General features: G+C 35.1%; 4 protein-coding genes across 26 annotated transcripts; 3 read left to right on the forward strand and 1 right to left on the reverse strand.

Moving 5' to 3' along the window:
• Positions 1-4,764: 4,764 nt before the first annotated feature.
• Positions 4,765-34,462, forward strand: LOC18444264 (zinc finger (CCCH-type) family protein). 23 transcript variants are annotated; one of them, XM_088871965.1, is made up of 16 exons: positions 4,765-5,332; positions 8,099-8,191; positions 8,282-8,587; positions 8,742-8,814; positions 13,538-13,774; positions 13,860-13,986; positions 14,340-14,493; positions 15,372-15,455; positions 15,595-15,717; positions 16,328-16,501; positions 16,577-16,711; positions 16,907-17,002; positions 17,421-17,870; positions 18,468-18,511; positions 19,647-19,889; positions 23,320-23,915. In XM_088871965.1, the coding sequence occupies exons 6-16, from the start codon at positions 13,910-13,912 to the stop codon at positions 23,408-23,410; spliced, it is 1,671 nt and encodes a 556-aa protein (XP_088728091.1). In that variant the 5' UTR covers positions 4,765-5,332; positions 8,099-8,191; positions 8,282-8,587; positions 8,742-8,814; positions 13,538-13,774; positions 13,860-13,909; the 3' UTR covers positions 23,411-23,915. The 23 variants fall into 23 exon arrangements, 15 of the variants coding, with proteins under 15 accessions (XP_088728091.1, XP_088728086.1, XP_088728087.1 ...); XM_088871960.1 differs by lacking the exon at positions 13,860-13,986 and having other exon boundaries at positions 13,538-13,670; positions 17,421-17,616; positions 17,740-17,870; XM_088871961.1 differs by lacking the exon at positions 13,860-13,986 and having other exon boundaries at positions 13,538-13,670; positions 14,340-14,448; positions 17,421-17,616; positions 17,740-17,870.
• LOC18444265 (RING/U-box superfamily protein) lies at positions 34,216-42,240 on the forward strand. Its single transcript, XM_088871967.1, has 8 exons — positions 34,216-34,260; positions 34,457-34,551; positions 36,007-36,181; positions 38,973-39,267; positions 40,802-40,874; positions 40,953-41,043; positions 41,211-41,290; positions 41,789-42,240. The coding sequence occupies exons 3-8, from the start codon at positions 36,028-36,030 to the stop codon at positions 42,023-42,025; spliced, it is 930 nt and encodes a 309-aa protein (XP_088728093.1). The 5' UTR covers positions 34,216-34,260; positions 34,457-34,551; positions 36,007-36,027; the 3' UTR covers positions 42,026-42,240.
• A 3,000-nt stretch (positions 42,241-45,240) lies between these two features.
• Positions 45,241-52,927, forward strand: LOC18444266 (DHBP synthase RibB-like alpha/beta domain-containing protein). Its single transcript, XM_006854441.4, has 5 exons — positions 45,241-45,321; positions 45,509-45,731; positions 51,159-51,334; positions 52,027-52,318; positions 52,655-52,927. Exons 1-5 carry the CDS (start codon positions 45,258-45,260, stop codon positions 52,710-52,712), a joined length of 813 nt encoding a protein of 270 aa, XP_006854503.2. The 5' UTR covers positions 45,241-45,257; the 3' UTR covers positions 52,713-52,927.
• Positions 52,928-55,153: 2,226 nt separating this feature from the next.
• LOC18444267 (eukaryotic translation initiation factor 5) lies at positions 55,154-60,625 on the reverse strand. The gene is made up of 3 exons (XM_006854442.4): positions 60,559-60,625; positions 57,526-58,315; positions 55,154-56,566 (listed from the first exon to the last, which is right to left on the reverse strand). The coding sequence occupies exons 2-3, from the start codon at positions 57,916-57,918 to the stop codon at positions 55,526-55,528; spliced, it is 1,434 nt and encodes a 477-aa protein (XP_006854504.1). The 5' UTR covers positions 57,919-58,315; positions 60,559-60,625; the 3' UTR covers positions 55,154-55,525.
• Between the last annotated feature and the right edge of the window lie 323 nt (positions 60,626-60,948).

Consider the following 60,948-nt stretch of genomic DNA (forward strand, 5'->3'; position numbering starts at 1 on the left):
AAAGATAGTTTGTGACTTTTGAGGAACTCTTAATCGACACTTAAGAGTAAGAAAGAGACCGTCATAATCAACTAAAGACTTCCTATTTCCTAATGTGGTAATGAAATAAATGAGGGCGAAAGATTATGTGGGATATGTGAAACACATTGATACATGTATGAGGGCAAGGGCATCTAGGATACATTTTGCACTTCGCATACTCATAATATCTACTTTTATATAGGTGCAGTTTTTTTTTCTTTTTATTTATTTATGTAGTCTTGATCATTCTTTGGATATTTGAATGCAGTTCCCAAGACTACACTTCAAACTAGTCTATGTGAATTCTTGAGCATTTTTGAGTTCACGGATGTCCACAATAGGTGACCATGGTGTCCATTGATAGTTGACCGTGGCCTTTATTGAATGTTGACCACGGTCCTAGGGCTATCTTCCTCGCTATCATGCATTTGGACATGAGCCTTTGCATGATGGCGAGGTGTCACTCATAAGTTTACATGTGTTTGCCTCTTTTCTCTCTCACTATTATTTGCTGTCCAAGTTATAAATGATGAATCTCGCTCTGGTGGCTGAGTTACTGAACAATTCCGTCCAGATTCAAGAGCATCTCCTTCAATACTCCTGGTTTTAGAGTTCAAAGGCTTGAAAATTGACCTCAACTAGGTGGAGATTTGTTAGATTATTTTAAAGATGAATGTGAGGACATTCGATTTGTGTGTTTGAGGAAAAATGAATTTCTAATAACTTGGGATTTATTTGAGATTCTAAAACCGTCATAAAACTCACCAAAAAATTTATTATAAGCATTTCCCATGTATTATGGGTGTTGTTTATACAAGATGGGAACCTTACTTGCAGAAGTAAGAATGTAATGTTCTATACCATTAATTTTTGTTGGATGGTATGGATTACTGGAACTTTAATTCTACAAGTAAATTTACAGCCTTATAGTAACTTTTTCCCTATATATGTTTATCTATAATCAACAATCATTCAAAATACAAAGCTTAATATTAGAACGAATTTTAATAGATGTTAAGTGTTACTTTTTAGGAAAACTATACCATATTTTTTGGATTATTATAAATAAACCTCAAACTCCAAAACATCATCGATGCCCTTTTTTTCTACTTTTTGTGTTGTTTTTATCAAAATAACCTTCACAATAGTCTTAGATATGTGAAGATATCACGATAGACTCATTACCTTGATGGTCAATGTTTTGAGGCATCATAGATGTTTAAGTGTCATGATGGTCATTAAAAGACATCACACCATGATGGTCGGTAAGGGTTCTTATGCCCCATGACGAATGCTTGAGTAAGAGTATAACAGTTAAATTGAAACCGTGATAGTCCAATAAACCATCATGATACTTAAAGAACCGTGATGCGTCAAAACTACATTTGACTTACAACTCGCCATGATCATCATGATTTTTACTGTACTATGATGCCTCCACGGTTTTAAGACTACCGTGAAGACTATTTTCATCAACACACCCAAAAAAAGGGTATGGATGAGGTCTTGGAAAGTGTTGGGTTTATTTCTAATAATAATATATATATATATATATATATATATATAGTATAATTTCCCTACTTTTTATTTAAAAAATATTTTTTATAGATAACTTAAACATTAAGCAAGGGTAACAAAAGTTAACAATAATTTTGTACAGCAAAAAACAACATACCCATGAGATGATTGTAGCTGCGATAAAGATGTTGGGATGAATGTGGCAAGACAAGAAGGAATAAAATTCAAAATGAATACATTTGGGAGAATTAGGTGTGACTCTAATATGAGATAAGATGATAAAAAGTAGACTTAGGTGGGTTGGCCATGTGCAGCACATACTCAATACAACACCTACTAGGATGTGCGAGTCAGTTAGTGTGGAAGGCTAAAAAAGCATATCGGGTAAGGCCCAAAAGGACATGTTTGGAAGTAAAAAGAAAAAATGTGGGGACTTATGGCCTTACTGAGAGTATGGCTCTTAATAGAGCAGAATGATGAACCGGGATTTGTGTAGCCGGTCCAAATTAGTTAAGCTTTAAACAATCAAATTAGAGCCTACATTCAAATAGTATCCAGAAATACGGTTTCAATACTGGAAATCATTGTGATAGCCTTCAAATATATTTTTATCTTTATTTATAAATTTTAAAGCTTAAAAAATAGTGTAAATCGACAAATCTATGAAAACTTGAAAATCTTGAAAATTAATGGTAAAAAAATACGTTATAAAATAAGCTATTTCCAAAACTTGAAATCTATGTTTCTATCATGTCCATGTATCTTGGTGTTGAGATGATCAATTTGAGGATATTTGGGCATCAAAACAACCTCTTCTAGTAAATTTTTTGAGGTATATATATATATATATAAAATTAATTAATATGTATACTAGAAAGAGTGTATACTATGCTATCACAGGAGCAATGAGATACACTTCCTCTATCGGGTGAAATTACTACTTCGAAAAAACTATTTGTTTTGTAAATCCCATATCCATTTAAAATTCACCATATGCTAATTTAGGAAAAGGGAAAATATATGAGACCATTTACCTGTGGTACAAGATAATCATAATTAGTCTTGACCATTGGATGTAAATTTGGGTGGCTACATTTATTTTATTGACTAAGCTCAAAGTTCAAATGAAATTTTTGGGAACTTTGTGACACACCCAAACTATCAAATTTCACATCAGATGGTTATAAATAATTGTGATATCACTATACCAAAGGTAAATGGTCTCATAATATACATTCTATAGACATCCCATTTTGAAAAACTAGCAAATTAGCAGGAATCTGTCAATTCTGAGCATATTTGGTCTGCCTCAAAATGACAATTTCCGCGTGTCAACCACTTCGTGACCATTTCTGAATAGATTTATTGAATCTGGACCCTTTTGGTATGTTGACCCTAAAACAACAATTTGGGCTGGAAAATCTATTTGAAATTGGCAGTTATCCACTCCAGCCGATTTTCTGTCTTTAAAAGATCATTTATGGGGTTAGTTTTTAGACTCATTAGACTTTGACAAATTGTATGCCAAGAAACTTGATGCCCTGAAAAAACCCTAAAACTAAAAAGGCCTTAGCTTTAGGCCATTAAACCCACAACCTTTAAGTTAAGAAATCTATCCAACCAAGCCAAGGCTTGATCAAAATATGAAGAGAAATAAAGATGATGCAGCACAACATAAACTCAGTCGGTCTTGATACGGGTGAGGCCTCGAAGCACAGAAGTTCCAGGCCAACTGGCCTGGTCTAGTATGTTTTACTCTTTATTGCATTTATTTTTTTTATTTATTTATTTTATTATAATTAAATTGATTTTATTGCATTTTGTGTAACATTTCATATTTCAGATCATTGCTACCTCTGCCATTGATCCGAGAGTAGATATGTTCATTTCCAAATAGATCTGATCTTATATTAGAATTTGATTGTCTCACTCTCTATCATTCTTATAAAAATCAGTTTATGGTATGGATCCGATGGATCTTCCTCTGAAGATCTATCCAATCTGCATCATGAACACATTCCCTTAGGAAAAAAACACTTAATTTGTATTTTAAGTTCTTCAATACTTCGAAGATAATTTTAAAATGCTATTTTCCTAGACTACAAAGTATGATTTGAAAATTCCCTTTTTGGTGGCTATTTGCTAAGAAGATAATTTTAAAATGCTATTTTCTCCTATACTACAAAGTACTATTTGAAATTTTGCTTTTTTGTGGCTACTCGCTTCCTTGAATAAGTCGAAGGAAAAAGTTTACATAAGGTGAAAATCACATGGTATTAAAGTGCGCCAGTTAGGGCTGGAAAGTCTTTTCAGGTCTTATCAAATTCTTTAACATTGAAACTACATTTTTAGTACGATTTAGAACATCGCCTTAACTTGATTGTTTAAGATAAGAGCGTCTTGTATAATTCATGCCCTAAATAAAAAAGAAAGTACATAATGAGACTATTTACCTGTGATACCAAGTGGTTATAGTGGTTATAATTAATCTTGACAATTGAATATAAAATTGGGTGACTGCATTTATTTTAGGGGAAAGTATAGAAAGAGATCATTAACCTTTAATACAAGGTGGTCACATTAATATTGACAATTGGATGTGAAATTGGGTAGTTGTAATTATTCCATTGACTAAACTCAAATTTCAAAAGAAATTTTCTAGAACTTTATGACACATCCAAGCTATCAAATTTCACGTCAAATGGCTGTAACGAATTGTGACCACCTTGTATCAAAAGTAAATGGTCTCATTGTATACAATCTCTTATTTTATCAACCAAGCTCAAAGTTCAAATAAAAAATTCTCAAGCTTTGCCAAAAAATCCAAACTATCAAATTTAATATGGACAAACTATCAAATTTCATGTGGTTTGGTTGTAAGTGATTGTGACTTTTTTTATCAAAAGTAAATGGTTTTATCGTATATTATCCCTAATTTAAAAAAAAAAGTTTATACAAGATTGTAACTTTAAAATATAAAACTATAGATGCATCTCAAAAATCCATCCAAAAAACTAGTTTTAATATTGAAAAACCATGTAATTAATCATCTCGACAACGAGATACATTATATGAAAAAAGAAAGGATTTTGAATCCTATATTTCGCTACTAAACTAAATCCACTCTCCTTTCTCTCACTAGAAATCCTTCACTGCTTTCTCTCACTAAAAATCCGTCTCCTTTCTCTCACTAGAAATAGCGAAGCTCTCTCTCTCTGAGAAGCCAGTGTATCTTGTTCTCTCTCTAATGGCTGCCGAAGGCGAAGATGGGATCTCTCTCTCCTCAGAATCTCACATTTCTCTCTCTGCCAATTTCACAACTCCATGCCCTGAGGGCCTTCATCAACCAACAGAACCCACTGATACCGCCATTGATTCGAAGAGAAAAAACCTCGAGAGAGAAGAACTAGAAGAGAATCAGGGAGGAGAAGTAACCGCGGACCCTAACCCTGAAGCTAAACCCCTTTGGAAGACCAGCTTGTGCTCATACTTCAGAAGACATTCTCAGTCTTGTAGACATGCCGAATCGTGCAGGTACGCTCATGGAGAGGAGGAGTTGAAGCCTCGACCTGATAATTCTTGGGACCCGACCTCTGAAAGGGCCAAGAAGCTTTTGAAGACGATCGATGCAATTAGGAATGATGGAGTTGGTGATTTTCCAAGGGAAGATGTGTTGCCAAGCACTGGCTCTGATGGTGAAGGCGACGGAGCTTCTTCTAGTTTGAGAAAATGCATTGTCAATTTGCCAAAGCAGTGGAACTCTGATAAATTGAAGACCTTCTTAACTGATCAGGTATGATAGTTCTCATTAACAACTATCGGGATGATTTGTGAATGAAAATGTATTTTCTGGTGGAAAAGATTTAAAGATGAGCTCATATTCCACTACCATTAGATATTTCTAAGAAAAAAGAAGTGTCAGGATGACTTTCATTTAAATAGCAATAAATGTTTTTATGGCCTGTGAAATAGCTCATGTGCCTCATCTTTTTTTTATTTTTGGTAATTTCTTATGGTGGAAAGGTTATTTGTTTTCTGCGACAAGATGAATTCGTGGCTAGTTGAATTTTTTGATAATGGGGCAGATGCTCTCAATCAGTTCAAACGAATAGCTTGTTGTATTGTTAAATTTGTTTCAATGAGATTAATGGAAATTTGGACTGTGTACAGGTATAAAACTATACCTTAATTTATTCTGAAGAGAATAAATGATTGACTATTGACTATAGACTATAGAGAGGACTTCAGATTTGGTGGGCATAAAAAATGTAAACATCTGTATGGACAGGTATTGGATGCAGTGTAGTATAAAATATCTATGGAAGCATTGGACAATTTCCCAGAGCTCACTGTGCGCAATTCAAAAGATGGATTGGTTTCTGTCCCATTTGAATTGAAAAATAGAGCGTCTTTTATCAAGATAGTCAGATAGGCAATCTTTTGCTGAAAATACATACATAAACCATCAATATCATTTAAAAATTTGGTGTTATTATCATTCTGAGGATGTAATAGAGATACTTTAGGAGACAAGCAATCTTCAAATGAGAACCCTTTATTTGTTCTTTCTTGTCATTGATGTCACACATGGTTTGGAGTGAGTGAATCTAGGTGTTGAGGGGCTTAGAGAACATTTAAGTAACAATAGAAACTTATATCTCCTCATACTCTCTCTCCCAATCAACTCATCAGTTAGTTGCTCCTTGAGAGTATAGTTAAACTGGAAATTGAGATATGGGTTGCAATTTAGCTGGGTAGTTCCATAGTTGAGCATAGAATAATCATCAAAACATTGAGTTCTAATTCCTAAATGCAAGCTAAGGTCGTTAAGAAAACATTGTGGTGACAAACTATGAAGAACTTGTTAGTATTTTTTATTTTGTAAATGCTACTGTATTTCGTTGACATTTTTTTTTTTTTAATTCTTTTTGTTGAGAAAGAAAGGTGTGGGTTTTAGTCCTACATTGAATATGGGAGTGTGGATTGAGTGGTATTTAAGTATGAGCATTCTCATGCTTTATGTTTGTATAACAAAGGTGAGAGTGATGGTGCATATGCAGAGCACACTAAGTGTGTGACGCTCACACGTACGTGTACAATGGCGCTTGATGGTGCACTTTGCTGCACTTCACATTAACATGCTCGCATAGACGCATGAGGCGCCCCTCGGCCGAGCACATGTGCAGGTTGAACTCGAGGCTCGCTATCTTTTTGCAAGCGCAACACGGAAATCGAACAGACACTAGCCGTTAAAGACTTGAGGCACCTGATGTATGTAACTGTCCACATCCAACGACTAAAACCCGTGACGGTGGCTTTTTGTAATTAAACAGTCACGTTCTGAAGTCTAATAGTTTGAAACTGTTCACTTGAACAATAAATTCGCAGCACCTAGAACTCTATAAAAGGGACTGTTCTTCCCATTCTTTGTATGCCGTTTTCGCTAGAAAGCTTGAGCACTCATCCCTCCGTCCGTACTCGTTTTTTTTTTTGCCTTTCTCTCTCGAAAATTACAAGACTCTGGTAGTCTACAGTTCTAGCTCAGGTGCATAGAGCTTTGAAGCACCAAAAAGAGACCTTTTATGTTTATGTATCACGAGAACGAATTTCTCTTCTTATGCACACCATTTATAGTACCGAAGGGGGGCAAATAATGTCATGAGAAAGTGCTCCTGCATACCCAAAAACAGGAAGAATTTTTTCCTAATTTATTTTTTATTTGTTGCCCCTTTTTCACCCAAATCATTTTCCAACAGAACTGCGAAGCAGTCACCATTTATTATTGCCTAATCACATGTTAGAGTGAGAAAGAAGACCTTTTCCTAATACAATGCCCCCCCAAATCAAATCATTTATTGAGGAGAGGGTTGAGGTGAGGTGGTGTGGGGCATGAGATTGTTTCTCTCATTGGAAGCTACGTTACTTGGGGTGAAATGTTTAGAAATATGTAGAACCTTCCAAAGTGAAATTGTAAAACAAAATAAGGGGAAACTGCGTATGACATCAATCTCTTGTAAGGTTATTTACATTTTCCTTTCTAAGAACTCAATGCTTGGAAAGAGTAGAATTTCACACAGTGGTGGAATGCTCTTGAAAAAATGAAATGAAAATGCGCTACGTAATCTTAGCGAGAATGGTTATATGGCAATATATGCATGGAACTTACCTAGATTTGAGCCGTCTCTCCTTCAACACTGAGCAAGTCCTACTCAGTAGAGTAAAGAAAAAAGAACTTAGATATAAAAGAACAAAGAAAAAAAGAGTGATTTTGCATGTCATATTTGAGAAATGATAAAAAAATAGGAAAAAACTGAAAGATGATTAACCAAGAAACATTTTTATACAAACTTTAAAGAACGAGCTAGTTGAGTTCCTTCCTAGTTTGAAGTGGCTATGGACTTTGCTATTAGAACTCTCTGCCCAGCATTACTGATCCCATTGACCTGCATGCATATAAAGAACCCTGGATTTAGGGTTTTCTAATGAACAGTTGCAGTCTCAAGCTTGAATTTCTCTTTCATATTAAGAATTGCTCACTAATAAAATTTTCTTTAAGCAGGGAATCATCTATGCCACTGCTAAGAAGAGAAAGGGCATGGCTGTTGGCTTTGTGGACTTTGCTAACCCAGAACATGTTACACATGCCATAGAGGTGCTTCATCGCTTGGCACACTTTCTTCTAATTAACTTGGATGTTGCAAGTTCTTTTTCTACTAACAATGTCTATTATATTTAATTTCAGGTGCTAGATGGAAAAGTAATGGGCAACAGGCAGGTAAAGGTTGTGGATGTCAAGGCTCGAGCATTTGAGAGAACATCTGGGCTCGCTATCTCCAGTAATAATCCAGGTGGTATCATGGAAACTGATTTTGCATGTGGAGATGCTGGGGAGAAAGGACATTCTGTTGAAATTGGTAAATCTGGTGCTAATAACTTGGCTTCAAAAACAAGAACAGTTCGCGAGGTAGTGACTCCCCTCGCTCACATGCAATATGATGACCAATTGGATTACAAGAAGAACTCGCTGTTGCAAACTCTTAAAAGACTTGTAAGAAGAATGTCCTTTATTTTTATAGGAAATTTTTAACCAAGTGTTTCTTGTATCTATGATGGCTTCTTGAATCCACCACTTCTTTTGTTACTTAAACGAAGCATCTTGAGGTGCCTTTTGTGGGACTGAATCATGAAGTTTTTCTTTGTAGACTCGAAATGCACGGAAGGCTTGCCCGGATGGTGTTCCTCTTCCGGAATGGGTTATCAAGTCCAGAGACATAGGCAACTATTCTCTTCCCTCTTGGTTTTATAGGCTGACTTTGCACGAGGGATTTTATGGGAGATGCTTGTTTTCTTTGACTAACCTTTAGGAGACCGGCAAAGCTGAGACGCTTTCAATATTAGGGAGAGCTTGTCAAATTTAGAATTCATAATAATTGTTCCATTTATGTGAATGAACTCATGTGGCTTGGAGACAAGTTTTGCTCTGTAGGACAGAATGTTGGGCGGTTAAAAAACAATATACCCATATAATAAATGTAGTGACGATGAGGATGTTGAGATGGATGAGTGACAAGATAAGAAGGAATAGAATTCAGAATGAATACATTTGAAAAAATTTAGGTGTGGCACCAATAGGCGATATGATGAGAGAGAGTAGACTGAAGTGGGCTGGGCATGTGTGGCGCAGAATCAATATAACACCTGTTAGGAGGTACGAGTTAGTTCAAATGAAAGGCTAAAAAAGGGCAAGGGGTAGGCCCAAAAGAACAATGGTTGGAAGTAGTAAGAAAATATATAGGGATTTATAACCTCACTGAGGGTACGATCCTTAATAGAGCAGAATGACGAACCAAGATTCATGTAGCCTTAGTTGGGAAAATGGCTTTTATGATGATGGGAATGATGTGGTATGGAATGGATCCTTACTTGCAACTCTGTTTTCTTAGAAAAGCCATTGAAATTTGACAATAAAAGAATATTGAGAAATTATTGCTTATATACCTATATTTTAATAAAATCGGAAAAAAAACCCGAACTTTCCAAATCCTTGCCTACACCTTTTTTCCTAATTTTTGGCTTTTTTTTGGATGAAAATACCTTTTACAGTTGTTTTTTTATCGTAATGAACATAACGGTAGTTTAAATACCGTAATAAGTTGAAAGAGTATTACGGTAATTAAAATACCGTAATACCTTAAAGTAGTATTACGGTAATTTAATTACCGTAATAACATTATGGTAATTTAAATACAGTAATACTCATTACGGTAATTAAAATACCGTAATATCTTAAAGTAGTATTACAGTAATTTAAGTATCGTAATATTGCCCAACCCTCAATACAAAGGATTTTCTACTCTCTCGAGTCTACTATCTATTTACTCCCTCGACAAAAATCCATGCTAGCTGTATTTTTCAAATCTCAAAGTTTTAGGATATAGTCTCTACTTAATTGTTATATGGTTCTCAACATTTGAGAATAAAAACACTCTTAATAGGTGTTTTTGAGTGAGGGAGTAGATCTACATTGTGCTTCCATGAGAACATGGATTTTTTGAAAAGAGAGAGGGGTAGCTTTGATATTAGTTTCGGTTTGAAGCTTTTCAACCAATAGGACGGTGGAAGTGACTGAGAAAGTATTACGGTAATAAGAATACTATAAAGACTTCCTACACATTACGGTAGTTAAATTACAGTAGTAGTTCGAATTACGGTAAAAACTTTCCATCCTCCTATTGGTTGAAAAGCTTCAAACCGAAGCTAATATCAAGGCTACCCCTCACTCTTTTAAAAAAATCTATGTTCCCATGGAAGCACGATGAAGCTACTTCCTCGCTCAAAAAATACCTATTTAAGAGTGTTTTTGTTCTAAAGTTTTGAGAACCATATAAAAATTAAGTAGAAATAATATCCTAAAAATTTGAGATTTGAAAAATACAACTAGCATGGATTTTTGTCGAGAGAGTAAATAGATAGTAGACTCGAGAGAGTAGAAAACCCTTTGTATTGAGGGTTGGGCAATATTACGGCAATTAAATTACCGTAATACTACTCTAAGGTATTATGGTATTTTAATTACCATAATGAGTATTACTGTATTTCAATTACCGTAATGTTATTACGGTAATTAAAATTACCGTAATACTACTTTAAGGTATTACGGTATTTTAATTACCGTAATACTACTTTAAGGTATTACGGTATTTTAATTACCGTAATACTCTTTCAACTTATTACGGTATTTAAACTACCGTTATGTTCATTACAATAAAAAAATTACTGTAAAGGGCATTTTCATAAAAAAAAGCCAAAAATTAGGAAAAAGGGTATAAGCGAGGTTTTGGAAAGTTGGGTTTTTTTTTTTTCGATTTTATTAAAATATAGGTATATTAGCAATAATTTCCCAAGAATATTTGATTGATCATATTTATTGCACTCTGTGCATGTTTACATCGAAACTTGAGGTATACATGATGTGGGTAGGGTTATTGTATTTCCATACTTCCAGAGATTGAAACTAAGGCTGCTATAGACATATTGTAGAGAATTTAGTGGTATAGTATGATTTTTAAAAAGAATAATTTTTCAAAGAAGGAATCTTGACTGCTTTGAGGAGTTGATAAGGGTAGATTTATGAAATAGTAAAGAAGTTATCAAACTTATTGTTGTAATAAGAGTTAAATTTCTGCGAGAGAAGAAAGAAAGTATTTTAAGGCCTAGTGAGAGGGCTCTATCTTTTCAAACTTATTATTTTCTTTTTGATTTCATATTTTCTTCCCATTTTCCAGGCATCAATGCATTACCTTCTACAATCTTAATTATATGATAGTAACAGGGCGAGGTTTGTATACGTTGTCCTATAAGGTGCCCCTCTAAATTTTTCTAGAAGATGTAGTTCCTGTATCAGAAACCTTATGATGGCCTGAAAATCTGTGTTCAACCCTAATTACGAAATTTTCAAAATCCGAAAACAGTATAGATCAAGTAGATGTATAAACACATGAAAATCTTAAAAATAGACTTGATAACTTGTTACAAGATGCATTATTTTTAGGACTTGAAATTCTATTTTTTCTTTATATCTATAGATATTGAGGTCGAGATGACCAATTGGAAGGTTTTTCAATTTCAGAAGACTCTTTCTACTGGTTTTTTGAGATGCACCATACTTATATAGTATAAGGTTGCAACCTTATATAGACTTTATCCATATCAACGCCAACAACAACAACAATAATAACTTGGTGATGATGATGATGATGATGGTAACAATAATAATTAATAATAATGATAATAAACATCTTAAGGCAGTTTGATTTTGGCCTTAGGTAGAGTTTTACATAAAGGTCTTGTAGTGACAGTTTTAAATATAAATATTGTGGGCATTGTGAGGTTGTTCAATATACATAATGAGCTTGTTCACTATATACTTTGTTGCAGTGTGGCAGAGATGGGGTTTATTGGCAATGTGGTTGTGAGTTGGAGTTGCAGGAGACTGAAACCTCAGAGGCTTTGGAGTTTCAAAGATTTGGGGCTTCTGGGAAATGGACTTTAGAGTTGTTGAGATTGTGTTTTTTGGAAAAGGACTTTGCGGAGAGTTAAATGTTGCAGGGGGTTGTAGTGGTTTTGGGGGGTGGGGGGTGGGCTCTTTTTTGTTTTTTGCTGCAGGAGAGAGAGAGAGAGAGAGAGTTGAGTAATTGGGAGAAAGACGGGATTTGAAAGAAGAGGAGGCATAGAGAGAGAAAAAATGGTGGTGTGGAGGTGGGGTAGAGAGAGCAAAAGAGAAAGAAATGGGGGAAGCAGTGAGATGGCGAAATGGGGGATGAGGGAGGTTGGATCATGGGCTTTCCCCACACTGTAGTTTTTAAAGAAAGGGGCATTTCAGGGGCATTTTGGTCCCCAAAAATATGAAAATTGACCTTAGGGGGTGAATGAGAAGAGAAATACTGTTGGGGAATATAGTGTAAGAGAATATTCAACAGGGGGTATTTTGTGGAGAAGCTCCTATATTGGGGGGGAACATATGATTTTCCCTTTCTAAACTGCATGACTCATGATAAATGTTAATAGAAAGTGTACCATGTATGATCTTATATGCAGGTCATTGTGAATGGACATGACTCTGTCATTTCTTAATTGCATATTCTTTTATGATAATCATGCACTTTGCTTATAGATAGTTCCCATGGCTACACAAATTAATTGTTATGTCCTTTGCTAGTATTTTAGATCTTGTGTAGCTATGCTTTTTTCCTTCTCTCTTTACTCACTTGGAATGTCAGTTTCAATGATAGCCGCTTAAATGACAGGATAGTTACTTTTGTATCCAAAATTTGCATGGAATTATATTGGTGCAAATTAATTTCTTACGAAGATCTTAAATTGTTAATCTATGACACAACTCTCCCATTGTGTTCCTTCCTTTTGCTGTTGTACTTGTTTGTTGCATTCGGCTATGAAGTATCATTCATTGAAGGGAAACTTGGTTATCTGTTGGGAACCCTTTTCCTGGGGAATACATGACAAAAACTCTTGCAATCCTATTCCTAACTTTTATGGGAAACATGATTCCCTTGCCTTTCAGCCAGGTTTCTCATGTGTTTCTCGCAAACTAGTCTCTCGCAAACTACACACGGTCTCTTATGAGTCTTGCAACAAAGTCCCCTCCCAAACGAGCAACCTGTTTGCTCCCAAACGAGCACCTGTTTTCTTATGAGTCTTGCAACAAAGTCCCCTCTCAAGCATGTGGGCACTTTGTATATTTCCTATTTGTTTTACTACAGCGCTACCACTGTTTCTCTATGCAATTTCAAATTTATTTTTTGGGAATATACCATTTGTGAAACATATCATTTTTCCCATCTTGTTGCTGTTTACATTTCTTAATATTTTAAGTATCCTTATATTGTTCAGAATTTACGTGATAATGTCTAGGATTTGGCAAACACTTAAAAAGTCTAGGATTGCTAATTAAATTTAAATACATTCTTTGGATTTGCAGGTGGCCTTCCATGCAACCTGGAAGGTATTATAAAGTCACCACTAATAAATGGCTACCGCAACAAGTGTGAATTTTCTATTGGCTATTCTCAACATGGTGAACCGACTGTGGGTTTTATGCTTGGAAATTTCAGGTTTGGCTTATGCCTAATATTTTCAAGGAAAAGTATCATTTAAATGGTCAAACCACGTTACAAAATCATTAAGGTGGTCAAATCGTCCTATTTACAATATAACGGTTAGTTTTTAAGTCTTATTTCGCTCGGGCATCTTCTCAAAAGAATGTTAAAATATGAGTATATGACCAAACTGCCCATGTTCAGGATTGGGAACCTTGAATGAGCTGGTGCATTTCGGTATTTAGCCAACTTAAATGGCCAGCAATGCCCTTGGTTGTTCAAGTTTAGCAGCACAAATTTGCGAGCTGCACAGAATTGTCAAGTTATCATGGTAACCTAGTTTTTCAGGGTTAACGACATAGAGCTCACTTTTTTCAATTGTAAAACCATGTTATGTGTTGTTGACCCTGAACAAAGCCATGTATTATCATCATTTGGCCCAGGCCACTTTAGTGGGAATTACCAAAATGGCCTACTTGTTCAGGGTTCCCAATCCCAAACAAGGGTAATTTGGTCAGTTTTAATATTTTTTAAGGAGGTACCTTAGTGGAATGAAACTTAAAAATAGCCATCCTTAATGTTGTAAAGTAGTTTGAGTATTTACTTTTATATTTCCCCTGTTTTTAAATTTGCAAATTGCAAATGTGTGCAATCCATCGATGCTTTCTGTATTGGAATTTTCAGGGAAGGTATGACAGCGGTTGAGGACCCGGGTGATTGCCCCAACATTTCTAGCATTGCTTGCAGATATGCTTCAATCTTTCAGAGTTTCATAAGAACATCAGTTTTACCGGTATGGAACAGAATTCAGAATACTGGATTTTGGCGTCAACTCACTGTGAGTTATTTTCGGTTCTATGTTCTCAATGCACTATTTATTGTGCCATCATAATAATTTATTCTTGCAATGAGCATTTCTGGTATTGCATGTATATGGTCGTAAAATCAATGCTATCAGATTTGCCTCTCTTCAGCTGAAGAGGCCAGAGGCTTCTCCAAACAGAAATGAAGGGCTTTCAAACAGAAGCAGGGTTTGTTTCAGCCTGCTTTGGTGTGTGTTGGATATATTCTTCGATTTCTTTGGCAAAAAATCGGGTTTTTTTTAACAGATTTTCATTGTTTTATGTACTATTATTATAAATATTAGAAAACTTTACCCAAATCCCCCAAAGCATCTAAGTATTTCCCTTCCCTGGCCAAACTGAGGCAGGCCTTGAAGCAAATCTGATAACAATGCTTGAAACTATCAAATGAACTTGTACACTTGAACTTCCAATATGGTAGAAATTATGTTACTTTGAACTTGAATACACTGAAATCCACCGCTGTACTGCGAGAATTTTGTTTTTTTTGTATCTTCCTTTGTTTTTTTTCTATGTTGCAGAGTCTGTATCAGTATAGTTGACTTTGTTGCACAGATACTAGAAATGGATTCTTTTATGTATGTGATACTTCAAATTAAAAAAATATATGGGTAAATAGTAGTTGCATTCTTGGGTAGCCATATCTGGGCATCATAGGTAGTCGCCACTCATAAGAATTTGTGGAATTGTAATATAATCGCCCTTTTTGAAAGCTAATTGGCTCTTACCAGATGACTAATTGTATTTATTAATGTCATATTACTTTCAAAGTAATATTGATCATTAACAGATTTTTACACTTACAATAATATAATATAGCAGATATAAACTGTAACTACTTTTGTAATTATAGGTTCGAGAGGGGAGGGCTCCAAGTCAGCCTACTGAGCTTGAAAGGGCAACAACTTCTATTGCAGAGGTTATGCTTATTGTTCAGGTTTGTTGTTGGCCTGCTCTTGAAATGATTTTGCCTTTGGTTTTGTTGTTTCTATTTAAAGTAAGTGTTAGAGATTCATTTTCTTGTGTACTTTTTTGCCTTCTTTTCATGGCCTTGTGATGAGGTCTTCTATCTCTAGGTTTGCCCGCTTGGTGTTGATGAAGAATTAAAGTCAAGTGAATTCCAAAGAATGGCCCAATCTCTTGCTGAGGGAGCATATGCATGCTCACCTCCATTACCTTTCACTTCACTTGTAGTGCAGGTTATTTCTGCTTTGTCTCATGTTGTTTGGTTATTGTTCAGTTAATGTTTGATTTGTCTTAATCCAAGCATTGCCAAATTGTTTTTTTTCTTAGATTTTTCTCTTCTTTGTTTCTTGTTCTGGATAAGCTTAGGTCTCAAAACATGGTAAAGGAAAAGATGATCTATATTTATTCTTATGTATAATTGTATCTCATGTCAATATCATAAATGGAAAGACATCTTTTACAGTTTTCCATTGTACCATGGGATTTTGTCAGAGCCATATTGGAAGTTGGTGGTTTACTTTGGCCCCCATTTATGGAATATATTTCCCATCATCATGATTTAATCCTCTAGCTGACCCCAAATAGTTGGGATAAAGCTCGGATAAAGATGATGATTTAATCCTCTAATTTATACATGTGGGTTTCAAGCTGTTCATTGTTTACCTTTGAATGACCTCTCAAATAATGCAGAGATGAGTTGATCCCATAGGTTTGTCAAAAAAAAAAGAAAAAGAAAAAAAGGTTGGTTCCATATGCATAAAAAAAATTCGATGGCCTAGGTTTTTGATTCTCCACTTGAACTCCTGACTGCATGGTTCTTTGGCCAATTGATTGTAACTGCAGGAGCACAAGGGCATATCAAATGCAGCACCAGTTGATTCTCCATTGCTTCCTTTACGTATACTGCAGCAGGAAGGCACCTCTGAGCACAATGATAATCTTAGTGCAACTGAACCACGAATTCGTGATTATATAAGCAACCTTCGTTTCTCCATCTCTCCCACTGCATTTTTTCAGGTTAGAATATCTACTTTTTTATTTCACCAACTTAGTGGTGGCCACGTCAGTAATCTGTGACTAATAAAACCTCAGGTTAACACTCTTGCCGCAGAGAAGCTATACAATCTTGCTGGAGAGTGGGCCGGACTTGGCCCAGATACCTTGCTTTTTGATATTTGTTGTGGGACTGGGACGATCGGTCTAACTTTAGCACAGCATGTTGGTATGGTAATGTCCTAATAGAACAGAGACATTTTTCTGTATTTGATCTTATGCTCCAGTTTAGATTATACCATATTATGAAATTGCTCATCATGCAAACAGTTAAAAGCTCACCATTCCGGTTAGTGTTCAAAAATAATTCCTGTCAAATCTTAGTGATTTTAATGAATTTCTGAATCTTAACTTCCATATCTCTAACAGGTTGTTGGCGTTGAAATGAATGCATCAGCAGTTTGTGATGCTTTGAGAAATGCAGAGACCAATGGCATAAAGAACTGCAGGTTTGTATGTGCTAAGGTGAGATCTCGAATGGAATTCGGTTTATCTTCTCTTTGTTTTGGCTGGGAAAATAAAGGGGGGAAGAGGGACCCTGGTTGGTTGATTTTCCTATGCTTGTGAACTGCCCCAAGATTGCCTAAAGTAAGATAAATGTGAAGGATATTGTTTAGTATCTGGAAAAAGAACTTATTCAGGTATTGGATAAGTAAAGCAGGAAGCAAATCTAGGCTATTGTTCTTAAAGAGACCATTTTTCCGGTTGCTTCTGGATCCCCTATATCAAGTAGCTTTTAAATTGTAAGCTTTTGAACCGTAACAGTAGGAGCCGCAACACCTACATGTTATGCTTCAAGCAATCTAGACATCTCTCTCACTCATGTTTCCCCAGTAACAATCCTATCTTCCTATAACTGCAAGTTAATGTGGGGATTTGGCAGGCAGAGGATGTTATGAGTGCCCTTTTGAAGGAGTACCTGGATTTCTCACAACAAGAAGATGATTCCCTACTCCAGCTTGCAACCAATGGTTCAGAGAAAATCAATGACGAAAATAGTCTCTCTAATGAAATCGGCACTCCTGAATCTGCATACAACAGTTTGGAGAAAACCAGTGACAAAGATAATGTCACCAATGGTATGAACACTGGTTCTGCCTCCTTAACTAGTCATATTGACCATGTTGAGATGCGGTTAAACACTTCAGATACCTTTGGCAGTAATGTAGATAGCAGCAAAGTAGTTAACATTGATGGTTCAGTTAACGTAGGGTTGAACGATTTAAACCCCGAGAATTCCATAATAGAGGACAAGAATAAACAGAATGTGAAGCTCCAATTCAAAAATGTTGTTGCCATTGTTGATCCTCCACGTGTTGGTCTCCATCCTGTTGTAAGTACACGCATCCTCGTCTCTATGAAGCAAATGATTCAACACACAAAGATGTCAATACTGTGAATACGTAGTGTATTTTTTTCTTCGTTTCATCTTGGCATTTTCATATTTTATATTATCTCTTTCAATATTATTTTTCAATTTTTTTGGGATTTCGATGTTCTTTTCATTCTACTCGTTCTTTTTTTTTTTTCAATCACCTTTTTCTTTTAAAACCTTTTTCATGTTCTTCTTTGTTCTATTATATTATCAAATAAGTCTTATCATGCCATTATGTTTTGTGTGGAATATCTTCATTTGGTCTGTCCTATAATTTGGGTTTTGACTTAGCAGTCCATTTTGGAAGTTGGGAGAGCAAGTTGAAACATCCTCTCTTCCCATATCTCCAATTTCTTGCTTGCCATTCCTTCTTTCTTACTGTGGCTTTATTATAGTCTATTAATTGTTTTGTTATGTCCTACTATTTGTTAGGACATCAGGGTTAGTTGGGTTATTTTTTGTCTGTATTCTACATCCTTATGGCAACTTGCATTTCGGTGGTTTGTACTATTTCTTTTTTCACTTGTTCCATGTATTTTTATGTTTGAAGCACAGGTGATCAAAGCAATAAGGACTCATCCAGGTCTACGACGTCTTGTGTGAGTTTGCTTTCAATCTTCTCTTTTTTAATGTTTTGAAATTATGCTATAATCCAGTGCTCATTCTTAATTTTTGGAAATTATGCTATTATCCAATGGCCTATGGGAAACCAATGCAATGGGGCCGTCGCCATTCAATGAAATGGATGAGTGATGTATAATCGGGTAAATCATTGGGGCTATGTCCTGTTTTGGTGAGTCCCACTCTCTCTCCTTTATTCCATTTCATTGGCTGAATGGATTGTCGTTTTCCTTCTGAGACTGCAATAAAGTGATAATGTACTTACCCTACTTTCTTTATGTTATAACAACTTTTTGCCGAAGTTGACAATCAGGAAAAATATAATAAAGAGAAACTGTTTGTACACAACTCGCTTTGTTGAGACATCATGTCTATGCTATTTGTCCATTTCTTTCTTTACTGCAAGACTGAAATTTTCTTGAGGTTGAACTTCTTGCTTAGCTGTTGGCTTTAGGGCAGTGGTATTAAAATGCAAGGTTCAGATATCCACCTTTTGTTGGGGTAAGTTAGCTGAAGTCTGAAATTTGGATGTTTCGATGTGCCCCCTACACTCCAAGTTACCGAGTCTATAAGTCTATCCCCACACCCTTTACCTTCCCCGTTTACCCACCTGTTCACTTGAGAGAGAGAGAGAGAGAGAGAGAGAGAGAGAGAGATGTTACCTACCCAAGAGATTTGAGTAAAAGGGTTTATCTACTTTGTGTTTAGATGCAATTGATTACGGGATCTTGGATGAAACCATTTTAACGCAAGCATGGAGCAAGCTCTTTTACACTCATGTCTTGATGAAGAGTTCCACAATAAATTGTTGTGTTAAGTTTTCGAAGATTGCATCTAATTTCCTCATATAAAAGTCAGTTCTCCCCTCATCTTTCTGCTATATCTTCATGTTACTAACCATGAAAAATTGGATGCTGATTGGTGAGTTTTCACCTCAGCTTTCTAAATAAATAATGATCACACCTCTAATCCATCCATTTGATGTCGCTTGAAAGTTGCTTATACATGTGATTTCTTAAGGTTCTCCAATTCTCTCTTGCAGTTACATATCATGTAATCTTGAAAGTTGCTTATCCATGTGATTTCTTAAGGTTCTCCAATTCTCTCTTGCAGTTACATATCATGTAATCCCGAAAGCTTAGTAGCTAATGCTATTGAGCTTTGTACACCATCCACTGACAAGCTAGACAAAGGGAGAAGCAATAGAGGCCATTGGAGGAGCATGAGCAGTGCAGGCTTGGCTCGTCAGAGGGCCAAATCCATGCCCAACTCCGAACCTTTTCGACCTGTCAAAGCCATGGCTGTAGACCTCTTCCCTCACACCCCACATTGTGAGATGGTGATGCTTCTTGAGAGGTAACCATCTCTCTAAAATTTGGTAGGATCGTTTAAGTACCAAAATGCGTTTATGGTTCATTATATTGTTCATTTTTCCCGTGCAGTGGTGAATTTATTTTACAATCTAATGTGAAAGCACCTCTCTCTCTCTCTCTCTCTCGATTGCAGTGATTAATCTTTTGCTATTTCCAGTCTTTGTATGATTCATATTGGGAAATGCATAATTTCGATTTTCCCAAGCCAAAGAGCCTCATAATTAAAACTGTCGATCAAATGAAACTAAACATATATTTGGATACTATATTGATTTAAACATGGACAAAGTATGCTATGATCTGACAGATGGTGAAACTCTCAGTTCGTTGGATTCCTGGGGTCATCTTTGACCAATGAAATGGATGGTGATGGAGAGTGTGGGATCCATTAGAACGGGTCCTGCGATCACAGTTCGTCACTTCATTGGATGGTGATGACTGTAATAGACTATGGTTTCCATAGTCTATTTGATTATAGTATACTTTCCATTGAAACTCACCTATAATTAATTGTATGCATATTGGGGCCATATTTAGGGAAATGCTTCAATGAGATACAACCCCGATCTGCATCATCAGTGGCCACAAACTGCATGGTTGGTTGAGATGATGCCTAACTCCATCAAAAATCTTCCATTGCTCTTCAACTGCAGTAGTTATGGATCACTTCAACCTGCCTTGGTAGGCCTTGGATGGTGGAGTTCGGTATCCTTTGGTGTAGGACCAGGTCTCATTGGATCTTTCTCCCTTTATTGTTTAATCATGATAATATTTAAAGTGTTATTCATGCAAATGAAACAGAATTGACCAAGCTTAAAACAATGTTTTAAAATGCGGGATGCGGCCCTGATGCGGTGGGGGGCCGATGCGGCAATGCAGCTTGATGCGGCCCAGATGCGGGTGCATTGCGATGATGCGGTCAATGAATGTAAAAAAATTCTAAAAATTCTAAAAAATCTAAAAAAATAATTTAATGCATAGAAAAAAATATGAAGGTGATATATGTGATAGTAGGTATTTTAGTTTAATGATTAACTTCAAAACTATTAGCTGTCGGAGATTCTATATCCAGTTATCCACTATCCCCTGATAGAAACTAGAAACTTGAAACCAGCTTCATAAAACATTCAACAATCAACAACTATAAGCACAAATTTGCACCATAAGTACAATCATAAGCACAACCATAAGTACAACCATAAGAACAAAATAGTGATATTACAAAATACAAATCAAAAGTCAAGCTAAAGAAGAGTTAATAGTTAATAACTTAATACAATCATCCATTTTGAGAGTCAATTTGAACTTTATTTTTTCAAATATCAATCAGAGAAGTCATCTTGAGAGTTATCATGCGCATCATCAATATTATCCTCGACGGCCTTCATGTATTCTTCTTTATCGGTCTCTTTTGAGTCAGCTTCCTCCTCGACCTCTAAAGCTAATATGCGAGTGCGATTAGACCCAGTAGCTCCTCTACTCCTTTGTGCTTTAGTGTTAGGTCGATCTTTTTCATTAACCCCTGTTGCTAGCTCGACATCAAGCCATGTAAGATCCTCACCCTCAAATACACGTTTTTGTCTTGGATCCACAGTCCACTCACTTATGGAATCACCATTAGCTTCATATAATTGAATATGGTCGAGCTTCGTGCGATTTTCATACCTCTCCCTAAGCCGCTCGTTATATCATACATAAACCAAATCATTCAACTTTTTATGCTCTAATCTATTTCTTTTTTTTGTATGGAGTTGTGGTAGAAATTTGAAATCTGGTAAATTAGATTTTAGATTAGAAAATTGAAATTCAAGAAATAAGGATTAAGGAATAAGGAGTAAAGGACTTACATGTTCAAATGCACTCCAATTGCGCTCACAACCAGATGAGCTATATGTGAGATTCAATACTCGAATAGCGAGACGTTGTAGATTTGGTATCTTGCTTCCATATAATGCCCACCATGCAGCTGTATAATATTTATAATTTAGAATATAATTAAAAATTAAGGGTATAAAATAAACAATGGAACTATACATAAAATAAGAGATAAGTAAGATTAGTTTTGGGCTTTTGGCCTTTACTTGGATCTGTAGTAAGGTTATTTTTAGGCTTTTGGCTTTTACTTGGATCTGTAGTGTCCCTATTTCGAGTGGCAATATCTCTCTCAAAATTTCCCAAGGCTAAGTCGAACTTAATCAATTCATGGCTTTGGATCTCATCCTGGATATCTTTGTCCGGCACTCAATGGATGGGTGCTTGTAGTGAAGAGATGGGTTTAGAAAATAAGCAGCTGAATGGAGGTGCCTGTGAAGTTGGGTATCTCATCTCTTATCAATAATTTCAAACATAGCTTTATGCATATTTTCATCATCCTTTAAAACATCTTGTATTTCAGTTCTTGCCCTAGTCATTGCCTCATTTATATAGCCCATGGCGGGCTTCGCATCACCATCAACCATTTGCAGCACTCTCACTAAAGGGCGAGCCACCTCCAATGCAATAATTATTTGACTCCAAAAAGATGTATTCAAAATAATTTTTTCAACCTTTCTCCCATCCTTATATTTTGATTGTTTGCTTTGACTCAATTGCTCTAAAGCAAACATGGTCCTCAATGCACTTTTTTGCTTGGTTAGGCTTTGAAAAGTGAGAAATGACATGGCAAATCTAGTGATACTCGGTCTCACCAATTCTCTCTTCTTTATAAAAGACATCATCATGCTTAGGACTATGGTGTGATTGTAAATAAATCTAACAACAAACATAGCTCTTTAAATCACCCCACTAAATAAAGATGTTGTACCCATTTCCTTAAGCATAAGATTAACACAGTGAGCTGCACAAGGTGTCCAAAACATATGCTTCTTTTTCAAAGTCAAGAAATGCCCAGTTGCAGCATAGTTGGCGCCATTGTCATTGATAATTTGTACCACATTTTGCTCCCCAACAAAATCGACAATCTCATCCATCAAGCCAGATAAGTATATACCATCATGTGACTTGTCTGATGCATCAATAGACTTAACAAAAAAAGTACCTGTTGGGCAGTTAACCAACAAATTAATGAATGCCCTTGATTTCCTATCGGACCAACCATCACACATAATAGTGGCCCCATATTTCTTCCACCCTTCTCTTTGAAAAATCAAAATCTTATTCACATCAAATACATCATCCTTCAACAAGGGCTCTCTAACCTTATGTAGTGAAGGAGGAATAAGTCATGCGTCATATTGCCCAATTGCCTGGACCATACATGCAAAACTATCCAGAGTTATAGTATTAAAAGGAATGTCGGCCATGTAAATCCACTTTGCAATTCACTTACATACCGATTTCATTTGTTCTTTCTTATATTTATTGTCAATTGTGGTTTGTTTTGTTTTTTTCTCTCTCCTGAACCACAATTTCAGGGCTAAGGGTGAAAAAAGAATCCATTGGCCCCTTAAAGAGATGTGTTCTTCTTTCAACACTACCACCAATATTTATAACCCTCTTTTTTGAGGTTGGAGTTTGAGTACCATTTTTCCTCATAGCAACTTCAGACATATCATCATCATCATCATCTGCAGCATCATCAACATCATTAAATAATTGCATATCATCAAGTAATTCATTTCTTTTTTTTCTCTTTATCTTTTTTCAATCTATCAAAATATTCTCTAATCTCTTTTTTTATATCATCTGTAGCTTGTGGGCATGTTCTTACATTCTCATAAATTTCGGCTAAATGCTCTTTTTGTCAAAAAATACCACCCATATAAGTATTTCCACAGAGCAAGCATATCACACAATTTCTATCTTTCGGATTTTTTAGTTTAGCATATTTTCAAGCTGGATCCTTATTACTAGAAGATTAGGAATAAGACATTGCCCCAAAAATAAGTATAACAATATTATTGTACAAGAAGGAATAAAAAGTTACCGACTCTGTGAAGTAGTGTTCGATTTCTTCACGGTCTCTGAATTCCCTAATTTCTTATCACAAATTTACCTTAACATCCCCAAATCAACAATAAAAGGCATCAAATGAACATCCAAGTATCAAACAACCGTCACATCAAAGATTTGGATGAAAAAAAACATTTCACCAAATTTTTTTTTTTTTCGATTTGATGCAAAAAAAGCTATATAAGTGGCTGGAAATCTTCGATTAGGGGGTATAGTAACCCCCCAAACAATTTCCCTAAACATTGGAACAAAAAAAAGATCATTTTGCCCCTCCATGAGGGGCAAAATCGAAAACAAATTTCGTGGAAACAGATGTGAACGAGATGCGGCTTGATGCGGTGCATATGTGGTCGCATCTGTCAAAAGCGCATATGCTCCTGAACGGGATGCGGATGCGAGCGCATCCCGCATGATGCGGACGCATCTGTCAAAAGCGCATATGCGCCTGAACGGGATGTGGATGCAAGCGCATCTCGCATATGCGGTGATGCGGCCGCATTTTAAAACACTGGCTTAAAATATGAAGTTTGGGAATAGATTGGTTTGAGTTGACCTAGAGAATTATAATTTATATAAGGTTGCAACCTTAAAATGTTGAATTACAGATGCACCTCAAATATCCATCGTAGAATGTTGTTAAAATGTTGAAAAACTCTCTAATTAATCATCTCGACATCGGTATGAATATTAAAAAAAAAAAAAAAAAGATTCTACTGTCCCAGAAATAGTGCATTTTGCAACACATTATGTCGAGATGTATGAATATTAAAATAAAAAAAAATAAAAGATTCTAGAGTCCCATAAACAATGCATTTTGCAACACATTATCTAGACCGTCCATTTTGAAGATTTTTATATATTTATAGATCTACTTGATTTTTACCATTTTTGGATTTTTAAATTTTATAACTAGATATGAAATAGATTTTTAGATAATTTTAAAAATGTTTTACACCAAAAATACATGTTAGAATAAAATTTGGAGGTGTGCCTTAATTGGATTGTTTGAGGTTGCAACGTTATAGAAACCAAACCCATATATATATATATATATATATATATATATATATATATATATATATATATATATAAAGGACTTGGTTTCTTTGTGACCAAGCTCGCATATGTAGAAGTGCGGGCCTATTAAGAAATCTTATTTTGAGATGGATTTTTGGACTTAATTTTTGAGAACACGTCATCTCTAACATGGAGATCATGAAGATGAAAAAAGAAATAAATTTGAAAAACTAAAAGTAATAATTCTAGGTAAAAAACATTTGGACCTTTAGTTTCCATTGTTTTTAGATATTGTTTTTAGATGGAAAGCCTACTTGCGTCCATCTTACTTTATACTTATGTAGAAATGCGGTCTAGCCCGCATGAAACAATTTTCTATATATTAAAGTAGCTGCTTGGTGTTGATCTAGGCTTTTCATAGATTAATAATGTGGGATAATTTAGAATAGCATAAATTAATTTATTTTGTCCATTACCATTGACCTTTTTTTTATCTAAATAAGTGCACCCACTTTTCTTTATGGGGGATTCATCATTCCACTATGGGATATTGTGAGTTTTATATTGGTAGGGACATATACAACCACATACACAAATAATTAGATTCTCCTTGTTTGTAGAATTCCATCTATTCTAGCTTTTTTGTGACTTATCCTCTCTCTCTCTCTCTCTCTCTCTCTCTATATATATATATATATATATATATATATATATATATATATATATTCCAATGATGGTTATACTCTAGATGATTACTAATTGACATGAGTAAGACCTGAAATTGCCAAAAGAGAAAAAGAAAAGAAAGCTATATATATTCCAATGATGGTTACACTCTAGATGATTACTAATTGACATGAGTAAGACCTGAAATTGCCAAAAGAGAAAAAGAAAAGAAAGCCAAAAGATTATATGCTTCTGTGGGACCATACCATTTGTTTATTCCCTTGGATAAAAGTAAAAACACTATCTGGGAGTTTTTTAGGACTTGAGGATTTAACCTTCTAAACTTAAGAGACCTATCTAAAAAACTAAAGTAGATTGATACCCATGCTATATCTGCTCCAAATAAATAAAAGAGAGAGTGTCAATGGATTGAGGATGTACTGTTCTAATTTTTGAATTATCAGATCAAACTTAAATACATTATTTGGTTTTCAGAAATGCGATTTTGGTGATTCTTAGGTGGATTGCAAAAGTTTTGAATCAAAAGAACATTCCAAAGTAGGCTTTACGCGTATGTAAATGTACATTTTGCTCTTGCAGTACATTTTGCTCTTGCAGGGCTACACTATATGCATTGTCCATGTTCAATTTTTTATTCTATGATGGTTAAAAATCTAGAAAGTTCACATAAGTTTCGAGTTAGGATTATTGGTTAGGCTAAAGATTTGAAACTCAAAAGTAAACATAACCTTTGTCTGAGTCATCCTTGACTCAATACCCTCATGCTAATGCATCTAATTGCATAAATTTGAATCTTATTTTAAAAATCAAACCCTTGTATATAAGTAACCCAAATGGGCCCTAAATATATTTGAGTGAGATCTTGACAACTTTTGGATCTTTGGAGCCATAAAATCTTCATAGAAAGACTGGCTCTTGATGTTGGGGGGTGTGGGGGGTCAGCTCAGTTTCTTGGCCATTTGGGCTTCTCACTACTCTTAGCAGTTATTGGTTCCTTTTAGAAGTCATTGGATCGGTTCATATTCAATATGAGCCATGGATTTACCCTGGCCGGAGGGCTAACCTTATATTCTCCATATAACTATGATATATGGAAAAGTTTATATAAGGTTGCAGCCTTAAAATATAGATTATATGGAAAAGTTTATATAAGGTTGTAGCCTTAAAATGTAGAACTATGGATGCACCTAAAAAATCCATCGAAAAAGGTTGTTTGAATATTGAAAAACGCTCTAATTGATCATCTTGATGTTGAGATGAATGACTATGAAAAAAGAAAGGATTTTGAGTCTAAAAAATGATGCGTTTTACAACACATTAACTAGACCGTCCATTTTCAAGATTTTCATATGTTTATAGATCTACTTTATTTTAATCAGTTTTGGAGTTTAAAATTTTATAATTAGATATGAAAATAGATTTTGAGGTGATCTTAAGGATATTTTTATATCAAAATTACATGAAATGATAAAATTTGGAGGTGTGCCTTAAATGGACTGTTTAAGGTTGCAACCTTATGGAAACCACACCCATATATATATAGGGCAAAATGATTTTATGCAATCCTTGTACGGTAATATGATACAACAACAATAAAACACCATCTGATGGCCATTTGTTTGATCCAAATTTTGAAATATACATTCTTTTCATTCTAATGAGCAATCACAAAAAAGGAAAATTTAAAAACACATTCTAGAAGTATTTTTTTAGCACAATTAACGTAGGCCGTTCATTTTGGTGAGATGCTTAGATCTAGGCCTTAGAACGATTTTTTCATTTCCAACTTAGAAAGTATTTTTTTAGGCCAATTAACATAGGCCGTTCATTTTGGTGGGATGTTTAGATCTAGGATTTTTTCATTTCCAATTTTTTTTGGATGGCTTTATCATCATTAGATGAACAATGTTAAAAAAGAAAAAAATGATTTTTAGTTTATAAAGGCTAAAATCTTGAAATTCACAAAATGAATTGTCTAGATTCATTTTTGGAGGGGACTCATTTTGACTATATTTGGGGTTCAAATTGAACTTTTTTTTTTGGGGGGGGCGGGGGTAGGTTGTTTATTGAGATGAAGAGAGTGTGTACGCAAAATTTGGGGTCATACAAATACCACAAACATGGTTTTCAAGAAGTGTCGTTGCATTATACTATGATGCAACCATTGCATTGGATCATTGCTTTATATATATATATATATATATATATATATATATATATATATATATATATATATATATATATATATATATTGTCTAGAGTTAACTACCCTCAAAATACAAAAGGTTAAAGTTAGAAGTGGTAGCGAGAGGTGTATTTATAAAAAAAATCATTATTTTTTATTTAAAAAATTATTTTAATAGGTAATTTAATCATTGAGCAATAGTAAATTTGAAATTTTTGCAAAAGTATAATGACATTTTAGAAGTTAGTATTTTGGATATTTATTTGTAAATTGCCATTATCTTTTAATAAAAATTTCAACTTTACCTTTAATAGAAATGACAAAAGTACATTTTATCTTGTAGTAATATTTACAAAATTGTCTTTTACTTAATGATGAATATATCACAAAAAATAATTTTTTTAAAAAAAATAGACTACAAAATTAATAAATCCACCACTCACAACTCTCTCTATCTTTAACTTTTGTAATTTGAAGGGTTCGTGAAGTTTAAATTATCCCTATATATTTGTTTGGAAAGAGATAAAAATGAACTATCTCGGGACATCGAAATGAGCTATCTCTAGGGAAATAGTATGGCTGTTCTTTGAGAGAGAGAGCCATCCTAAGAATATCTTTAAGGGATTAGTAGTAAGATGAGAGAGAAAGCCCTCCTAAGAATATTTTTAAGGGATTACTAGTAAGATGACCGGTGCTTAACCATAAGGAGAGAATCACATTCTTCATACAAAGTATTAGCAAAATACAAAAAAAAAAAAAATGTAATAGAGATGGAATCCTACCATGTGAACTTATCTATTTGGATGAAGGACCTATGCATTGAAAGGGACTAATAATAAAAACAAACAAGAAAGGGACTAATAATAAAAACAAACAAAATTATAGCCCTTCAGGTATATAGACAAATTGAACTTCAAAATGACATTTGGAATGATAGACATCAGTGGGCCTAATCTCTCTCTTATTGTAACACTCTTCTCTCCATGGATGAGACCTTAAGAGTCCTAATCTCTTTCTTTTTACAAAACCCCCTCTCAGATTTGGTGACAAAAGGGTGATAAGAAATTTCATTTTTTGTGAAGCCTTTCTTTCAACTCTGTCCCCCATTGAAAATTTTCATGAATTTAGCAAAAAATAGTACGATTGTCTTTTCAAAAAGTATATCATGATAGTATTTGGGATTCAAACAGTATGCTTGCAGCTCATCACCTTTTGATGCACACTTTTAAGGGCGTACAGCACACGCCTACCATCAAATTTTGTCAAACTTGACACACCATGTTTGTTCATTGTTCTGCTCATTTTTTCTAATTTTTGTACATTGAGCAGAGGCACGATGCATATCAACCGTCCGTTCTTGACATCAGAGAATTGAGAACCTACCAACATATTGTCTGAAGCCCAAATGCTATCATAGTATACAGACTTACTTTCCATTGGGCAGTCTCTATCCATTATATATTTAATTTTTTTGAGGATAAGGGGTTTTCTTGTCCTTTACTCAAAAAAGACCAAAGACTTTGTTTTTTCTGCAATCTTCTTTTTTTAAAATTGGAAGGAATCCTAATCCTATTACTTTTTCACTCTCCACTATCCTTTCATGGGTCCCTTTGCACTAAAATTTATCGTTTATGATATATTATCAATATGATCTTAATCGTACGGTTGAGAATGAGTTATCAATAGTATTGTAGATTTAATTGTGACCTAAAACTATAAATAATATTAGTCTACGATATGGTTGGCTGCTCACTGCTAGTCATTTGATTAAAATCAGATTGCTATTTATCACCAACCCTATATTATATATAAAAAAAAAAACATACAATAAGGCTATTTATATTTGATACATAAGGTCACAATTAATCTTGGGAGTTTCATTTGTTTCACTGATCAAAGTGAAAAAAAAAAGTTTTCTTCCAACTTGTAACAAACCCAAGTTCTCAAATTTGACTTATGATAGTTATAGGTATTTCTTTTGACCTTTTTGGGCTAAAGATAAATGATCTTAAAGTATAGATTCCATATATTATTTTTATGGGAAAATTACATATATATCCGTTATCGTTTTCATTATTACGGTTCCACCGAATAGTTTATGTTATTACGATCATGTTCGTTTTTTTCATATCAAAATGAAAATTTTTTAAAAAAAGAAGATAATTTTACCCTTTTTCGGTTGTTGAACAACCGAATTCAAAGTATTTTTGGTTTTCAATTTTGATTTTTGAATAACCGAACATTTAAATTTTCGGTTCTTCAAAAACCAAAATTTCTTTTCTCTATCTTGTGGGTTTGCTTATCCTCTCTCTACATCTCTCTCTACAGTACATGGGTAACAATGTTTTTTTAAAAAAAACACTCTCTCCTTCACCAACCATCTTTTTTTTGGGTAAGTTCATATTCTTTTATATTTTTTCTAAATTTTGAGGCTCAAACTAACTGATTCCCTGATTTTATCGGATAACTATGACTTCAAAGAGATAGAGAGAGAATACGCCACAAGATTTCTCTTAATCTTCTAATCTCATAATCCCCAATATTTTTTCCGAATTTAGGGATTCAAACTAGTTGTTCTCTTTTGATTTTATCGAATAACTATTACGTCGGTCAAGAGAGAGAAAATCGAAATTTTAAAATTTTCTGCTCTTCAACAATCGAAAATTTTAAATTGATGTAATTTTTGTTTTTGAACAATTGAAAATATTTTGAATTTGGTTGTTCAACAATAAAAAAAGGGTAAACCCATTTTTTTCTTAAATTTCATTTTTAACATGAAAAAAACAAACACAGTGGTAATAACGAACACTATTCGGAAGAACCGTAATAATGAAAACTATAACATATATGTATGTAATTTTCCTTATTTTCATACATAAATTGTATGGATAGTAGGGATTAACATAAAAATATTTTCTATATATCACAATACATACAATTTAAAGGTAACTAAATGATACAATCGTTGAAGCTTGATTGAAAAACTAAAAGTGTGGCATCAACCAATGTTATGGATTGCATACCATTTATATTTTTTAGACTATAATTTATACTTCGACATGATTATTGACTGATGGCAATCAATATTAATTTAGAAAAATTTCGTGGGAAATGCAGTCCGTATCAAAGCTTTGGAAATAAATGCAATAATAAAATGGTTGACAACGGACCTAAATTCCCATCAGACGTCTGCTTTTCGTAATAAAAGCAATTCATAAAAGCACTCATTGGATTTGAGTGGAACTTTCTCTCTCTAAAACACTTGAAACCAATACACCAAATGGGAAAACATATAAGAGTTTCTCTCTCTAAAATCACTAAGAAGCTATTCCAAATCTCTCGTTTATGAGAAAAAAACCTTCCTTTGGGAGCATACCTCACATTTACTCGCTTTGGCAAAACACATAAGTGGGAGTAGTGTTAAAAAAACCAGTGATCTAAATCGGAACCCGCCTATCCAACTCATAAAACCAGTGATATAAATCGGAACTAGCCGATCCAATTCAAAAACCGGTGGGGCCGGTGTGGTTACTGCAAATATCAAGAACCGGTCGGTTCCTGTTAGGAAATGGCCGGTTCTCTACTAGAACTGGCTTACCAACTTTTAATTTTATTTTTTTTCAATTTTTTTAATTTTTTATTGGCTGGTTCATTATTCCGGATCATCGATCTAGAACGCCTATTTGCTGATCTAAACCAATTTTCTGAATGGTCGATCTAGGTAACCGATCTTTTTTTTTTTCAAAAAAAAAAAAACCTTGCTTGGGAAATTTTTATTTTTGAAATTTTCATATCCATCTAATTATAACTAGATGATTATTTTTTAAAAAAAATATGGATTTTGAGTTTGTGAACATCTAGATCATTTTTTCAAAAATTGAGATAGTTTTTCTGTCTAAAACTTTCAGGTAGTTTTTTTCTCTAAAATTTGAAGATACTCTCTCTTTAAGATTTAAAATTTGAGATAACATCTCTCTCTAATAATTTTTAAGTAGTTTTTCTCTTTAAAAGTTGAATATACTTTCTCGCCCTGAAGCTTCAATTTTGATGTAATTTTACTTTTAAAAAACTTTGAGATAGTTTATCTCTCTAAAACTTTCTAGGTCCTTTGTGAACTGGAACTTAAAATGTGAGATACTTTCCATCACTAAAAGTTCTGAAATAATTTCTCTTTAAAAAATTTTAAGTACTTTCTCTATCTCAAATTTAATATACCCTTCTATCTAAAATTTTAACGAAAAAGTTTACATAAGGTTGCAACCTTATACTATTGAAATAAAGTGCACCTCAAAAAACTTATAAAGAAGAGTGTTCTGGCATTGGAGAATCCTCCAAGTGATCATCTCGATATTGAGATGAATGGACATAAAGGAAATAAGAATTCTAAGTCCAAAAGGGAATTCTAAAAATTCAGTATAAGAAGGCAACCTTATACAAACCTCACCCAAATTTTAAGATACCTATCTCCCTAAAATTTAAAACTTGATATATTTTATCACTAAATTTTTTTTGAGATAGTTTTATCCTCTAAATTTTTTTCAAATAATTTCTCTCCTTAAAGTTATAAAATACTTGTTCTCTCTGACAATGAAAATTTTAGATAATTTCTCCCACTAACTTATGGGGTGTTTTGGTATAGTTAATTGTATTTGATAAAGTGGGCAATCTTCCTCAAAAAAAAAAAAAAAGTGGAAATGCGGTTGTATTCTCACATGAATGTGTTATAATTTATCGTAAAAATGTTTACCAAGAAAGAAATTTTCATATATATTTATCTCCAAACGTGCGTAACACAACTTTATATAAAATTATTTTCAAACCTACCACCTAGAAATCATACATGGAATCTTTCTCTCTCTAGAAAACGAAACCAAGGTATTTTCCAGGTTTTCTCTCTCTAGAAAACGAAACCAAGGTATTTTCGAGGTTTTCTCTCTCTAAAAACTCGTTGGTTGAAGTTCGTTTTGGTTGCGGTTTGCTTCGGACATGGACACACAATGAGAGTGAGAGAGAGATATGGGGTCCATTTCGCTTTCTCCTCGAGTATCTTCGAAGAATTCAGCCCCCCCCCCCCCCCCCCCCCCCCCACCATGTGTTTCAGCATTTAAAGGACAACACTTTTAACTGGGGTAAGAGCTTTTTGTGACATGGGGTTCGGGGTTTAGTTGGTTTCAACTCTCTCTCTCTCTCTCTCGTTGGGCGGATTCTTGAACTGGTTTTACTCTTTTCTCTCCCTCTCTTTATCTATGATCATATGGCGATCATATAATATTACTCTCTCTTTCTGTTCTCTCTCTCTTGTGTTAACCATATAATATTACTCTCTCTCTCTCTCTCTCTCTCTCTCTCTCTCTCTCTCTGCAATCAGGTTAGTACTTGTTCATGATTATGAGGAAATAATTGTAACCGAATGTTTATTGAATGACTGAGAAAAATGGGTGCTGAGGATAACGATGACAGGGGCCTTGTCCCAAATGTTTCTTCAAGCTCTAAACTTCAACAGGTAATCTTTTTTTTTTTTCTTTCTTTCCTTTCTGATATTCTTTCTTCTTTTTTGCTTGTACACAGGTCATTTTTGCTTCATTTCTTTGTTGGGTAATTTTATTTTACTTTTATTTCTTTGCTGTAATTACTTTGATGTCAATTTAGTTTTCATGGTTCATGTACTTGGTCTAATTTACATATTATGTTCTTTCAACTATTAGTTTGATCTTCTTCTTTATTGACCAGGATGATTTTCTTATTTTTTGGTTTATTTGTTCTTTAACCTCTAACGCATGTATGGTTTATTTCTTAGCCATGTTAATCTCAATTATGTGTCTTTTTTCTTGAGATTTTACCCTTTTACTACTGTAGTAGGGGTTTTGATTTTATTGCTTCTGAACAGTATTCATTGATGATTGGAGCAAGTAAGCTTGCCTCTACATTAGATTCCATGTGGGAACTTGGATGACACCCCTGGTTCTTGTTTGTTGCTTTCCAATATTTGGATTGGGAAACAGAGAACAAATATAAGAAGAAACAATATTAACATAGGCGGACTCTTGTACATAGATAGAAGCATAAGAACACCTGACTTTTGCCGATTGGATGAAGATTTTTTGTGTCTATTATCTTGTTATACCATTTCAGCGAATGAAGTACCGATTGTCTGATATAAAAAGAATATAAAAAGAAAACAAAAAACGAAAAAGAAAAAAGCTAGTCGATTACCCAATCCATTAACAGTTTTTAAACATATGAGTCCTTTAATTTACTAGTTCAAGATATTTACTATCTTGCCAATAAAACTTTGCATCCTACTTCAATTGATTCATAACTGATAGATTCATGGTGTTCAATGGTTTTGCAGGTTGAAGAGTCTACTGGAATTTCAGAAGAAATCCCATCTGTTCACCAACGAAGAAAACCAAATCTTTTATTAGAGATTCCCCCAAGATCTTTAGAAGGAGGGTCAAGTTCAGGATCAGTCAGAATAAATATGCCTCCAACTCCGAGCCCCACTTATGCGAGGGTAAGCTTGTCCCCTTCTACAAGTTTGCCGAAAGGGAAATCATCTATAAGAAATATCCTACCATGGCCAAGTTTCAAGTCTAGAGGGATTGCTTTTGATAATGAGAGGGCTTCTACTCCTCCGTCTGCATTGCCTAGAGAGAAATCTTTGGTTAGAAGGTCTTTTTCTCTCACTAAGATGTTTTTACCATCCCCAGCCAAAAGAACGTCCTCTCTACCAGTTACACCAGTTGGGGATCCTAACTCTGAATCAGTGAGAGGAAGAAGTGACATCGACCAGTGTAGCCCTATAGTAAGAAATTGCTTGCTCTTTTTAACCAGTCTTTGATTTATGGACTTTTCAGAACTTTGGACATGCATATTATATGTCAATCTCACTTAATATGATTGACTTCACATCTTATGCAACCTAAACCATACTCTGGCATGGCATCCACTATCCTTCAATAAGAGTGGATGGTGAATGCAAACCATAGTTCCTCCTATGGAACTATGGTTCATCTTCTCAATAGACCGTGGAAACCCTGCCTGTGTATGATTTGGTTTTTCATGCCAAAAGGGAAATGCCGAGGTGTTTTCTTGTTGGTGTATTCATCTTATTATTCTTAGTTTTTTTATGTATAATTGTTCAATGTGGATCTTGGATGGATCAATGGTACTTTGAAGTAAAATATCAATTGAAAAAATTGTTCCATAGTAAACTAAATAAATATTTTGCAGTCTCATGTGAATTTTTATGACTATCCATGAGAGGGGCTCTATAACAAGAGTAGTAGCTTGTCAAAACAGAAACCAGAAAATGAATTTTTTAATAAAATTTCTGAGTGATTTTTTTTTGTCTTTTTGATAGATAGAAATAATTCTGCATGATTCATGTTGGAGAAATGGGCACAAATTTTACCCTGGTGGATTTGAATAATTGTTTAGCTGTGGGCTGTCCTGAAATGTTTTCATGCATGGCATTGATGCTTTAATTGTTGAAAACAAGTGTTAATAATAGAATTGTCACTATGTAAGGGACATCCAACTCTATTGTTTGTAGATTTTCACTGTTAATTTACTCAAGTGAAGCTTTACTGCTGATGATTAACTTTGTAAAAACTTTGAATGACCTTAACTTCAAAATCAAAGGAGATTATTTTGAAAATATGCAGTTGTTATCCGAAAAGGGCAGACACATCGTCATTTTGTTAAAGGATTATTTGTGCACACTCTTCAAATCCATTGAAAACTGCATCGTACCAATCATTCCCATCAGATACACTCATCTTTAGAGACTGAATGGTTGACTTTGGCCTCTAGACTGAAGTGAAGTTCTAGAAGAGGAATGAAGTCTATTTGGGCCTTGTTGGCCAAAGCATAAATGTCTAGAAAGTTAGAAACCAGACTTGTCTGCTTATCTTTTTTTCTTTTTTTTTTTTGTGGTAATTTGTGGCCATTTTAGGGAAAATATAGGAAATTTTGGTAAACAGTTTACTGTCATTTGTTTGTATTCTACATTGAATATCTTAACCTTTTTTGGGGGGTTAGATCAGCAATGTTTGCAAGAGAGAAGTTCAAAAACCAAGACTAATCTCAATGCAAATAGGGTGTTCACCATAAGGCTTAGTTATAACCCTTTTTTCCACTCGTTAATGCAGTTTTTCTTTCACAATTTAAGTACTTGTGTGATTACTTATTTATTATATTATTATCAAATTCTGCATGTTTGTAATTGGCTTGTATGGTGTCCTCATACCTCTGACAGACACCAGGAGTTCAGAAGCATATGCCACGTTCACTATCTGTTCCTGTGATTATTAAGGCTAGAAGCTTGAAGAGGACAGACTCTATAGGTGCCCTATACCGTATAATCCCGTCTACTCCTCATGTACCAGAAGTAGGAGGGGCAACATCAAATTCTGCCGCAAATGTAAATGCTGGTAAAACCAGTTCTTTATGCTTCAGCAGCTTACATAGGGCTTATTGTTTGTCAATCAAGTGGTTTCCTGTTAATGACAAAAAAAAAAAAAAGTGATTTCCTGATTAAAACATATCATGTTATTATCATTATGTGATTGATTCGTAATACCTATATAATCATGATGGAAGATATAGGTTGAGTGCATGAAATAATTTGAAAGTGTAAATGTAAAGAATGTTAGTAACAACTTCCAAAGTTGTAAAATAGTATTGCCATTTAAGAAAAATCTTTTGGCGAACTCAGGGACCAGAAAAAAGAGATAATAGTCATGGAAGCTTCAACAAAAATTGGGGATCACATTTAGAGATTGAGACTGGTTAAATCTGATTAGGGTGCTTTGATTATTTCCAGAGATATTGAATGGAGAAGAAGCAAAGGGGTAGGTACAAAATACAATATATAGACAATTTATTCAGGACTTCTAAAATTTACATGTGACATGTGCACAACTTCAACTGCTACTGTTGACATCTCTCTCCCTTCTAGTTGCATCCTTATATATATATATATATATATATATATATATATATATCATCATCATCATCATCATCATTATCATTCGAGTCTTATCCCAACTATATGGGGTCGGCCACACGAATCATGTTCTACTATTCTGCTCAATCAAGGGCCATATCCTCAGTCAAACCAATAGGTTCAGGATTCATGAAAAGATGTGGCAAAGTTTTATGTTGGGGGCCCTACCTAACACAACCCTTCTCCTTTATTAGGGCTTGGGACTGGCATGACCAGCTTGGGACTGCTCATGTTGGAGTTATATATACACCGTTCCACTGGTCCTATACCCAAAAATTTTGATTACAAAATACCCTTTATGTGTATTACTATGATTTTGAAGATAAGGGTACTAGATATAACTTTAGAACCAATCCTAGATAGTAGGATAGAATAATGGGTGAGAGAATCTCATTAAAATCCAAACTTTTTTAAGAGAGTATGAAAAGTACCTCTAGTGCCCCTCCCCTAATCTTAAGAATAATAGATATAAGGGGCATTTTTTGTCAAAGTTTACGGAGTAGGGTTTTCTAACATCACCATTAGGATTGTGTATTACATATAGATACACACACACACACACACATAGGGGACTGATTTCACAATATAATGTAACAATCCTAAAGAACCGTGTTAGGGTCATTTGTTTGACTTCAATTTTTAAATGCACACTCTTTTCATTCTAATAAACAACTACAAAAAAGCAAAATTTGAAACCAAAAAATATATATACATAATGAAATAATCCTACATGGTTTTCTAAAGGGAAAAGTTTATATAAAGCTTAGGCTCTAAACAATCAAATTTGAGCCTACCTCAAAAATTTCACTAGAAGAGGTTGTTTTGATGCCTAAATATCTTCAAGTTGATCATCTTGACATCAAGATGCATGGGCATGGGAAAAAATGGATTTAAAGTTTTGGAAAGTGTGTATTTTGTAATGCATTTTTTGACCATCAATTTTCAAGATTTTCAAGTTTTCATAGATCTATCGATCTACACTATTTTTAAAGCTTTAAACTTTATAAATAAATATGAAAATATACTTTGAGGCTATCACAAAGATTTCCAATATTGAAACTATTTCTCAACACTATTTGAAGGTAGGCTCTAATTTAATTGTTTAGAGCCTAGGCTCTATACAAACCACACCCTTTTCTAAAAGTGTGGTTTCATTTTATTACAATTATACAGTGACATATATATATATAATGTTAATGCTAGAGTGAGTTGTGATGGGCTTATTTATCAATAAATCATTCCCTTTTTGTTAAAAAATTATTTTACTATAAAACTTAATCATTAAATAAGGAGAAATTTGAAATTTTTACAAAAGTACAATGCTATTCTGGAAGTTAGTGTCCTGAAACTTTATTTGTAGAGTACCCTTGTCCTTTAGTAAAAATTTCAACTTGAAGTCTATGAAAGTAACAAAAATACCCCTTGTCTTTTAGTGATGTTTACATAAATATCTTTACTTCATGAGCAACATATCATAAAAAGTAACTTTTTTAAAAAAAGAACAACATAGTAAATCAACCCTTCACAACTCATTCTAACATTAGCCTTTGTAATTAGAAGGGTTGTGAATTGTAGATTATATATATATATATAGGGAATCCCTTACATATGCCCAATAGCTTTCCTTTACATTAAATGCTTAACAACCTAGATTGAATCTGGAATGAACACCTTGTTTGTGATAGGGTGTTATTTTTAATTTTTTTATAGAAATCATATTGACACAAAATTGGGTTTTACATAGATCTTATCAAGGCACATCCAAGTAAAATACTAAAAACCCCACCTGTTTCCACTGGTGATTTGGTCTATTTAGGGTTCGAATATTTTTCAACATTTTATTTGGATGTGCCATACTGAAATTAGGCAAACCCCAAAATTTCATGTAAATCCAATTCATAGAAAAATATTAAAAATAAAAACTGTCATGCAACGTGTGACATTGGTTCACCGTGTTTCGATCCAAGCCATTGGGAATTTGCTACAGAAAACACGGCTAGCGTTCCTAATCTTTTTCCATGCATTTATATAACATACGCCTCTGCCCCTGTCCGTGAACTTGGGCCATCCAGATTGGTCAATCTGGCCCAGAAAATCTTATACACATGCACACACATTTGACATTGTAACGGCTAGGATGGAACCCTTGGCATCACGTTATCAATAGATATACTCACTCTCTTTTTGAAATTATTATATCTACTTTTATGATGCAGACTCTGAAGATGCTGGGGAAGATATACCTGAAGAAGAGGCTGTGTGCAGGATATGTTTGGTTGAATTGAGTGAGGGGGGTGATAGTTTGAAAATGGAATGCAGTTGTAAGGGAGAACTTGCACTGGCCCATCAAGAGTGTGCAGTTAAATGGTTTAGCCTCAAGGGTAATAAGAACTGTGATGTTTGTAAGCAAGAGGTCCGTAACCTTCCTGTCACACTATTACGTATACAAAGTTCTCAAACTGCTGGATTGCAATCAACTAGAGCACGGGGAAGAGTGGTTCAGCATTACAGGCAAGCACTGAATTGTAATGTTGAGAATGGATCGCCTACTTCGATATCTATATTGTAGATTATTAGTGGGACTCAACAAACAACTAGTTTAAAAAATAACATATCAATTTACAAAAGGGAAGCATATTAGGATCCCATGAGTCATAGAAAGTCATAGTCCTCAGGATTATCATCGTCTGATGAAAAGGATGGTTATGGAGAGTGGGTTTGCACCAAAATAGGACATGATCCTCACACTGGGTGCCGCTAGATCTCCGATACCATCCATCATTTTGTTTGATGGTAATCACCCTAATGGACTATGGTTTTGCAATGTCCATTGGCTTATAGTTTACTTTCCCTTTTAATATGTCTTTTTTATTTTTTTTGGCTCTTTTTGGGTTAGTGCTTGTAGTTTACTTCCCCATTACCATATTTCTACTTTTTCATTTGTCACTTGAATGGAATTGGATTTTACTATTTTGATGAAAAATTAGAAGTGAATGCTTCCCCGATGTTGGGATTTCTGATAGCCTCTCGCTAGTCCCAATTTTGCCATTTTATGGTGACCCTGTTGGGATCTTTGGTCTTAGTTATGTCTTTCATAAATTATTTCTTATGACCTTGTATTTTCTAGAATATAGTCATTATCTTTTATTTAGGTTCCTTGGAGTAACCAAACATTGAGAAGTTCATGCTTCTTCAATATGAAAGAGTGCAACATGAAGCTCTATTACAGTGATGGCCTCTGTGAAGCCTGGTGTTTGGGGATCAAATATTGTGGCCCAGTATAATAATTTGTGAAACCCGTTTCTGATTATAATTTGTTGAGTGCAATAATTTACAGAGTTATTATAATTTTCCTAGTTCATCACCATCGTCATCCCATATGGCAACTATTTGGGGTCGGCTACATGAATCTTATTCTGTCATTGCGCTCAATCAGGAGTCGTACCCTCAATCAAACTATAAGTCACCATATCTTTTCTCACTACTTCCATCCATTTCCTTTGGGGCCTTTTCATAGAGCCTTCCATTTGAAATGATGTGCCTATTTACAAAACAAAAATAAAACATGATATGATTATATGGTTGGTATGGCATTGTCATGTGCTACTATGTCATGTCTAGCTCTACATTTACCTCTTTTTTTTTTTTAATGATAACCACAAGATTCATTAAACCTGAGCAATGTCTAGCTCTACATTTACTTTTTTTTTTTTTTGAATGATGACCACAAGATTCATTAAACTTGAGCAGTGTCTAGCTCTACATTCACTATTGTACGTATCAACCAATGACTATGGTTTGAATTGTACAACATGCATTATTAATTTTTTATATCATAAAATGATATAAAAAATATTAAGATACAGCACCCATGTATGACACTGGGATATTAGCCCTGATTGCAGAGTTTTAGGATTGCAGAGTCCACTTGAGAAATTTAGTTTGCTGAAATCTAACTTCATAGTCAAATTCCGACGCTTTTAATGGTTATGTGTGTGCACACGCACTTTATCATAAACTAAAGTTGGTCTTGCTTGTTTTATAGGGTTTGGCAGGATGTGCCAGTTCTTGTCATGGTCAGCATGCTCGCCTATTTTTGCTTTCTTGAACAACTTCTGGTAAGATGGATACCTTTTTCTGCTACTTCATCAAATCTGCCTAGCTGCCCTTTTGGGTGATGTTTTACTCTCGTGCAGGTTACAAAAATGGGATCAGGTGCTCTTGCCATATCTCTACCTTTCTCATGCGTCTTGGGTCTTCTTGCCTCGATGACAACATCATCTATGGGTATGTGAATACCTGTCTTCAAAATGCAGTACCTAAGTTTGGGCATAATCTTAATTGCTAATTATGGGTTGAAGTTCAGATATTTATGCTCGTATCTACTTATTTTCAAATTGCAGTACTTTGTGAAGGCAATAGGCCAGTTTTGATGCTTTTTTCTATTTTTCCAGTGAGGAAAAAGTATATTTGGATTTATGCGTCTGCTCAATTTGCTCTGGTGGTTATCTTCGCTCATCTTTTCTACTCCTTGGTAAGTTGAAAGTTGCATTCCTCCATGTCAACATTCAAGATTGAGAAATCTAAATCAAACTAACAAGCAAGCGCCTGCTCTCTAGAAAAGCAAACATGCAGAAAATTGCATCCAAAGGGTTAATCTGAAAAAATACCTAGACGTAATGTTAATCTGAAGAAATACCTAGTCTTTCTTAGAGGATTGATTTTTATAGCTCATTTCCTTGTTTAATGTCCTGGGTATTCCCCTTTAATAATAATTTGAAAATTTTGATCATTTTTTGACATAGGGCTTCACTTTGAACTGCAATCTCAATTTCCAAGTATTTCGTAAGTAAATATTTGAGCATATTTTTCAATCTATGAACAGATTATCCATAAACTCAATTGTTCAAAAGGCCAACTATATCTTGTTGGTTTTGTCTTTGCCTTAACATATATTCAATCTAACGTACTCATAAAGAAAGAGAAATGGAATAAAAAAATTCATGCTGTGATATTATTATTGGAATCGCAGCTCCATGTACAAGTTGTTCTATCAGTCCTGCTCTCTGCATTTGGGGGATTTGGGGTTACCATGACTGCAAATTCTTTGCTCCATGAATTCTTACGATGGAGAACCAGGTGGCGTAATTGGCAGGAGGCCCGTCACCATGCACAACAAGAAAATCCAATGCCGCAAAACACCATTCAATCTGAGACCAATACAAGTGAAAACCGTCCTTCAATTTTTGAGATTGCACAAGGAGGATGAATCATCTTCCTTTCTCATGGTTGAATACCCATTATAATATTTTATTTTATTTTGCCCTTTTCTCCTTCCATTGGAATTTTATTCTTGAGGTTCTATAGTGCTTGGTAATCACAGTTGTGATTTTGAGTACCATAGACAATTGTAAAAAAGGAAATTTGGGTGTATTTGAGCTGTCTTGTGTTGTGCCATTTTCAATAGAAAGGGTATTTGTTTCACCGTTGTTGTGGATTTAGAAGTACCTCTTCATATTTAGTCGAAATGGATTTGTTGGGCAGGATGGCCTCATTATCTTCAGCCACAACAGTTAGTTTTCCTTTTCTATTTCCTTATCCTTTTTGCTGTTCTTGTTTCTGTTCAGTTTTATTAACAACACCTTTCACAGAGCTTCAACAGAGGCAGCATCCATGGCCTAATAAGTACATATAAGACACATTGATAGTGATTAGGATTTGGGTACTTTTTTCTTTGATATAGGATGGCCAATGTGAAGCTGAGCTGCAATGGAAATGATTAGTCCCCCATGACACTCTTTGTGCCTGAAAAGAATGACATCATAAAAATCTAACCCGAGAAAAATCTTCCAATTTTTCAATAATCAGATCTAAGCGTGTGCACAAGATCTTTTTTTTTTTTTTTAAATAATCATCCGGTGATCTTTAAGTAGATTCCAAATGTTAGGATCTAAAAAATAAGTATCCCAAATGTTTGGATCTAAAAAGTCCGAAGTTGCTCTTTTGGCCCAGAGAGTGTAAGTATACAATAGTCTATCTCGGAAGCCCTGAAAGATAGAATTTCTTGACTTTTTTTGGCATAAAACTTCACAAAAAACAAGAGGCAAAATTTCTGATTTTTAACATGAAACTTCAAGAATTTGGCCATCATAAATATTAAATATTTAGATTATGTGTTATTAATTACTTGCCATCCTAGCCCTCTGATTTCACACTTATTTGTGATAAAATGAAAGAAATACACACACACAAATAAATCAAACTTTATAGATAAGTCATGTTTTACTTTTGATTTCTAGTTTTGTATATTTCATAAGTTTACAATTAGGTTTTATTTTTTATTTACCTAAAAAAATTCTTTTTCCTAATGATATTTAAATTTTTTATATTTTTCTATATGAGATTAAGATCAAATTTAGTATACCCATACTTCTCGCTATCATACATTATAAAATAATTAAAAATAAATAAATTTGCTAAACTACCTATGGGGTAGTTTAATAATTTTATTTATTTTAAAATACATCTAAAAAAATTAAGTATAGTATGGACATAATTAGACTAAATATAATCCCGTGTATAAAAAAGGAGATGCAATTAAAAAATATATACATAGAAGCCATTTACTTTTGGTACAAGGAGGTCATAACCGTATTTGTCTGTTAAATTTCGAATTAGGTAATTCTAACATTGTAATTTACTAGATAAATTTTTAGAACTTTGTGACACACCCCCACGCCATCCAATTTGATACGTAATGGCTAGGAGTATTGTAATAAAGATAAATTGTCGGTCTACTATCTCAAAATGAAATATGTTGGATATTCTTAAAAATAGGATATTTGAGCTTGGTCAATGGAATAAATGTAGTCAAACTTCGAGAAATTTTTTTTTTTGAAGTTTGAGAAAATTTCAATGGAATATTCTAATGTAAATTTTGATGAGTAATGATTCTATAGGACCTTCCCCCACCTATGTGTAGGATTCTAAAAGATCGCCATTAAAATTGGCATGGTTCTTTAAAAAAGTTATCACATGGGTGTGGGACTTGACTTTTTTAGAGATCCATACCAAATTTAATGGTGATCCTTTGGGGTCCTGCACACATAAGTGGGGGAGGGTCCTATAGGATCATTTCTCAAATTTGATAGCTTGGATGTGTCACAAAGTTTTGATAAAAAATTTTTTGAAGTTTGAGCATGGTCAATAGAATAATTATAGCCACCCAATTTCACATCCAATGATCAAGATTAATATGACCACCTTGTACCAACCAAAGGTAAATGGTCTCATTGTATACTCTCCTTTTATTAAGAGGGAAAAGTTTAAATACATGATTGTTTAAATATTAAAAAAAAGTACAATTTGATAGTATTTTAGCCCCATCAAAATAAGTAAAGCCCTACTTTATAGCTCATGGAAAATTGCAATGCAAGTATTGAAAAACCTGGATCATCTTGACTTGAACATTATAGTTATAAAAAAAATTAAGATTTCAAGCTCTAAAAATATATTATAACAAATTATCGACACCATTCATGTCACCCCAAAAAAAATGTTCATAATATATCCACAAGATCTATACATCTTTTTTGTCTTAAATTTTATCGGCGATGGAAATTAATTTTAGAGCGGTAGTGTAGATTTTCATCGCCGATATGCTTTCCTGTTAAGGATTAGAGGTGAGCCTTTATTTTGTTTTGATAAAGCTCAAAACTTATAGAAACTTCATCCTCGAAACAAGCATCTATAAATTTTGCTGAAAATAAAAAGGGAAAATTTCGATAGTTCAATAACCAAATTCAAAATATTTTCGATTGTTCAACAATTGAACTAATTTCTATTTTTGAATAACCGAAATTTTAAAATTGTCAGGAAATTTTTTCTCTCTCGTGGCTCTGCGCATCCTCTCTTTACCTCTCTCTATATTATATAGGTAAAAATACGTTTTTTTTCTTAAACTCTCTCTCTCCCCTTCACCATGCATCTTTTTTTTGGTAAGTTCATAATCTCTAAGATTTTTCTTAAATTTCGGGGCTCAAACTAGCTTTTTCTCCTATTTTTTATCGGATAACCATGACTTCAAATAGATTGAGAGAGAATAGGTCACAAGATTTCTCTTAATCTTCTAATCACACAATCTCTAATATTTTCGGACAACTATGGCTTTAGAGAGGTCGAGAAAATACGCCACAAGAGAGAAAATATTTTTTGGTTCTTAAATAACAAAAAAGTTTTAACTTTTTGGTTCTTCAATAATCGAAATTAATATATTTTGGGTTGTTCAATAATTGAAATATTTTAAATTCCGTTTTTCAACAATCGAAAAAGGATAAAATCATTTGTTTTTTAAATTTATTTTTTCACATTAAAAAAAAATGGATACGCAGTAAAAACCAAAACTATTCGATGGAACAGTATGGGAAACTAGAATGTAATTTTTTCAAATAAAAAATATAAAATGCGTGAAAACTTGGCTTTAGAGGAGAAACAAAGGCTCTATGGGTTCTATCGCTGGGGTTGCAGAGAGAGTGTTCCTTCACCCACACCCTCTCTGGTGCAGAGGTTCTACCTCTCTTACATATTCTCCGTTTGCTTCTCTCTCTCTAAATCACTTTATCTCTCATCTCTCACCAGTCACTCGTATCGTATCTGCTTAAGAACTATCTCTCTCTCGCTCTGTCTCAGTTTTTGTGCATTTCCCTGAAACTGTGAGCTGTGATCCTAAATTGGTTTTCTCTTTTGGTGGTAGAGAGAAGTTTTGCTCGTTCTCTCTCCCAAAGCAGGAGGCTTTATGGGATTTTAACCATGAAAATGGGGGAGAATGGAGAAGTGGGTAATGGTATAGAGGGGAAAATGGGTATGGTTCTTCCAGCTCAAGAAACCCACGTCGAGAAAGCAGTGGAAGCCATGAAATCTGGCCAACTGATTGCAGTGCCCACTGATACTCTTTATGGATTTGCCTGTGATGCCTGGTGAGAAGAGTGCTCTGTTTTCTTCCTGTTTTGGATTGTAAATTTGTGATTTTTCATGAAGATTACTAGTTTTTATGATGGATCTTTGAGTTTACTATCCGGCTAGCTAATGCCTAAGCAAATAAATCTCTCTGAAGGCCCCAGCATGAACACCATGGACCTTTGCTGAAATAATTTGTTACTGAGTGCGACCTTTTTATATCAGAAACGAGCTACTGTTTTATCTTAAATATTCAGTTGTTATCCGTGTTGGTTAAAACTATGAAGTTGGGTTCTGATCGGATTTAAAAGCGCTTTAAGATGCAAAAACAGGAATCCTAGAAACAAAATAGGCAAGAGTACATGCCATAATACAAGAAATAAAACATCACACATACACAAAAGAACACAATTCATAATACAAGAAATAAAACATAACACACACAAGAACACAAAAGAACACAAAGATTTTCATGTTTCGACCTAAAAGTGCTACATGGAAGATTTACGTGTTTCACCCTAAAAGTGCTACATGGGCATGGCAAATGGAAATCCATTGTACCAATAAGAGTTACATCAGATTTTGGTACAAAGAGTTACCTCTTTAATGATTGACAAAACCCAACCCTTTTAGACTCACTCTCTAATCTTTCATTTCTATTCCATAGCCAAAACCATTATCCATGAAGAGACCTATCTCTATTGCACAACTAAACCTTAAACCATTATCTAGGAAGAGAACCTTGAGAACAATTGGGATTCTCTCACTAAAAGGAGAAACCCCACAAAAACTCCTTGAGAACCGCTTCTATGGGAAGAAACTAGCCTTTGACTCTGCAGGTAGCAATGTTTCTCTCCACAGTGAGCTCTCTTATCACTGAGGGATAGGAGGCCCTACCTCTCTCTCTAGATGAAGTCACTATTCCCTTATAGTGACTTAAATAGGGCACACTTATTCTTTCCTCTCTTATTTTTTATATATAATATTAGGAATCACCATTAAATAGGAATTTTTCTCCATAGAATAGATAAGATTAGGAGTCCCCCACTAAATGAGAATTTCTCTCCATAGTAAGTTTTTTTATCTCTAAGGGGAGGCCTTGCCTCTCATGCACAGGAGACCCCTACCTCTCTCTCTCTAGAGGAAGCGACTGTTCCCCTAGAGTGACCCAAATAGGGCACACTTATTCCTTCCTCTCTAATTTTATATATATAAGATTTCGAATCCCCACTAAATAGGAAATTTCCCATAGATATATTTCAAAAACCAAGAGACCTAATAATTTTAGATTTCTATTTCCTTTAGGAAACTTTTCAATATCAATCCTAATTCTACATAACATGGGATTTCCTTAATATGGGATTTCCTTGTTTTGGGTGATTTTGGATATCACCATATCCGACAATCTCGACCTTGATGTCAAAATCTTACTCACCATGGCAACATCCATTAGATAGTTTTATAAATTCTTCATCTTTTGCCAAATAAATTCATTCATCATTCTTGCTCGAAAGATTGTGCTTGTCATCATATTTCTCCATTTCAAGTAAAACACTCAGATACTTTGCCTTGTGCTTTTCTTCAACCGAATTCACAAACACTAGCCTTGTATTGAACCATGCGCTCTAATACCACATGTTAGGATTTAAAAGCCCTCTTGGATGCAGAAACAGGAATCCCAAAAAGTTGGATCCCACCAGGAGCATGTACATATCCAGCTAGGAAAAAAATAGGCAAGAGTACGAGCCATAATACTAGAAATAAAGCATAAAACACACAAGCCGCAAGAATACAAAGATTTACGTGATTCACTTTAAAAGGGCTACATCCACTGGTATGGCAAGTAGAAATCCAATATACCAATAAGAATTACATCATAGATTTTGGGATGCAGAGTTACCTCTTTAATCATTGACAAAACTCAGTCGAGCAACCCTTTAAGACCTGTTCTTCTGATTGGCATCACCCACCAATCTTTCATTTCTATTCCACAGCCAAAACCTGTCTCCAGGAAGAAACCCATTTCTCTCACTAAAGGGGAAACCACCCCAAAACTCTATGGAAACTATTTCTCTACAAGAAACTAGCCTCTCACTCTGCATATCGCAATGTTTCTCTCCATAGGAAGCTCTCTTCTCTCTGAAGGGAGGCCTTGCCTCATGCACAGGAGGCTCCTGCCCCCCTCTCTCTCAAGAGGAAGCCACCGTTCCTATGTGGTGACCCAAATAGGCCACACCTATATTTTCCACTCTTATTTTATATATAGAAGATTAGGAATTTCCACTAAATTGGAAACTTCTTATATATGTTACATATATTTCAAAAACCAAGGGATATAACCAAGAGTCCTAGTCTTTTTGGATTTCTATTTCCTCTAGGAAACTTATCAATATCAATTGCAATCCCACGTAATATGGGATTTTTCTTGTTTTAGGTAATTTTGGATATCATGATATCCAACAGGTTCTTTGTTCCTCTCTCTCTCTCTCTCTCTCTCTCTCTCTCTAAAAGATCTCAAAGAATTGCACGACAATCAATATGATTCCCTCTTCTTCACATGTTCTTTTTACATATATCTTCATTCTTTTGGAGAATGAGATCTCAAAGAATTGCAGGACAATGAATATGATTCCCCTTCTTCACGTGTTCTTTTTTCATGTATCTCCATTCTTTTCGTCCATTCTTGAATTAAATTTTCAGATTTTTCCTTTTGAGAGATGGGCATGTTCCATTCATTCTTTTCTCTCCCTTTTTTGTTTATTTTTTAATTGCAAAAGCTGGTGCAAAATTATTTACTCATTGAAAACAAACATTTGCTCAAATTATAAATGTAGATATACAAACACAAACTCAAAAGTTATTTCACTCTGACAGCATTCATTCTTAAGGCGCTTTACAAACACATTTTATCCACTTATAATAAATTGGAAGCCATATGAAATGGTAAAGAAGTCTTTGAAACTTCCCCAAGCTTCTTTCAGATGTGGCTAGCTCTTTTTGGGTATGAAGCAAACCAAAATACCCAAGAAGCATTAGCTCTCCCTGAAAAAGTGGTGATCCAACCGCATCTTCCAGTACGGCTTCACTCCAATCATTAGCCCGCCCCACCTCCGGCATCCCCTTCCTTGCAGTTAAGGTAACAACTTCAAGCATGGTCAGCGCCCATAGTGTAATGCTGCTCATAAACATAACCCTTGAGATACTTGACCCGCACCTATTCATCACACCTCCTAACACCCTCATATCCACTTTCTATGCAATTTCCTCCAGTCGTTCCTTGTGTTGAATCCTAGACCTTTTTTGTTTCCCAAGTGCCAATATTTCCGGGCGAATTATGCCCAAACAGAAGGGCCTGCTGGAACTATTATTGATCCTATGCCAGAGATAGCCGGAAATGCACGAATATGTGCTATTTGAGAGGTCTTCTAGTTCTAAATTCTGACTATTCCCATGAGGAATTGAGTAGTTCTCCTAATAATTAATTAAGTCCCATTTGGAAGCCTAGACCTCAGGAGTCATTTGTTTCAGTTGGGCATTCTGGATTTATTTACTTCTATGATTTGTGGCCTGGAGTTGCTTTCTTCTTGTGGCTCGTGTTTGGTTCGGATCTTAGAATACTGTATGGCCACTTAAGAATAGAGGTTTGCCTCAACTATGCAGTTACATGTTATCCCATTGAGGTTTTTTCTTTTCTTTTTTTTTTTTTCCGCTTTTTGTGTATGTGATTTATTTAGAAGCATATTTCAAAGCATTTACATGCTAGCCCATTGAGATCTTTTGTTTTTGTGTTGGATCATTTATTTGCAAGCACATTTCAAGTAGGCACTTCCTCTAAAGGGTGCAAAGGGTAATTATAATGGGTAGAGGCGAACAGGAGTGGGAAGTTGTTGTTGACACTTTCCTATCCAATGACATTACTTGTTATGTTCTGAAGTATCATCTGATTGGTGTTCCGTTGGTCACAAACCCAAAGAGTGGAAGTGAAATAGGAAAGGGAAGCCCGTTGCCTTACCGCTTGGCCATGCCCCATTTCTATTTCTATTTGACGGTAATAAACACTAATATTAGTATTGGTTGTTTGTCAATTCCAGCCTGATTATTCACTGCTGAATAGCTGGCACATTGAGAAATATCCAGAAAGGCATTTTGGGAATCGATCTGATTCTATCTCTGTTCGTTCCGTTTGAAGAAAGGAAGGATCCCAAAGAATCGATCTTTCTTTTAGTTGCTCAATTGCTGTTTGATGTATCAATGTGCGATATTTCGAATCCTCATTACTAATGGAATTGAAATGATCTCTGGTAGCTCACTAATCGAGCGCTCTTGCACCAAAGATGAACAGGGCTGAGCGATCTGCTGAAGCTGTGGGATGTAAAAATGCATCGGTTTTTTATTGGTTTTCTTTTGTATAGTCTTTTCTTGGTAGATGTATTCCTAATATTTATATCTCCACTGCATTTTTTCAATTTGTATAAATTATTTGAAAATTAGAAAGAATATAATTATCAACATTGTAAGGACATGGGTTCCCTTACTTTTATGACAGTATTAGATGTTATCAAATATAAGAGCATTAATTATGAGAGAGTCTACTATATTTGCATCTTGACAGTACTCAAGCCACCAAATGGCCACAATATCACTACATGCCATTGGCAAACAAATCATCATCACAATCATTATCATCCAAGCCTTATCCCAACTAATTGGGGTCAGCTAATAGCCAACAAATCATGATGCTATAGAATATCACCTTTGTCTTGTTCCCGAGTTTTCTTTGTTTCTCAGTCTTGGATTGTAACAGCATAGGGAGTTTGAAAACATCTCCCAACTCAGAATGTTCCTTTCACAAAGGTTCTTAACCTAAATATTTCTTTCAATCTCTTGATGCCTTACCCAAGAAAACGGTATTACTCTCAGCTATTTGCCCAAATGTAGTTGAATTCAATCAAAGTGCAAGCAATAAGCTGTTCTATTTAATAAACAAACTCTATATTATTCTTGAATCCAATAGGTTGTGCCTTTCTTTGTCACAACAAAGTTGACACTTTTGTTGTACTTTGCTTTTCAATCTCAAATAGTTATACAAGCATAACTAAGGCAGTAGTTGGCTTAAGGGTAAGTATCCTATGATCTTATCGTACTGCAATATCTTCATAATCCATTGCAGTCATCACTTTCTGATGAAATGATGGAGTAAGCGGGAACTGGACATGACCATCTGGTGATAGGTCTCACTCTTTTTTTTCTCTATGGCCATTCATTATTCCATTGGACAGTGATGACCCTATGTTCTAATTTCTAAAGTTCTCGTGGTACATTTCATTATAGTAAGCTTTCTCTCTTTCCGTGTGCATCATAGCACTGTGATTGTTCTTTATTATTAAATTTTCTCTGGTCTTTGTGGTTGTTTTCAGCTTGTGATTTTGATCTGTTATTTTCTTTAGTTCCACTGCTGCAGTTCATCGAATTTATGAGATCAAAGGACGCAAACATACTAGTCCTCTGGCAGTTTGTGTTGCTAATGTATCTGACATCAAACGCTTTGCTGAAACGGATCACTTGGCTCATGGATTGCTGGACAGTCTCCTCCCAGGACCTGTCACTGTTGTGTTGAAGCGAGGTCCTCTCTCTCTCTCTCTCTCGAACATTTTTAGATAGGCCACATTCTGGACTTTTTCCAGATAGGCCAGACTTAGAAGATTGATATTATCAATCATCTGTGAAATCTGTCTCCTTAATAATCTGTATAATTTGTTATAGAAGTGCAATATCAAAAGTTACCAAAACAAATGTATCCATTTTCCCTTGAAAATCTCTTCTATATTCTGTCCAAATCTTTATTTTTTAAAAAAATAATCTATTATGAGAAGTCCCAGGAGCCAATTTGACACTTGTATTTGGATTTTCGGAAACAAGAATAAATTAATAAAGAAATTTAGAAATATTAGTTTACATGTTAATTATTCCTACATGAAATAGGAATTTCTATAATAGTATTTAGCTTATCTTAAGAAATTCAGAAAAAATTAGAAAAGTCTAGACAACTATAATAGCAAATATTGGATGACTTAAAAATAAAATACATTATTTTTCATTTTGTTTAATTATTTCAAAACTTAGTTTTATCTAAGTTCTCAGCTTTAGCATCTTGCAATGCACACGCCTTAGCTAAAGAGTGTGTGTGTTAGGATACTCTCCAATGACGTTTCATGAAGCTCCTACGAGTGATGGTCTACAGTATGTGGTGTTATTTGTTGAATTTTTTCTTTTTTTAATGTTTGTTGAACTCCGGTAAGATTTAATGATATGCAGGTAATGACAGCATCTTAGAGAAGTCTTTGAATCCTGGGTTAGAGAGTATTGGAGTTCGGGTTCCCAATTACAACTTCATTCGAAAAATTGCACGTGGTTCGGGAAGTGCCCTTGCTCTCACAAGTGCCAACCTAAGTGGGCAGCCCAGCAGTGTTAACATTAAAGATTTTGAACACCTTTGGCACCATTGTTCATATGTCTATGATGGTGGTTTGCTTCCTGCTGGTCGAGCTGGATCAACAGTCGTAGACCTCACAAACCCCGGATATTACAAGATTATCAGGCCTGGAAGGTATGTTTATAATCCATGGTTTTCATTTCTTTGAGATATTTGTATTACTTTTATCAATAGTTAGCATTGCCCAAATGTTTTGAGATATTTATTCACAGTTTTAGCTGCATTCGTTTTAAGTAAGCTATAATTCGATTGTTGTAGAACCATAGTCCATTTTGGCCATCACCATATAATAGGATGGCAGACAGTGATGGAGAAGAGTGTATAGGTCCCACTCTCTCCCTAAATTGAAGTCATTTTCTTTTAGTTTATTATTTTAGTGCTTTAAAGTCCGGTTTTTTTGCTTGGAATCTTGGACTCTATGATTGTGCAAACTGTGTTTTCCTTTGGCAGTGCTTTGGATGAAACTGCAGCTGCTCTTCGAAGATTTGGATTGGAGGAAACTTTATGATGTGTGGTGTGTCTCCAATGTCCATTGCCTCCCGTGGTGCAAATCTGGGAATTTTTTTTTTGTTTTTTCCTTTTGCATAATTTGGGTTGGTACCTTTATAGCACTGCGAGAATTGGGTTGGCAGTTTCCCCTGTACTTTTAATTCACTGATTTTTTTTGTATAAAAAACTGTATTATTTAACCTTATTAATGAATGACCCCTTCATAATCCTCAATAGGCCATATCTGTGTTGAGAAATCAGATTAGATTGACCTATTAATTGGCGTATATAGTAGTCCTTAAAGTCAACAGATTCAAAAGAAGAAGAAAACGACATGCATGGTATATTAAAAAAGCCGACTCGGCCAAGGTACTTGGGACCTAGCTGAGACGAGTTACTCGAGCAAGTCTGAGTAACTCGAGTCCAACTCATTTTTTTTAAAGAAAATGAAAAAAACTAATTGTTATATATAATATAAATACCTCTTTTATCAACAAAGTAAAAAATGACATGTTGGTTGGTGCGTTTTCTATAAAAAGGCCTATTTGTAAGAGGTTTTGAGCTCGATTCTTGGTCTTAACTTTTTTTTTTATTTTTAATAGATGTTGAACACCAACAAAATGATGTGTAAAAAAAAACAGATGATAGGCAGGATTTGAACCCTTGGTTGGGGTTGATTGGGGTAAAGTTTATTCATTAGAATTAACCAATAAACTATTCTAATTTATTTGATATGAATTTACGGTAATATTATACTTAAGTTTGAAAATATTATGTAAAACTAATTTGCTTAAAACTTACCTCCAATATTGAAAATCTTTGGGATAGCCTTAAAATAAATTTTTAGGTTTAATTATAAAATTTAAAGCTTCAAAAATGGGGTAGATCGAACTGATCAATGAAAACTTGAAAATTGACGGTCCAGACATGGGTTACGAGATGCATCAATCCAATTTTTTTTTCAAATCCATGCATCTTGAGGTCGAGATGATCAATTTGAGGATATTTGAGTATCAAAACAGCATCTTCTAGTGAAATTTTTGAGGTGGGCTTTTATTTTATTGTTCAGAGCTTTTGCTGTATATAAACTCTTTTCAATAACTAAATAACATGCTAAAATCCACCAAATCCCCTACGGCATTTGATGTAGAAGATGGACCTACAATTTAATTGAAGCATAGAAATTGCAAGAAAGGTAGTAAAATATTAGAATAGTGCAAGAGAAATGGGGAGCCTGGTTTAACTTTCCTCATTTTAATCTTCATAGGAAAAACTTTACTCATTTTTTTATTCCTTGCCAACTTTAGTGATTAAATAAAGGAAAGCCAATTTACAAGTTATTTCAAAGAAACTCTAAATAATATATAATTATAATTAAGAATTGTATACTATAAGACCATTTATCTTTGTTACAATGAAATCGCAATTATTATTATCCATTAGATGTCAAATTGAAAGACTTGATATGTGTTGCACAAGTCGAGAAAATTTTAATTAAACTTCGAATATGTCAATGACTTGTTCACAACCACCCAATTTGAAATCTAATAGATAAGAGATTTATTCACAACCAACCAATTTAATTTGAAATCTAATAGATAAGAGATTTATTCACAACCAACCAATTTAAATTCTAACAGACAAAATTGATTGGTACCTTCTTGTATGAAAAATAATTGGCCTCCTTATATACTTTTCCAAATAACTTTTCTTCCGACAGGTTTATTACTTTTCCTATTCTCCTTGGGAAAGGAGAGAATTGCCAATCTTACAAGAGAAGGATACATGTCATTTTAATCTCTCACCAGAAATGAGCTCCTTCGGGAAGGAGATAATTGCCAATCTTACAAGAAAAGGATACATGTCCTTTTAATCTCTCACCAGAAATGAGCTAAAAACAAGAGATAATCACTGTTACACACTAATTATCTTCTCACAAACCACCTTTACCATAACTAGAAAGATGCGCGATAGAAAAAGGATTGAGCTCTGTAGGTATTCAATTCCGATTCCCCTGATCTAAGGAGACTCTGGAGTCAACGCACTATATATCTAACAAAGAAATTGAAAACAAATAAAAAAATTTGAAAATAAAAAATCTAGATAATACACTACAAGATGTATTATTTTTACAACTTGAAATCTCTTTTTTTAATCCATATCCATATATCTCAATGTCAATCATTAGAAACAAGAAAACAACCCGATCATTTAGAAACATCAAAACCACCCCTTCTCGAAGGAATTTCTCACATTCAGAAATAACCAAAAACAAAAAATAGGCGCAAGAAAACATTCAAAAACAGCCAGTAGAGAGAAAAAGGAGAGTCAATGCGTCACCAAGAGAGAGAATCCACAGTTCTCTCTCTCTCTCTCTCATGTATAAAAAAGTACCTGAAACAAACAACAAAAAGTGCTCTATCTCACGTGTATAATAAAGTACCTGAAACAAACAACACAAAATAAAACCCTTCACATAATACATTAACTCATCCAAAATAAGAACTGTTCACACACATTGCAGCAAACTGAAAGAAATCAGAAACATAGAAGGCAGAGCACAAATCAGAATCAGTACAGACTCCAGAATCAAACCCAAACACCAACTACCACGCAAGCCAACTAAACTTCTTAAACCTCACTCTAAACTCACATCACATGCTTTTTATTACTTAATGCTAAGAGGCTCTAGGAAAGAGAGGCTACTCATCATCAGTCTTCGACTGAGCCTTGGTTTCCGCACTCCAAAGCCACAGCCTCATCCTTAATGCTGAATTAATGAGAGATATCATTATATATATATATAGAGAGAGAGAGCGAGAGAGAATCTGTCTATTCCTCATCCTCGGTCTCGGATTCAGCACTCTGAAGCCACTCGGCAAAAGGCTTAACAATCTTCCAAATCTGGTCACCCTTTGTCGAACCCGAAACCCCCTCTTTAAACCACTGGAATATGTAATCCTCCTCCAACACATCTGCATCATACAACGCCTTCAAAGCCAAACCCACTTCCTTCACCGCATCGGCATTTGCCCCATTGCAAAACCCTCCAATTGCCCTCAGCAAGAGGGTCTGCCTGCTCGCATCCGAGCCCACAGCTGCTGCCAAATACCCTTTCTTTTTAGCAACTTCCTTCGCGAAGCCCTTCCCAGCATTCTCAAAAAGAGCCCAAAATAGTGCATCCATAACCTCCTGCTGCGAGCCCGACAGTGAACTAAGCAGGGCCAGGAGCTGCCCCGGGGTGCTCCCCTTCTTCAACCACCCCTTAATCTCAAAAATTAGGGTCCCAGTGGTGGCTTCTTCCTCTTGCTCTTCTCCATCTTCCTCATCTTGTGATTGTTTCTTAGTAGATCCTCCATTTTGGATCTGCACCTCTTGTTTCTTGTTCAATTTGTTCTCCGATTCAGTTTTGGCAGGTTCACTTTTCTTGGGTTTGGACTCCGGCTCACTGGTGGTGTTGAGCATGACCATCTCGGCAGTGACAGCACTCAGCTGCTCCTGGATGCGCTGGCGGGCAGCCTCGGCAGAAGTGTCAGTCTGCCACTGGACATCGTTATCATCGTCACTCTCGCCATCACCTACAGCCTCATTCTCATCGGCCTGGCTCCCAACTGGCGACGACTTATCCTCGTCAGATGCCGATGCCTTCTTCCTTGAGAAAGATGATGATTTCTTGGTAATCGAGTCCTTGGGTGTGGTGGCTGATGCCTTCTTCTTGACCTCTTTCTTCGCCTTCCTTAGCTCCTCGTCTGCTGCCTCGCCTTCCTTGAGCCGCTCCTTCTCAGCCCTCCTCAGCTTCTTGTCCTTTGAACCCTTCTTTTGCTCTGGTGGATTCTTCAGGATGAAAGTTGTGAGCTTGTCCCTCATGTCCACCTATAGTCACCAAATCAATTGCAAGACAATAAAAAATCACAAAATTCAAATTCAGCAACTTCACAACTTGTACATCAAGAGATTCTCCAGGATCCCAAGCCCGAGCCAGACATCTGCTCCGTAGGGTCTCAAAATAACATATATAAAATTCAAGGACTTGGGTAAGACACACCCCAGCACTAGAGTTCGTCATTCAGACCCAGTAGGGCGCCAGGTCCAAGTGACTCAGCAAGTGCATATCCCCAAGTCACTGTTTTTAAAGTGCTAGATCACATTGCAGATAACCCTGTGGGTATAATCCTTGCTTTCACTATGGGAGCTCAAGTTAGAACCCACGAGCAACGTTGTCTGTGTGATATCATTATAACATATAAATGTTATTTATGAAAGCGTGGGAATAAGTAAGCATATATAACATAGCATAAATATGTACTGGCAGCAAGTGACATGGACATGCATCCATACACATGTAAAATACAAATATAACCATGAGCATATCTGTAAGCATGTTCATACATGTTCCATGTGTGCACACAAGTCCATGTATGTATTCATCATAATACAGGCACATGATTGGAAGAGATGGGTTTCATGGATAAATGGCTTACACAACCATGGAACAACAAACCTGGTTACTGTGTGCATATCATGCATGTATATAGACATACCTCCATTTAGCGAAGTAATTGAATATATGTATTATGCATTGATATGTATATGGTATTATACTACATAGTACATGGACATACATCCACAGAAGTATGCATGTGTGAAAACATACATATGAAAACATATTTTAACAGACCAGATTCATATATTCAACCCAGATCAACTAGTACCCACCCCTCCCCATGAGAGCATATGTATCATGCACATGTGTACAATTGTCTGCATAAACAAACACATGCAAATATGCAAAGTCTATATGATTGCTTTTAACAAGGATTTCTCCCACACACCTCAGATACAAACCCACAGGCAGCGCACTTGAGGTTGATCATCTGGGTCTTGGTGATCACAATCTCAGTCTCTGGGTTGCCGCACCCATAGCACTGCACGTATTTCTTAATGAAGTTCTCAAGGAGGCCAGCAAGCTTAGCGGTGTCATGGGCTCCATTGACAAGAGAAACCCCATTCTTCTCGTCGAATTTGGACTGAGCCCCGAGTTCACACCCAAAGTACTTGGTTGTGTAGGATGCCGGCCTAGCAAGGGCCTTTGCGATTTCCACCATATTCACCACATTGGTCTTTATGCCATTCCCTCTACCCTCTATTTTAGTTATCATCCTAGGCATCTTATACCTATAGAAGGCATCATCACGGTTCGCCGCACCAATATTTTGGAGCGCCATGTTTGCTCGTAGGTAAGTTGATTTGATTACAGAAGTGACAAAGGAGGACAACTAAGAGGTGAGTTACCAAGGTTGTTCAGTTGAGACAAGGGGCAAATTTGTCCGACTACCGACGGGTTGTTTCTTCTCTTGGACTGGAGAATGGGCGCATTAAAGTGCAACCCCAAAGATGTATAGAATTGAGAAGTAATAGGTGTGGCTGCATGCATCTGAGTACAGGCAGGACCCGTGTGGGGACGTTTATACTTGTGTCTGGACGTAGGACAGTACTCCCCTAGCAACCCAACAGATCCCAAAAAGGAAGAGGCGGCTACAGACATAAAAGAAACTTCAAACTTAACACCCTCCACTTTGACAACGTGCAAATCTGCTCACACACCGGTCTCTCCACAACTCCCTGCATAAATATGCAACATCATCAGAGCTTAAACCATCAAAGAGTATGAAACAAGTAACATCCGAGAAACATAAATGGATGCATTTAGCATTAAAGCTTTGCCAAGACACAGGCCAATAGGCAGAGTTTATACAGTGTGTATCAGCAGAAGAATGATTCAAGAGGAGTGAAAAACCACAAGAACAACTAGAAAAGATACAAAAATGCAACTCAGTCCATTCCCTATATCAGCTTCCTAATGCAATGATTACATGAATCAATCTGGGGAAGCAGAAATTATGGACCTCAATATAATCAAAGAAGATTCATGGTTTATAGGGGCCAATCAGTAGAAAAGACATGAGTGAGCAAGAAACATCACCCTCAGCCAATGCTGCATGAAATACTAACATGAAATACTAAAAATTGCCCATCTTCATTTAGTTGAAAAATAAATATAGTACTTTAAAAATATATAATATACTAAAAATTTGCTTTATCTTCATTTAGTTGGTTGAACCAGTTAGAGCCGCCTGGTCTGGCCGACCACAACTGGTCAAATATTGGTTTTGACCCGTTTTTTACCAAATATGGTTCTTAGACCGGATCAACCAAGACACAATTCGACCAGTTAGACCACCATTTGGTTCGCGCTTGATAACTATAGTTGGGACAACCTTTTTTAGTAATTTTTCATGGTGCACCTTACTTGCATAGTATAAGGTTGGCACCACCTAACATACATAAGCACCGGTCAGCAAGTCGACCGGTTAAACCACCGGTTCGGTTCAGTCTTGAAAACTATAGTTGGGGCAAATTTTTCAGTAATTTTTCATGGTGCGCCTTACTTGCATAGTATAAGGTTGGCACCTGACATACATAATGGGACAACCTTTTTCAGTCATTTTTCAAGGTGCACCTTACTTATATAATATAAGGTTGGTACCTGACATACATACATACACACACAAACATATAACGACTTTTTTTAAAAAAACTTGATAACGAGGACTTTATACTACTTAATATATTATTGCAGGATCTCTAACACTCAGAGCAAATGTTCTAAATATATATCGAAATTACACACACTCACTGATACATAGAGCAATTGGGTCGATAGGAGCTGAATTAGCTCTTTTGAGGTGGATTCTAATATTTGTTGTATTCTGATTATTTAAGCCTTTAAGGTAAATTTTGAGCCTTGAACAATCAAACCAAAAACCAAATCAATAATCCACAAGCAGTCCAATCACCTCACTGTTGACTGGGTAAAAACAGACCACTCCATGAAGAAAACAAATCAAAAACCTTAATCCAATCTATTTTGGCCAAAATTGCAAATAAATCGAGCTAAAAAAATTCCTCTTCCTACTACAACTACAAAGCATTCTCTCCAAACCCCTGACTCAAAATCAAACACAAAAAGCAAGATAATAAAAGGACATGGATGTATCATCAGCTACAAACCATGGATCAGACATACAAATCCCTTTGATAAGGTCATACGCAACAAGGAGACAAAAATGCCTGAATGATTTTCAAACCCACTTAAAGATTCGCAAATAAGAAATAATCCTTGCAAAAAAAAAAAAAACAACAGAACATAGATACAGCAAAGGAAATCCAAATCTACTATGACCATGAAATAAACATTCGAGCCCAAATCTATGAGCACCAAAAAGAGCTTCAATAAATCTCACGCCATGAGCTATCCATTCCTTTAGCTGTCAATAGCAGATCAAATACAACAAATTTCCACAAAAAAACAACCTAGAGCAAAACAGATGACATAGATTGTACTGACCAGAATCACTTATACCAAATAACTTTCTGAAGATCAGAGAAATTTTTAAGGAAAAAGAAACAGCATAACTCAAGTTAAAACCGATAACTGCAGAAAGGTAACAACAGATCACAGATCAGTTCTATTAGAAGAGGTAGATCAAAATAACATATCTAACTACAACAACATACAAAAGAATGCAGGAATTCACAAAACCCTAACCGGAATCTGAAACTTGACTCTTTACAATCGAAAAGGAAATAATCTGCATGATACACAGCCGAAACCCAGCAAAGCCTAACCATATACCTTCATCGACATAAAAAGGTACCCCTAACACAAACGCATAACATTGATAGAGAGATCTAAACAATCAGAATAACCTAGAGAATTAAACGCCATAAATCACCTATCAAGACGAAAACGAAGACAGCCATGGCCGAAGATAACAAAAACCTTACTTGTATAAGAAAAATACCTTGAAAATAGAATGAAAATAAACGCCAAATACTCCGATAGAAAGCGAAGAAAAGCTTGTTAACAATAAACTCAGGCAGAGAAGATGAGCTATTTATACAGTCGAGACTAGGGTTAGGTCTGATAATGGAGATAATTTTCCGAGGTTGAAAAATATCCAATTTTTTTTTTGGAAGATGTTCGGATATGGCTGCCGCTCTATTAAAATGGGTATAGATAAGTGTTTGGTGAGTTGGCGACTCACCTAGTTTTGTGCGGTCTCCCAAAAAAATATATCTCGGGGGTTCAATTTCGATTAAAAATTTTATAGATCAATAATATAAGAACAATTGCTTCATGCGGGCTGGACCACATTTCTACAATATGCAATCCAAATGTATTAGGGTGCGGT

Source organism: Amborella trichopoda, chromosome 7 (genome assembly GCF_054954075.1).
Source record: "Amborella trichopoda isolate Santa Cruz 75 chromosome 7, AtrichopodaSantaCruz75HAP2 v2.0, whole genome shotgun sequence".
NCBI lineage: Eukaryota > Viridiplantae > Streptophyta > Magnoliopsida > Amborellales > Amborellaceae > Amborella > Amborella trichopoda.

Coding starts and splice junctions, on each gene's coding strand:
- LOC18444264 (XM_006854439.4), top strand. CDS start 4,787: ATGGCTGCCGAAGGCGAAGATGGGATCTCTCTCTCCTCAGAATCTCAC. Junction 8,192..8,281: donor ATGTTACACATGCCATAGAG/GTGCTTCATCGC, acceptor ATTTAATTTCAG/GTGCTAGATGGAAAAGTAAT. Junction 19,890..23,319: donor ATGGTGATGCTTCTTGAGAG/GTAACCATCTCT, acceptor CCACAATTTCAG/GGCTAAGGGTGAAAAAAGAA.
- LOC18444265 (XM_088871967.1), top strand. CDS start 36,028: ATGCCACGTTCACTATCTGTTCCTGTGATTATTAAGGCTAGAAGCTTG. Junction 40,875..40,952: donor GCTTTCTTGAACAACTTCTG/GTAAGATGGATA, acceptor ACTCTCGTGCAG/GTTACAAAAATGGGATCAGG. Junction 41,291..41,788: donor CTCATCTTTTCTACTCCTTG/GTAAGTTGAAAG, acceptor TTGGAATCGCAG/CTCCATGTACAAGTTGTTCT.
- LOC18444266 (XM_006854441.4), top strand. CDS start 45,258: ATGGGTTCTATCGCTGGGGTTGCAGAGAGAGTGTTCCTTCACCCACAC. Junction 45,322..45,508: donor ACACCCTCTCTGGTGCAGAG/GTTCTACCTCTC, acceptor TTTTGGTGGTAG/AGAGAAGTTTTGCTCGTTCT. Junction 45,732..51,158: donor GGATTTGCCTGTGATGCCTG/GTGAGAAGAGTG, acceptor TATTTTCTTTAG/TTCCACTGCTGCAGTTCATC.
- LOC18444267 (XM_006854442.4), bottom strand. CDS start 57,918: ATGGCGCTCCAAAATATTGGTGCGGCGAACCGTGATGATGCCTTCTAT. Junction 56,567..57,525: donor CCTGTGGGTTTGTATCTGAG/GTGTGTGGGAGA, acceptor TGGTGACTATAG/GTGGACATGAGGGACAAGCT.